This window comes from Marmota marmota, unplaced genomic scaffold (assembly GCF_001458135.2).
Source record: "Marmota marmota marmota unplaced genomic scaffold, marMar, whole genome shotgun sequence".
In the NCBI taxonomy this organism is placed as follows: Eukaryota; Metazoa; Chordata; class Mammalia; order Rodentia; family Sciuridae; genus Marmota; species Marmota marmota.
Genome location: NW_026000102.1, coordinates 29640 through 100963, shown reverse-complemented (window position 1 = coordinate 100963; position 71324 = coordinate 29640). Strand labels below are relative to the sequence as shown.

Here is a 71324-nt window from a genome sequence, read left to right as displayed (position 1 = left end):
GTTCCTGCCTGCAGTTACAGCAGATTTGGAAAGAACAGTCTATCCTCCTGTAGGAGGCAAGTGACTTGAGTTAATCCCAATGTCCCAACTCTGTTAGTTCATAGTGACTGCCTCTGAGGTCAACTGTGAAGAAGGAGGTGAGGAGATAAGCTTAACTGGGACCATTTGGGTGTGCATTCATATTCTGCCTCTCTAGCTGTGTGATCACGGATGATCTGCTTAACCTCTCTGTGTCTGAATTTCCTTATCTGTGAAATGGGGACAAGAGTATCTGTCTCATCATGTTGGTAAAAAAGCATTAGCTGACATGTGGTAAGGGTTAACAGGTGTAGAGATGTTTGGTAAAAAATATGTTCCTGTGTTGTTGGCTTTTTTTACCATGGTCCTGTTCCAGAGAGATGGACAAGTCTGATTTCTAATTTCATACATGCTACATGCCAAGGAGACAGGCTGAGGATGTAGCAGATGTCTCTTGTGCACCCTGAGTATGTGCTTCTCTGAAGGTGGAGCTGTCTCAGGCCTGTGGCTACCATCATTTGGAGTTACAGGCTAGTTTGGGGCCCCAGAACTAAACACACGGGCCTTGGATTTGCAAGTGGCCCACAGAAACTGGGATCTTTCCCCCCCTTTAGTGTTTCTCTTCAAGATAGTCCAGTGGCTTAGGCGGCTGAGGCAGGAGGATCGAGAGTTCAAAGCCAGCCTCAGCAAATTAGCGAGGCCCTAAGCAACTTAGCAAGACCCCTGACTCAAAATAAAAAAATAAAAGGGGCTGGGGACATGGCTCGTGGCGAAGTGCTCCTGGGTTCAATCCCTGGTACCAGAACCAAGACACAACAAAAAGCGTAGTCCACAAGCCAAGAACTCCCGAGGAAGCTGCTGCAGGCTGCTCACCGGAGACTCAGAGGTGGGCTAGGGCTGGCTCTGCAGGGCGAATCCCACCCTCCCAGTGCCCCCATCCCTGGGCCCCTCGGGGCTGGATGCCCACGATGATGTAACGGCTTCTGAGGTACCAGGGTTCCAGGAGACGGGCGGACAGGGAGGGGCAAGCAGTGAGGGACGACAAGGAAAAACCTAGAAAGATTCTGTGGCTGGGAACCCAAAGCCTCCTTTGGCCCCAGAGCCCCGGGGGGAGCTCGGAGGCTCTTCTCTCCTGCAAAGCGAGGACAGCCAAGGAGGTTTTCCCAAGAGTGACGTGGGGTTGAGTAAGAAGAGCCATGAAAACGTACAGCCCAGCCAGGGCTCCGTCCAGCAGCCCTTTAGGTGTGTTAGAGGTGTGTTAGCAGGGCCCTGCCGGAGGCCCAGCTTTTCCTGAAGTTGTTACAAAGGTTGCCATGGTGACTTCAGCCCCACTGAAAGCCATCAAGAGCTGGGGCTGCAGCTCAGTGGTAGGGGGCTTCCCCAGTATGCAGGAAGCCCTGGGTTCGACCCCCAGCACTGCAAAAACAAACAAAAGATATCAACTATAGTGTAACAAACCCTTCTGGTTTTATCTTAAAGGGAAAAAAGATACTACAATTAAAAAACATTTTTTTTTTTTTTGGTACTGGGGATTGAACTCAGGGACACTCAACCATTGGGCCCACCTCCCCAGCCCTCTTTTGTATTTTAAAACATTTTAAAAGCTATTTATGTTAAACCCCAGGCCAACATCATTCTAAATCGTGAAAAACTGGAAGCATTCCCTCTAAAACTGGGACAGGACAGGAATGCCCTCTTTCACCACTTCTATTCAACATAATCCTTGAAACTCTAGCCAGAGCAAATAGATAGATGAAAGAAATTAAAGGGATACAGATAGGAAAAGAAGAACTCAAACTATCATTATTTGCTGACGACATGATTCTATACTGAGAGGATTCAAAAAAACTCCACCAGAAAACTTCTAGAATTAATTATTGAGGGGCTGGGGATGTGGCTCAAGCAGTATTGTGCTCGCCTGGCATGCGTGCGGCCCGGGTTCGATCCTCAGCACCACATACAAACAAAGATGTTGTGTCCGCCGAAAACTGAAAAATAAATATTGAAATTCTCTTTCTCTCTCTAAAAAAAAAAAAAAAAGAATTAATCATTGAATTCAGCAAAGATCCAGGATATATAATCAATACCCATAAATCAAATGCATTTCTATACATCAGTGATGAATCCTCTGAAAGAGAAATTAGGAAAACTACCTCATTCACAATAGCCTCAAAAAAAAAAATAACTTGAGAATCAACTTAACAAAAGAGGTGAAAGACCTCTACAATGAAAACTATAGAACACTAAAGAAAGAAATTGAAGAAGACCTTAGAAAATGGAAAGATCTCCCAAACAAAAACAAATGTGACTTCATGGCCCACCTGGTGACCCTTCAGAATGTGAGACTCAGAGCCATTTAACATCTCGTGATATTGTTCAAAACTCCCTGAACAGGCATTTACTATTCTAGATGCTGGAGATCAAGGAAAGAATGAGATGTGTCCTTTGCTCAGCGTGGTGGTGGGAAGACACGTGGGTGATGGTGTCCCTGCAATAAAGCTTTAGAGGATTTCTAAAGAAATCTGGGAGAGTGGTGAGAGTCTCCAAGAGGAAGCAGACCTTAGAAGATGGAAAGATCTTCACCACAAGGGGAAGGAGGATGGCTTCCACAAGAACATGACCCTGAACTTGGATATGAAAGTCAGTGTGGCACTGGGTGTCATGGTGCACATCTATAATCTCAATGACTTGGGAGGCTGAAGCAGGAGGATGACAAGTCAAGGTCAGCCTGGGTAACTTAGACCCTATCTCAAAAAAAATCATATATGTATATAGGTTTGGGGATGCAGCTCAGTGGTAGAGCACCCCTGGGTTCAATCCCCAGCATTGAAAGAAAAAAAAAAAGTCAGAGAGGTGTCTATTCACCTGAAGGACAGGTAAGAAAGTCTCCCGGGGAACAGAGGGAACAACTTCTTCTGGTGGGTGGAACCTTGACATTCAGCTGCTCAGAGCTGGCTGTGGAGGTCCAAGCTGCCTCCGCATGGAGGCCTGGGGTTATGAGATGAGTCGGGGGGAGGGAAAGACAGGTCGCCTGCACCCGGCTGGTCAGTTCACTCTCTCCCAGTTCAAGCAGGGAAATAATTGCTTGGAGTTCCCTTGGAGGAGTCCCTCCATGGAGAAGGAAAGACACTGGGGCACCCTTTCAGGACCGGGGACAAGACCAAGTGCATGGGAACAGGAGACAGGGTCTGTGCTTGCAGGATCACTCCGTGAGGCATTCCACGTGGGCGATGGCATCTGATCCTCCCACTTTATCCGGGGACCTCGTCTATGGACACCATTTTTCTCACTGTTAAAAGAGGGAACTGGAAGCTCAGAGATGGTCATACCCAGGGTTTTCCAGTGAGTTGGTGATGGGGCTCAAACTTGAACTCAGGTCGGTTTAACTCCCAAGCCCAAGCTCTTTCTCATTAATTGGTTGAGAACATAAGTCCTGCACCTAACTCCATGAACAACTCTTAGCAAGCCACTTGGGTCCAGGTGTGCCTCAGTTTCCCCATCTGTAAAACGAAGGTGATAATTGGCTTAGAAAGGTTTGAGAAATGGAGCCAGTTAATAATCCAAAGCACCTGGACAAGTGCTGACATGTTGTAGGTGTCTACAAAGCATCACTTGTTATTATTTTTATGATCGTCACCCCCAGGCCATTTTCTTTATGATAAGAGACATGCCCCAAATGTGAGATCCACAGAGGAGATGAGCCACAGTGACAGCAATGCTCTTAGGATTTAAAATATACCTTGTAACTATAGCTCGTGAAACATTCAGATGTTGACTTGCTTATCATCAGAGTGGAACATAGTAGTTCAGAAGCACGTTTGGCTCATCTGCAGCCCTTGTGCCATTAGTGATCCAGGGACTCACAGCCAGGAGTTGGTCTTGAGGCTCAGAGGAGACTTCAGACTTGGGCTCTTGAGCCATGCTGGAACTGCCGTGGCGTTATGGACTCCTGAGATGGACCTAAGGCACTTGGCATTATGAAATGGACATCAGACTTTGCGGGCAGGGGCAGAATGTTTTGGTTTGGATCTGAATGTACATCCACACATATATCCTTAATTGATCCCATTATATTTTTTTCTATTGAATACAAGCTCAATTTAAGAGTCCCTCATAACCCGGAACTCTGGTTGCCCAGTGATGGGCATTAACCCAGGGCACCCATGCACCTTTGCCATCTCAGGCTGGGGAGAGTCCAGAACCCAGCCAAAGAGAGCCAGGGTGTTGGTCACTTGCCTTGGACCATTGGCTTTATTTAATTAAGTGACTGCTTTCCACTCAGTCCCAAACTGGGCTGCCCCTTTGCAAATTCTCAGCTATCTTAGTATTTTGTCTGTGGCTTGAACAATACTGGACTGGGTTTGTCAGTGAGCTGTCTGTCGTTGTGACAAGATACCTGAAGAAGACGAAATTAAAGGAGGCACACCTATTGTGGCTCACTGTTCTAGAGGTTTCAGTTTGTAGTCACTGGGCTTCATTGTTTCTGGGTCCCCGGTGACAAAGCAGCTGGCCTCATGCTAGACAAAGGGCAGAGAGAGAGAGGAAGGGGCTGAGGACAAGGTACACCCACTAAAGACAAGCCCCAGGGAATTATCTCCTCCAATAAGCCTCAGATCCTAAAGTTTCTACTTCCTTCCTTAGCTCCAGAGGTTGGTGACAGGTCTTTGGCACACGGTATTTAGGGGACACTTTAGATCCAAACCAAAACATTCTGTTCCTACCCCTAAAGCCTCATGTCCATTTCAGAATGCAAAGTGCCTTTAGTCCATCTCAAGAGTCCATAACGTCTCGACAGTTGGAGATTGCTCAAAACCCAAGTCTGAAGTCTCCTCTGAGACTCAAGGCCAACTCCTAGCTGTGAGTCCCTGGATCACTAAAAAGAAAGTTAGGTACTTCCATCATACATCCGTAAAGCAGGGTATTCAGCAACATGCCAAAAGGGGGAGATAGGAAAAGAGCAAGAAGGAATTGGATCAAGGCAAGATCAAAGCTCAGCAAGCAAACATTACATCATATAGCTCCATGTCCAGCATGCAGGTCACGTGGTGGTGGGATGTCAGCTCCAAAGGGCTGGGGAAGCCCCAACACCGTGTCTTGCTGGCTGCAGCCTGCAGACCATGCTCCCAGGCTGGCTCTGCTCACTGCCTGCAGCTTTCCTCAGCACAGGTTCCACATTCCTGGCATTTCTAACTTCTTGGGGTCTCCACTGCAGCCTCAGCTCCACTCCCACAGCGTCTGCAGAGACTCTGACTGCTACACAATGCCTGGCCTCCTGGCCTTACTTTGAAATCTCGGTGGGGGCCTCCACATTTCTTACATTCTGCGTGCCTGCAAAACTAGCAACATGTGGACAACACCCAGGTCTGCTGCCAGTCTGAGCAGCAGGACCCACTTAGACTGCAGTTGTAGGGTCCTTGAGGGGATAATTTCACGGGGACATGAATCCCAGGGAATCAGCTCTCTAGGAGACCCTGTGTGAGCAAGAAGCCCCCCCATGCACTCTTCTCGAAGCAAATTCTTTCAAACAACTTCACAATTTTGTCCTCTGGAGCCTGTGATGGGGTTAGGGGGGAATCTGGTCAATTCCCAAGATACCCTCAAGGCATCTTTCCCCAATGTCATGGTGCAAAGTAGTTGACCTCTTTTTAATGGTGCCGATCTCTTTAGCAACCACACATTCTTTTGCCCCAATTTAAAATATGCTCCTTTTCTGGTCAAACTGAAAGTTTTAAAAATATTTCTGGCTACTTTTTTTTTGTGTGTGTGATTCACACTTAAATTTGGTTAAGATCAGCCAGCAATACCCATACCACAACTTGAGTCCTGCACTTCTTTGAAATTTCCTTTGCCATATTAATTAGTTCAATACCTTAAAACTCAGCCTCATACAAATTCTCAGGGAAAGGACAAAATGGAGGCAAATTCTTTGCCAGAATGCAAAACAATGTCTTCTAGTCCATGTTCAATAGAGTCCTTATTTCTCTCTGAAACCTCACGAGCACAATCTTTGCACATTCTTATCAACATTCTGGTCTCTGAGCTCCCACCAGAATGGTCATTCTGCTCTGCTTGCAGTGTTCTAAGTTTTCTCTAGCCTGTTACTCCAAGAACTTCAAACTCCTCTTGCAAACCAATTCCAAATGCTTCTGAACCACATCATCACGTAGAGTCACAATCCCAGCCCCACCCCCAGTATACCAATTTTCTGGTAGTCACCTTTCCGTCTGTTACAAAATACCTGAGAAAAATCAACTTAAAGGAGGAAATGTTTATTTTGTCCCACTGTTTCCGAGGTTTCACTCCACAGTCACCTGGCTTTGTGGGTCTTGGGCCCATGATGAGGTAGAACCTCAGGGCGGGGAGCATGTGGCTCACCTCATGGAGAACAGGAGGCAGAGACAAAGAAGGGTCTAGGGATGAGTCAAACCCTTCAAGGCCTGTCTCCTTTGACCTACTTCCTCAACTAGCCCCACCTCCTAATTCCCCACCGCTTCCCGGTAGCCCCACACGTCGGTAACCAAATCTTCACCACATGGCCTTTCTGGAGCATTTTAGATCCAAACCCAAAACACTGGGTAATTTATGAACAAGAGAGGGTGATTGAGCTCCCAGTTCTGGAGGTTGGGAAGGCCCAAGAGTGTGACAGCGGCAGTGGACCTTTCTGTCACGTCATCCCTTGGTGGAAAGGCCAGTGTGCACACATTTGCAAGATGGCGGAAAGTTGGGGGGACCCGTCCTTTTATCAAAGTCCACTCCTACTTCCTACTTCCTCCATAACAGACTTTGTCCATTCAGGAGGGCACTGACTAAATCACCTCCTAGAGGCACCGCCTCTTAATGCTGACTACAATGTCACTGTAATTTGGAGGGGGATAAATATTCAAATCACAGCGCCATCCTTATTCAATAAAGACCTTGTGGGAGGAAAAGTCTGAAAATCCAACCCCAGTCCAGGACACCCAGAGCCCATTGCACCCTGATGAACCTACTGTCCATGCAGAAGGCGGGTGAGGAGGGATAAGACCCCTTAGCAGTGGTGGGTGGTGGGTGCACCTGCCAAACCGAGCTGAACCTCCATCCACCTGATTTCCCTCTCTTACATCTGACAGGGGAACATACTCGAGAAGCTGAGGATTTGCTCCATGCCCAGGTTTGTCCACTTCCTGCATGACAGATTGTCCATAAAGAACAACCGTGAAGTGGTGGTGACAGACCTGCGTTTTGGGACAATCCCCGTGAGGCTGTTCCGGCCCAAGGCTGCGTCCTCCAGCCCCCGGCGCGGCATCCTCTTCTACCACGGAGGGGCCTCCATATTCGGCAGCCTGGGTAAGCCGCTTCCCAGGGGAGGGAGGCGAGGGGGGTCTGGCTGCTCGCAAAGGGGCTTCTGGGAGAGCCTCCAGGGAGTGAGTCTACCGAGTCAGAGGCTGGAGATGGAGGGCCTGGGGCTCAGCTCAGTGGATGGGGACTCTGCCTCCATGGCCGATGTGTCTATGATGCAATAGTCCCGGGACAGGTGGGGGCAGTGACGTCCCAGTGGGGAGGTCAGGACCCTGGAGGTGCATCCTGCCTTCCTTCCCATTCAGAGTTGCCTGCCCCTGCTGTCCGTCTCATGATGGCCCCAACCCATGCATTGGCTCACTCTGCAGGACACTGTGGTCCAAACCCAGCTTCACTTACTCCTTTTCTGGTAACTGGTTTCCCTGCTCCACTTCTCACCCTAGTCCAGTCCTCTCCCCACACCACAGGGACATTAAAAATAGAAGTCAGGGCTCTTTGATGTTGGCTTCAACCATTTCTGGGCCTTGATGAGACCCAAACTCCTTTCCCAGTCTGCAAGGCCCTGATGTGGCTGGGCCTGTGACCTCCCCATCTGTCACCTGCCTCCCTCTGTACTCTCCGTGCCGCAGCCCCCTGTACAACCCTGACTGCGGACATCCCGGCTCCTTCTGCCTGTCTGCTGCACTTGCCGCCTCCGCCTCCGTGGAGGCTCCTACAGCTGGGTGAGAACTGGGCCAGGGCAGGAGGCCCTCCCAGCAGCTCCAAATACAAGGTTCCCCAAGCTCTGGCTTCCTGGCATGTCAATGCAGGAGCTTGAAAGACAATATTAGTGCAGAAATCTACATGTCTTTCTTTGCATGGCTGGCTTCCCACTGTTCCCCCAGTCTTCTCTCAAGTGGCCCTCCCCAGATGGCCTCCCCAAATCTGACCTAAAGACTCCTACCTGCCCATTCTGTGGTCCTGCCCTGGACCCTTTCTTCATCCTTGACATTGCCTGGTTAAGTGTCTTTGTGGCATTTGTCGCAATCTGAGCTTATTTGGGTCTTCCACGTTTTTCCTTGTGTCTATCCCCAATGTGAACGAGGACTCTTAGAATGCAGGGAAGACCTCTGTTGTCTTGGTTGCAGGATCCCCAGTGCCTGGCCTATTGTCTTTCTTTTTGAAAGAATAAATGGATGAATGAGTGCTGCGTGGGCAGATACACGCATGGACGGCTGAATAACTGTGGAAGGACGGGTTTACAAATGGACAAATGGTGTGTGGGAGGATGGATGGAGGGATGGCTGGCTGGGTGGATGGATGGATGGCATGGAGCGTGATGCATTGAGTTCAGTCCTTCCCAAGAGTCAAGGTCTGTCCAGGAAGGGAGCATTAGAACCCAAGGGATGGGCAGGAGCCAGTCCTCCAGAGCCAGGCAGAGCCTTGGAGCTGGGTGAGAACTGGGCCAGGGCAGGAGGCCCTCCCAGCAGCTCCAAAATACAAGGTTCCCCAAGCTCTGGCTTCCTGGCATGTCAATGCAGGAGCTTGAAAGACAATATTAGTGCAGAAATCTACAAAGGCAAAGCGTCAAGGCCACACAGAAGCAGAAGTCTCCCAGCTGAAGCCTGTGCAAGTGAGCCTTTAAAACACTGTGACGGGTGTGTCCTGGCGTGTTGGGGCTTTCGATTTGATTTTTAAACTAGAACATGACAACACCATTTATCTGAAGGCGGAGTGTCTGGGTGCCCCTGGACTTGAGGGCCAGGAGAGATGGCTGCTTGCCTCAGCCTGGTCCCGGTCCCATGAAGGCCGAGCAGCAGTGGGAGGTGAAAGGTCTGAAACAGGAGCCCCTTGAGGTCTGCGGGGAGGAGGAAAGTGAGGCGAGCAGAGCAGGAGGGAGGCTGGCCGGGTGGGCCCCGCCTTGGCTGGGAGCTGCCAGGTCCCTGTGGCCCAAGGTTCTCCCCAAGGCCAAGCAGGTCTCTTGTACTCAGTACTTTCCAAAGCCCCCAGGACACTGCTGAGGTGCAGTGTGGCTGAGACCCACAGCTAGGTGCCTCCGGCTTAGGGGCTGACCCCCTGGACACCGCTGAGCCCTGCAGGGCGGATGCTCTGTTTCTGCCCCCTCCTCACCTCTCCCCACAGCACTGATGGCGCATGCTCCTCCTTCGCAGGCTCCCCAAACCCGGGAATTGCCAGATGTGGTTTAGAAAATCCTGATGCCTAAGACCCCACCCAGAGATCCTGATGGAAAGGGCGGGTGACTGCCTGGGCGCAGGACATGGGTACCTCCCCAGGGCCTGTGTGTGGGCAGCTGCAGGAGAAGGGTGCAGTCAGGGGTGTACTTGGCAGATTCTGCGCCTGACACTGGGCCTCGATCCCCACGCACTCATGTTCACGGTCCTGTGTCTAGAAATGCAGGTACCGGCCTCCAGGGGGCAGTGTTACAGGAGGTGGGGAGTTGCCCTTGGGCGTCATTGTCTAAGGTGAGGCAATTACCCTGTGGTGGGCACAGAAGTAGACTGCGAAGCAGAGGCACAGTGTTGAGTGCAGGGTCATCATACAGCGAGGAAAGGCCAGAGGAGGTGACATGCAGCCCGAGAGGGGAGCAGGCACAGAGGCTGGGGCAGAATCACTGCCACATATTGGGCTCCCTGTTAGGATGGGGTGGGGCTGGCAGTGGTGTGAAATCTTACAGTCGTCCCCTGTGCTTTGTTTGGCTGTTCCCTGTTTGGTGCCAGCCATGTCCCTGTGCTGTGTGACAATGCATGGTGTGCACTTGTGTACCCAGGTCACGTGGCCCTTTCTGGGGTGGTGACCCTGGCAGGTCATACAATAGTCAGCTGATCTCTGGAGCAGCTTGTGGGCACATGCCTGACCTTGGGAACGTGATGTGTACCTGTGTCTATGGGAGACGGTGCTGAGTCTCTTGGTGGAATGTGGAGGCAGAGGTCACCTCCAGGTCAACTCCTGTGTGGGGGGGTCCTGCTACGTTTACCCCCCATTCCCGGAGTCTTCCTCTGTCCCTGCTGCACTGATGCTAAATGAGTGACAATGTCTGGAAAAACGACCCATCCCGCCATCACTTATTCCCTGCTCAACATAGATAATGGAATCCTTCTTCCCTGGGCGGCTCACCTGACCCCTTCCCTAGTCCTGGCTTCTGCCACTCCAGGTCCCCAAGCCTTCCTGGCCTCAGTTTCCCCCACTGTAAAGTTAACGTTGCACAAAGTGAGCCCAAGGTCCGCGAGCCCTGGCGTTCTGGAGAGTGGGGCAGGCGTCTGGCTTTGCCCAGACGGCGCAGCCCAGGCCTCGGAGGAGGCCAGCCTCGGAACAGAGAGCTGGTCTGCCCACTGCCCGGCCTGGGTGGCGGTGGCCGTCCCTCATGAGCGGCGCCGGGCCTGTCTTCCTGCAGACAGTTACCACAACGTGTGCAGTTTCCTGGCCCGGGAGACGGACTCCGTGCTGCTGTCTGTCGGGTGAGTGTCGCGAGACAGCGGGGGCTTCTCCGAGGCTGGGAAGGTGGGGGCAGCTGGACGAGTGCAGCCCAGAGCGACGCCCCGACTCCAGGGGTCGGGCGCAGGCACAGCACCGCTTGGAGCAGAAGCCTGGGAAGACGCCCACCTCTGGGCAGCGCAGGGACAAGCTGTGGGCAGGAGAGCCGGGTCACTAGGAGGCCACAGCACGAGCCAGGGGCCTGGAGGTCACAGCGTGAGGAGGCATCCTAGTGGGAGCCAGGGAGCCAGGGGAGGGTCAGTGTCCAGGGGGCAGGGCCGGGGCTGGTGGCGGCGGCGGGGGCCCAGATCTTGCCATAAGGGCCGCTGTTTGCACCCCACCCTCTTCTCTATCACGGGACAACTTCAGGTTGACTGACTTTCACCATCTTTATTTTGGGGTCACCCTGAGGATAATAGCTACAGTGGGACAGGCGGTGGGGTCCCTGTTTGAGCAGCCTCCAGTGACACCGCGCACACCTGCGTGTTCTGGTCCCTCTCTTCCTTAGGTACCGCAAGGCCCCGGAGCACCATTACCCTGTGGCCATCACAGACTGCCTCAACGCCTCCATCTACTTCCTGAAGACCCTGGAAGCCTACGGGGTGGACCCCTCCAGGGTGGTGGCCTGTGGAGACAGCATTGGAGGAATGATTGTGGCCATAATCACCCAGACCTTGGTGGGCAGAACAGATCTTCCCCAGATCCGGGCTCAGGTCCTGGTTTATCCCGTTATACAGGCCATCAATTTACAGTTACCCTCCTTTCAGCAGAACCAAAATGTCCCATTCCTTTCTCTACAACTCATGATGACATGTGTGTGTTCATACCTGGCCATTGACCTCTCCTGGAAAGACGCCATTTTGAAAGGGGCATGTATACCCCGTGATTTCTGGAACAAGTACAGGAAGTGGCTCAGCTCTGACAACCTCCCCAAGAGGTTCAGGACCAAAGGCCAGCAACCTGAGACCCTTGCACCTTTTAATGAGGCTGCCTATCTGGAAACCAAACACATTTTGGATGTAGAAAATGCACCCCTCATGGCAGAAGATAAGATCATCGCTCAGCTTCCTGAGGCCTTCCTGGTGAGCTGTGAGCTGGACATGCTCCGGGATGACTCCCTGCTATATAAGAAGCGCTTGGAAGACCAGGGTGTCCATGTGACCTGGTACCACGTGGAGGATGGCTTTCATGGATGCTTAGTTTTATTTGATAAGATGTTTTTCTCTTTCCCATGCTCCCTGAATATTATGAATGCTGTAGTCAATTATATAAAGGGCCTATGAAGGCCTGGGGATGGAGCTCAGTGCTAGAGCATTTGCCTAGCATATACAAGGTCCTGGGTTTGAGCACCAGCACCGTAAACAAATAAGTGAATAAATGAATAAATAAATAAATAAATAAAAGGGAGAGATAAGTGAAAAGAGAAAAGCCTATGGTGGTAATCCTTTTGCCCTGAGTAGGCCAAAGCATGGATGGTGTCTGTCTAAAACTGGGGTCTTTGGTAAGTTCTGTTTTATTGAGGAGGAATCAGTGAATCAATGCACAGCCCAAGGTGAGTCCAGGAGACAGCCGCTAACCAATGTCTGGCTTCATATTTGAGAAAATGTAAACTGTTTTTAGTACCAATAAGATCCAATGTTGCATCTCGCATCAATTTCTAACATTTTTATTCAGGTGAAGTAACTATCCACAAGAGAATTTAATGCCTTCAATAATTTCTTAAGGTAATAACCTGTCAGGTCCTTGCAGGAAAACATTCCCACATCTGGTCACAGTGTCAATGCTGAGTCCACACCCATGGTGACAAAGCTGGGGCCATGGCCTTGCTAGAATATCCCCCATAACCTCATTATTCTTGGGGTCAAGGTCTCTTGTCAAATGTCAACTTGGACTGTCTGCAGTTGGCTGGAGAAATGCTATTGCAAGAAAACTCTCCCTGGATTGGGTGGGCTAGAACCCAGGAAGATGTCAGAGGAGTCTACCAGAAAGAGAAGGAGAAAGAGAGAGGAACAAGCAAGATGGGAGGAATGGCAGGAAAGGGGGAGCTTTGTCTGGCTTCAGGTTTTTAACTGGACTTCCTACAGCAGATCCCTGACTCCCAAGACAGAAGTCTCAGAGCCAAGGCTGTCTTGGGAAGCTCCAGATGCCAACTGGGATTTGGAAAGTCATTCCCTGAGGGAGCAAGGTATTGTTGGCCTCCTTTTTCTAGGAGTTTAGATATCACTCCATCTATGGTAAAGTACAAAGCACCTTGCCTGTGTTTAGCCAATGCTAGGATTTGCTCACAGAGAAAGGGCAGGGAACCCTGCCCATTCATGCATGGGGTGGCCCATGGTAGTTTGTGCATAGGTCCATGTTAGCTAGATGGTCCTGTGAGAGCCTCAAACCCTACTGCTCTCCAGTCCCACGTGGGTGATGAAGCTGGAGGCTCTCCCTGCTAGGCAACTGTAGCCTCTGTGGTCCCAATGACCTCACCTGTGACTGCTGGTGGAGGGGGCCTCACAGATGTCCTGGTCCTTGCATTGAGGACAATCCACACAGGAAATTTGGATTGGGCTCCTGGGATCTTGAGTGGACATGGTGACTCAGGGATTGTATGTGAGCAGCTTTGAGGAAGGCTTGTGGCTGTTCTGTGTCCATGTCACAACACCACCACAAATATGGCCGCTTACCACAGGACACAGTCCCCATCTCACGTTTCTGTGGCCAGGGGTCTGGACACGACTCAGCTGGGTTCTGGGTAGAGTCCCGCAGGCCGTCATGACAGTGTTGGGCTGTGTCTCATGTGAGGCTCACGTGGGAAGCGCCTACATCAAGCTCAGCCAGGTTGTTAGGCACAATCCAGTCCCTCAGGTTATAGGCTGAGGACATCTGTGTCCTGTTAGTTGTCTGCCAGGGGCCACCACCCTCAATATCTAGAGGCCACTCACTATCTTGCCATATGCTCTTCACCAAATAGCTTCCTTAAAGCCAGTGGCAGAGAGGCATCCTGGAGTAGAGGCCACTAGAATCTACTGGAGTGTCATCATGAACAGGTAACCACATCCATGCCATCTCAGAAGCCAGTCAGAGATCTTGATCACACAAAGTGCCAACAGCAGGGGTGGGCATCAGGGGCTACCTCTGATCTGTTCTATATGAAAGGCTCCCCCAGCAGATGAAGGAATGGGAGGAACAGTCATTTGTGAGCTTTTCCTTTTGAGTGTAGTATTTCCTGAAGTAATTTCTGTAGTGCCAGCTTAGTAGTTTCTGCTTATCCTGGAAGATTGTAATCTTTTCTTTGATTCTGAAGGATAGCTTTGCTGGATATAGTGTTCTTGGTTGACAGTTGTTTTCTTTCAGGACTTGGAACACATCATTCCAAGTCCTACTGGGCTTTCGTGATTATGCTGAGAAATTGGAAGTAATTCTGATGGGTTTTTCTCTAAATGAGACCTGACTTTTTTTTTTTGTCTTGAGGCTTTTATAATTCTATCCTTGTTCTGTATGTTAGGCATTTCAGTTATAATGTGTTGAGAGTATTTAATTTTTTTTTGTACTATGTATTGAACGTAAGGACGCTTAACCACAGCATCACACCCCATAGCTATTTTAAAAACTTTTATTTAGAGACAGACTCTCACTAAGTTGCTCAGGGCATTGCTAAGCTGCTGAGGCTTGCTTTGAACTTGAAATCCTCCTGCCTCAGCCTCCCCAACTTCTGGGATTATAGGTGTGCAACACCATGACTGGCAAGAGGTTCTTTTTTGATCTTGTCTATTTGACATTCTGAATACATCCTGCATCTGATTTTCCATTTCATTCTCGAGGTTTGGGAATTTTTCTGTTATTATTTCCCTGAAGAGGTTGTGCATGCCATAAGTCTGCATCTCCTAACACTCTTCAATTGCGATGATTTTTGATTTGATCTTTTAATGTTGACCTAGAGTTCTTAATTATTCTGATCATGGTTACTTATTTTCTCTTCTTAATACTGTCTGAGTGTTCAAGGCCTTGTCTTCCAGCTCTAAGATTTGTCTTCAGCATGGTCTACTCTAATACAGAAACACTTAAATGAACACATTATTTGATTTTTTGTGTGTGTGTGTCTTTCATTTCCAAGATTGCTGTTTGGTTCTTTTTCAATATCTCTATCTTCTTATTGAATTCCTCATTCATATCCTGTACTAACTTCCTAAATTCATTCAGTTGTTTTTTTGTGTTCTCTTGGAATTCATTGATAATTTTTATAATCATCCTTTTTTGTTCTTTATCTGGTATTTTATCCACTTCATTATCTTCAGAATCAGTTGTTGGTGAATAATGAACTTTAGGAGGTGTCATGATACCTTGTCTTTTCACATTTCTTATATTCCTGTGTTGGATTTTATGCAACTATTGGGATAGATTTTTCTTCCATCTTCCACCCTTATATGTGGAACAATTTAGGGCACAACTTTCTCTTGGCAAAGTGTTCTTTCTAGGATATCAGGTTGTTATGAATTTTTTCAATATATTTCCATATGGGTTTTGCCTTATAGTTTCCCTGCTAGTTCTCTGATGATTCTTAATGTGTTTTGATTCAATGTACATTTTTTCAGAACTTGAGGATTCCATTTTCTTGTAAATCTCAAGAGTTCGTTCCTCCTTGCAGAACTGGCAATTGTGTTACATACCGCTGGGTATGTGGGGTACAACTTCTGTGATTGCTCTTCTTCACTTAATAATCAGTATATTACAAGGGGATATGGGACTGATCTAGGTTGAGACCTCTCAGAGGTGTGGTGTCCACAGCCTTTGTGTTAATTCTCTCTCTCTCTCTCTCTCTCTCTCTCTCTCTCTGTGTTTCTGTAGGAGTGAATTTCCTGATGGCTTCTCCTAGCTATTCCTACTCTGGGCGTGGTCACTTGTTTGAGGTTTTTTCCCCTTATATTCTTTGCATTAAAGTATCACTAAAGCTTGAGCATTGTTGATTTTTTAAACACACACACACACACACATACACACATATTGTTGTAGTTGTGGATGGACACAATATCTATTAGAATATGGCATATTCTAATTCCCTACAACAGCTTTTGAACATTTTATCGAATTTAGTTTTTGGAGTCTGGTGCAATATTATTATCCATTATTGGAAGATTAAGAAATTTGCCCAAAGTCATGAGCCAGTGAGTTTACATACAGGATTGAACCCAGGCGGTCTGGGTGTGCGTGTCCCAAAGGGTGCTGTGGAACAAGGAGACTTACTTCTTCCCCTATTTGTACCTTCAATTATCCCATGTATTTATCCCCTAGTTTATTCTTGTTTTGTGAATATTAGTAGGTTTGTTGCAGAATGGTAAAATGTTTGTAAGAATAGAGTGATTTCCTGTTTCATGCTTTGCTGATGTGTACTATGTAGTTTATTCACCGTGTCATCTTTTCATAGCTACAAAATGATGACAAACACATAGCAAATCACAACTAAGAATCATAGTACTCCCTGGATCACTGAGATAAATATAGTGATGGTGTCAAATACGGACCAGGATACAGGAAACTATAACTCATGCCTCCCTTATGGGAATTTCAATTAGCATAGCCACTCTGGGAAAGAGTAAGGCACTTTCTTGCGAAATGATTATGTCCTTACCATATGGCCCATTGATTTAACCCTTGGGCATTTAACTGAGGGAAATTAAAGTCTTGTGTTCACATAAACAAACTTGAAGTTTTATGTTCATTTATATTCATTTCTGCATATGATGTCTATATAAGTCTTATTTAAAATAGCCTCAAATTGGAAGCAAACCACCTGTTCCTTAAAGGGTAGTTGGTTAAACAAACTGTGGATCCTTCGCACAGATGGACTCTACTCAGCAAAGAGATGGAATAAACTACTGATGTGTATTTAATAATTTGGATAAATCTCCAAGGAATTATGCTGAGTAAAAAGAGCCCAAATCAAAAGGTTACATGCCATGTGATCCCTTTTATTTAAAACTCTTGAAACTACAAGTTGTAAAGATAGAGGACATATTAGCAGTTGCCAAGAGAGGGAGAAGAGAAGAGGACAATGTGACAGAATCCTTCTGTAACTGCACATGTAATAGCATTGCACACACACACACACACACACACACCAGTAAAATCTCAATAAGCCCCATGAAAAATTGTACCAATGTCAATTTCTCAGTTGTGCTATTGTACTATAATTATGCAAGACGTTACCATTGGGCAGGGCGTGGTGGCACATACATGTAATCCCAGCAGCTCAGGAGGCTGAGGCAGGAGGACTGCAAGTTCAAGGCCTCACTGAGCAACTTAGTGAGGCCCTCAGCAAATTAGGAAGATCTTGTCTCAAAATATAAAAAAAAAGAAAAGAAGAAAAGAAAAAAAAAATAGAAAGGGGCTGGAAAGGTGGTTGAGTTAGTTAAGCATCCCTGGTACCAAAAAAAAAAAAAAAAAAGGAAAAGTAAAAAAAATACTATAATTGAGAGATACTAAGCAAAGAGTTTTGGGGGTCTCTCTATATTATTTCTTAAAACTATAAGTGCATCTCCCATTATAAAATAAAAAGTAAACACAAAAAAAGGCAACACAAAGAGGCACTAAAGACCACAATTCTGCTGACGGGAGGTGAACCATGCATTGGCACAGGAAAGAGCTCAGCTTTCCCAGAGGCAGATGTTTATGAACCCTCGTATGGCCTTTGCTGTGGCTATTCCACTCAAGGGACTTCATCCTAGGGAACACTCTAAAAGAAGGCATGTCAGAAAGGTATGTTGTTTGCCTAGAAAGAAGTTTATATTTCAAAGCAGATGGTTCTTGCAAAGCAAGATACATATATATGTATGTATGTATATATATATATACACATATATATATTATATTGTTTATTTAACTGTAATATAATGATATCATTAAAAGAATCTATTCAAAGATTAAATGAAAAGTCGTATATGATATAACATCAAATGAAAAAAGAAAGAGACCACTCACCTCCAACTTAACAAGGCTATAATAAGCACTTGTTGAATGAATGAATGGTGAGAACCGTGAATTCTGCAAAGTCCTGCACGTAAGCCCAAAATGCAGCACAAAATGCGGGAGAGGCCAAGGCAAATGCAACGGTAGCATTTAAGTCAAAAGTTATGTTGGGTGAATTTTTCTTGCAAAAGTATCCAGGATTTTTCATAGAGGAGTGTATCATCCTTGAAGAAAAGGAAGACCGTGGAACACCAGCTCCTTGCAGGGATCCACTCTGTTCCTGAGGATGTAGCAGACTTAAGGGAACAGTGAAAGCCAGTCCAGCTTGGAATTTCCAGGTAAATATTATCTCACAGGACACTGGTTTTTGCTAATGTACACTGGGAATTAGGGGCAATTTAGCATTATCTGTAGAAAGCTGCTTTCTTACAGGCACGCCAATTTCCTTGGGTCATACACTGGGACAAAGCAACCTATGTGGATGTGGCTTCTGTAAACTAACCTCTAAGACCCCTCCCAGAGCAACTGGTGCAGATCAGAGCACCGTGGAGAGGGAAGTGCTTGGGCAGAGGGCCACCACGGCACAAAGCACAGGAGAGAAGGGAGGAAGGCCTGAGGGCAGCGGACGTGTGGCCACTGGGCTTTCTGACAAGCGCCTGTTGGCTCCTAACCCCTGGATCTTCCTTGTGAGCCTTTCTCAGTAAACCTAATGTTTTATGTCCCATGTCTGGGTGCGTTCTTTGGTGTCTCAGCAACCTATCCCTCTGCCCTAGAACTGAGGAAATAAACCAATATGGTAGGGATTGTTCTGATAAAATGAGCATTATGTTAAGAGAAAACCACCAACACCTTGTTACGATGTGATCATTACATTCCTAAGCAACCTCTTGCTATTAAGAACATATAGCAATCTGTGTGAGCTCCCAACCCTCCTTGGGCAGGGTCCTTATCTGTCTTGGCCTCTGTTGTATCTCCAGCACCTAGAAAAGTGCCTGGCATGCAGTAGATACTTTAAAAAATTTAATGAACAAATAATTTTATGAAAGCAATTCTTTTAATAGAGGAAAAGTAGAAGATGCCTTAGAAGATGTCAGTTTTGCAAGTTTCTTCTAGGAAACTAAACCATAAAGTCACAGTCATGTGGCCTTAACAAAAGAAATACTTTCTTGGAGATATGTCATTAGGAGACTGATTAGTTGTGCGAACCTCAGAGAATACACTTACACAAACCTAGAGGGCATAGGTCAATCATTGGATCTGGCTTCTTGTGCAATCAAGATACTTGGTAAACATGAGATGTATGAGCTTCTGCTTCTGGTGTAGCATAGCACAGTTTTATAGCAAACTTTAAAACAAGGAGTTTATTCTAAGAAATGATCAACAAAGTGTAAATACACAAACCAGTAACTAATCATTCAGCATCATGATCCGGTATTACGGTACGGAACGTACTGTGCATAATTGTGTGTGTTACACTTTCAGAGAACTTTCTGCAAAACAGGTTTATTTGCACCAGGACTGAAAACACATGAATAATACATTGTGCTATTACAATGTTACAATGGCTGGTAGGAATTTTTTAGTTCCATTATAATCTCATGGGACCACTACCATATATGGCCTGTCCTTGATCAGAACAATGTTAGGTGATGCATGATTGATTATATTTAGAACTAAAGTTTGAACATATGTAGCCTCAAACTTAGAGTTACAGTTCCTGACCTTACTGTAAAGTCAAGCATTGGATGATCTTGACTCTTGAGGTTTGGACCTTACACAGATTAGCTAATTTCCTTTACTTAATAACCATGCCAGCTTTTTATAGCTGTGACAAATACCTGGGAAAAACAACTTAGAGGACGAAAGATTTATCTTGGCTCACGGTTTCAGAGGTTTCCATTCCTGGTTGGCTGGCTCCACTGTTTGGGCCTGAGGTGAAGTAGAACATCATGGTGGAAGGGTGTGGTGGAGGAAAGCTGCTAGTTCATGGCAGCTGGGAAGCAGAGGGAAGTCAGGGACATGATAAACCCTTCCAGGGCGCACCCTCAGTGACCCACTTCCTCCAGTTGGGTTCCACCTCCTTCAGTGTCCTCCATCTTCCCATAGTCCGTTCTGCCATGATGGATTAATCTTTTGATGAGGTTAGTGCCCTCATGATTCAATAATTTCCTAAAAGCCCACCTCTCTTCATTGGTGCCTTGTTGACCAAGATTTCAAATACGTGAGTCTGTGGGGGACATTCCAGACCCAAACCAGGACAATAATCAAACCCCAGGCCACTCCCACAAAGGGCTGGGGCGCACCTTTTCCCTTGATTAGGTGCAGGTTCCCCATCATCCCTACTGGAACCACAGAGGTCTGACTTACATTCTATTTCCTCATTGCTGATGGCAGTACAGTCCACTTGAGCTGTGAAATGTCCCCTGTAAGAGGAAGCCTAGACAAGGGGCTGTTCAGAAGTTTATGTGAGATGCTCACAGGTGGAAAAGAGATACAAGTTTGGTATGAGGCTAAAATCATTTATTTTTGCCCCCGTTTCAACCATGAGACAAATATTTATAGAATGAAGCTTGCCAGGCATTGTTCTAGCTCTGGGATATAGTGTTGAGACCAGGCTGTGTCTGTTGATTATCTTTTGTTTTCTTTTACCCTGATCTGGGCATCTACTTCCTCAAGGAGCAGGATTCCATCCTTCCTTTGATGGGGTTGTGTGTGTGGGGGTGGGGGGACAGAGCCAGTGTATGCATTCAGTGGGATGCCGAGCAGCCAGGATTGCTTAGGAAAGAGTGGGGGGCTCTTTTTATTTGAGTCCTGCACTGAGATGAACTGATGCATAGCCTGGAGTCAACATTGGCAGGCCAAATCATAGAGAAAAAGAGGAAATTAGGGAAAAATGGCCAAGTCAATTTAGAAAAAGGAGAGTAAAGAGAATGATTTTCTACAAGATATCAAGAGCATAGTATAATACAAAATCACAGTAATGAAAGCATCATGCTACCCATATAAGCACTAACAAATACACACATGGGAAAGAACAGAAGACTTAGTAGACTTAAGAAGCAGGCTTATTAGATAGTAGGTGATAACACAAGCCAATAAGGAAAAGATGGGTTGGTTAGGAGACGGTGATGTGAAGTCTCATTCAAGATAAGGAGAGAAATAGAGGTCGACCTTGCATCTTGTCTTACACTCTATACACTTCTCTTCAAAATCAGCTTCACCAGAAAAGTTACTAGGAAGACGACCGTCAGAGAAGAAATGTGCAATATCTGAAAGCAACAAGGGAAGTCTAGAAAACACAAGAAACTCCCGAAAATCCTCAGAAAATCAAAGAGCAGGCTAAGGATGTCAACAGGCAGTTCGTAGAATGAGAAACGTACACAACAAGGTGCCTTTACAATATGTGAATTTGGCAAAAATCAGCAAAAGGGGCAGTGTCTATGGTGGAGGGAAGGGATTGCTCATGTGGGTATCTGAAAGATGCTGGCAACATTCATTCAATTAGACACACGTTTACCCTATATCCCAAGCACCCCAGGTGAATTTCACCCAGAAACATGACAGCACATTTCCAAAGATACATATAAGGACATTCTTCAGAGAATTTATGATGCACCTGTTTTCATTGCAGGAAGGCGGATGAGCTAAATATCTTGCATTGATAGTTTGGAGTACTATCCAATAACTTTATATAGAATGCATCATGTACACAGTTAGCAACATTGTGTCATCCTTGGAGAAAAGGAGGGCAGGAAGTGCCCCTCTCCATTTCCCACCCAAGTTAAGGGGAAGGTGAGGGTGAGCCTGAGCTGAAGCGTCCAGATATACTTGATCTCAAAGGACACTGGCTTTGTCTTATGTATGCTAGGAATCAGCACGAGTTGGCATTACCTGTAGAGAGCTGCTTTCATGCATGAACGTGCGTGTAGAGTACCGGGGAGAGTTCGGAAATGAAAAGTTGCTGTTTGAATCTACAAGGCTTTGTGGTAGCTCGGTTATTTTGTGCCTAGCCAGACTGCGGCATTTGGTGAGCCAGCCAGAAGGACAAGGACAGTCCTGTGAGCACCGAGGTGATGAAGGTTACAGCAATTGAAAAGGGGAAATCCACCATCTGGATTCAGCGGTGGGGGACCCCCAGGATGTCCCTTCACCTCAGTGTCTGTGTGTGGGACTGGCAGCTATTATGGATGTTTGTGGGCCACTGTGTGAGGGCATGGATTCCCTGCCCCATGGATTGGGGAAATGTTATTTATAGGTGAGCAGTAGGGTCTAAAATAAAGGAAAGATCTGTGTAAGATTGTAGGAGCTGGGGGCGGCCCCTCCTCTGGCAGTGTGGGCGGCAACATAGGCGGAGCTTCCCTGGGGCTGAGTACTTGGATGTACTTCCCCCACTGGCGTCAGGGGCAGCTGAGTGGGGAGAAGCAGGGAGGTCTCCTGAGCCTCTCCCTGGATGGGGCAGAAGGCCCTGTGTGTCCTCCTTCCTTCAGGAAGCTGGCAGCCGTGGTTGAGGAGACCAGGGCTGGGCGTGGGCCCAGTGCATCTGTTCACACCTTGTGGGTACAAATTGTCCATGGCCCAGGCAATGGCAGCTTGGCAGAGGAATGGACGAGCCACTGCTGGGATGCGGGGGGTGTGAAAGAGGAGGCCAGGTGCTCCCGGCATGGGGGTGCTGCAGTGTTCTCTACTGCTGCCTCAGGCACAGGCAGACACGCACAAACACACTCATCAGGGTACAGAGAAAGTCGTCTTGGGGTGTACCTGTTGATCCCTGACACAGCTGCCACAAGCGTGTAAGGACCCTTCGTGTCCATCCTGGGCACGTTGGGACAAGGTAATTCCTACCGTGCAACTCTGGGAAAGACATTCAAGGAGCTAAATTGAAATTTAGTGGCCCGGATTTTAAGTTTAAAGATAATATAATGTCAATCTCCAAGTCCTTTCTCCATTTAGAGAAAGCAGCTCAGTGGTGACACATCTCCAAAAGAGAAGATGGGACATCAACACCTTCAAATTGCAAAGACCTGGGCTCAAGAGGTTGTTGGGTTGGCTAAAGTGACGTCATCTGCTATTATAGATAAAGTCCAAGCTTTCTCTACCCTAACTATTCCTAAACAGTTGCAGACCTTTTGGGGATGATTATGGTACTGGTGCCCCTTCATTCCACATTAACCCAGATATTAAGACCATTGTGCCATTTAGTAAAAACAGGAGGCCCACTGGGACTGGGAATCTAAATGTCTCAAGGCCCTTTTCCAAACAAAACCAATTATCAAGCAATTACAAGCCTAGGACCTATTAATCCAAGAACAACCCCAAGAATCGAATGTCTCTAGCTATCCTGATGAATTTAGGTGGAGCCTAGAGCAATGGCAAGGCAACAGATGAGCTCCCTTAGGACTCTGGTCTCAGCTATGGTAGGGAGCAAGGATGTGGAAAGACTTTTGGGAGTCAAATGATTGTGTCAGGTAGTGGCACAAGGCTATGCTTTTCCACCAGGCAATCAAGAAGTGGATAAACTAGTTGAGTTAGGTGGTTGGACAACATGCCAGTTGAATACACATTGGCCTGGCTATATAGACCATGGGTCATAGGGAAAGAGAAACCCTCTGACCCATAGCAAAGTAGGAGCTCTCAAAAAGATACTCGGATATTGTGCACATGTGACTCTTTCCTTGTCTGTTCTATAAAGCAGTCCGGGATAATGTGACATGGGATGGAGCCTGGTAGTCACTTGCACAATGATGGCAGGTTGACTTCTTTGGGCCCTTGCCGCTATCAGAGGGCGGCAGGCTTGCCTTCCGTGTGCAGACACACCTACTGGACTACGCCAGGCATATGCTTACAAAAGGAGGCAGCCATCATGATCTTGAAATACTTTGCACCATGCATGGCACCGCTACAGACATAAACAGTGACAAAAGAACATATCTACTGGCCCCAGGATGCAAGGATGGGCCAGGAATTGGGACATACGTTGGCGTTTCCTCCTACCTTAAAATCCAACCATAGCAGGACTAATCAAATAAATGAATGGCTTGCTAAAACAACCAAAGGGAGAAGACAGACCCCTGGTCATGTGGACAAAGTGGCTATGGACAGCCATCAAAGCCCTCAGTGAACACTATGTTGGTGCACAACCCATTGCTACCAGATCTTGGTGTAAGGACCTGATAACACTCCTGGATTCAAGCGACAGTACTTAGAGAAGACGCTTGCATTTCACACATGGGAGCACAGAATAATTTACTGTGGAGAGCAGTGACTGGAGCCATGGTTTCATGGCTGCGTTTGCCTGGGAACTGCCTGTGTGTAGGTGCAGGTCAAGATGGCCCAGTTGCTATGGTGATGCCTGGCCAGAGGAGACTGTGTGCGAAGGTGCACAGCTGTATCAGTCAGAATCTTGAGCTTGGGCACCAACTCCCAGGAACAGAGAATTCTGGGCGTGATAGGATGACCTCATGTCTTGCAAGTTTCACTGTGACCTTCAGATTGCTTGCTTTTCTGAAATTTTTCCACAAATAATATTTTGATGAAACCTGTGTAATAAACATGCTGAGCTAGCTCTGGTGTCAGTCGATCCCCATTAGCGCTTGTCTGCCCACCGGGTCCCAGCTTTTCCTCTCTATCTGTGTCTGTTTGTCTTTTCTTCCTTTCTCATCACCCCTCACCAGTTTCTGAATTAACAGTCATGTTGGTTGCAGCAGTTTACTATTGCTGCTGATGCAGGACCTGCCACAAGGGACCCATATGGTCATCTGGCCATGGGATGGCAAGTAGGGTCTTGATGATGTGGGTTACTAGGTCCATGGGGGAAATGACAGAAAAGCCTCCTGCAATTATGCAAGCACCTTCTTCTAATAATATTACTAACCCAGGGACTTTAATCTCTAAAGGAAGATATGTCATCTCATTGTGGTCTCTAACCACCTGACCGCTGTCACACTCTTCTTTGCCGAAACCACAGGGACCAACAGGGCACAGAATGTGGTACTGTAAACCTATTCTCACCCAAAATGATCCAGTTGCTTGTGTAGCATTTGCCTTTGTTAACACCTTCTAAAAATATTTTACATGTTGCCCTTGGAGCAAATCTGTTTGCAGGATAGGTGGAGTCTGTTGTGGAAATACAGAATGAAACAGATTGCTGGGTGTGAAGTCAGCTGCCTTGCTGTCCTCTACCAGTTTCCTGTGGCACCTACACCTGGCCACCTTGGTGCACTGGATGGAAGTGAATGCTAAGTTAGAGTAACACCTGCTGCTCATGAACCTGGCTGAACAAAGGCCCTGTGGAATTCCACTGAAATTTACCTTCTTCTAAGGTCACCAAATATCCTGTCTTTTGCTTGGTACAGAAACAAACATGACCAAGCTCTTTGGGGTGTGCTATGCATTACACCTTGAGGTGGTTAGAGCAACACAGCGGGGAGAGAGAGGGAATGTTCCTCTTTGTAAGGAAAAGAACAACGGCAGCAACACCTCTCTACCCTTTGTTAATATGGGATGGACAATCGATGTCCATCCATTCTTGGCAAAGGTAGGACTCAAAATCTTACTATCTGATTCCCATGGAAGGATTTTCCCTCTGCACTTCATGCTTTGGCCACCTGGAGGCACTTTCACTAGAACAAACCAGCAGGGCATCTAGAGATTTTTTTGGCATCCATTATTATTATTTTTTTTTAAAGAAAAAAAAATTTATGTATTTATTTTTGTAGTTATAGATGGACAGCATGACTTTATTTTATTTTTATGTGGTGCCAAGGACTGATCTCAGTGCCTCACACTTGCAAGGCAAACACTCTGCCCCGGAGCTACAGCCCCAGCCCAACATCCATAGATTTAAGGATGGTGGACAGATTAATCATCCATGTGGATAACCCCTTGTCTGCTTGAAAGCAAAGCTATCAATGGTGAGGTGGGCTAATTATCTTAGGACATGAGCAAAGAAATCAACAGCGCCTGTTGAAATAGTATGCATACAGAGGAAGAGCATCTTTCTATACTAGTGCTTAATGACACACAGTCAGTGGCAAGAGCCCCAGACCTATTATTCATGTGGACAAAGTTCAAATCTTGGTCCTGATATTCATCACTGGAGACCCTGGGCAATACTGGCCTTACTCTAACAAATACCTATTGAAGGCTTATCATGTGCCGTGTATTATCCCATCACATTGGCTACATCTTGAAAAATACAGAGTAAATCCCTGGTCTGGGGGGGCTCCCATCCCAGCAGGTTCCTGGGCAGTTGGAGCTATCTCAACTTGGAGATGATGGCCGACGCTGGAGGTGTTACTTTAACTAAATATTTTGCACCATGGGATCCATAGCAATGGTTTCTACTTGCAGCCAGTGGCCACATTGGACCCTGCAAATGCTTTATAAATTTGTTCCCAGGAATTTTCTTTCACAACACCTAATTTCCCACAGGCAGGTGCTTCCTCAAACCTACTGCTTCATCAGCTCGATCTGGCCTTTCCCGCCTCAGGCTCGGCTGGCTTGTCCGCGGCTCACCCAGACTTTTTGGGTGCACATTGCAGCTGGCCCCAGCCCTCGGAGCTAGTGGCAGTCAGTTCTTTTCCTTTTGCTCAGGTAGGGCAGGGGAGTATTTTCTTCTGACATTTTTCTTTGCGTGCACATTTTGAAGAACGGCACCTTTGTGGAAGTCATTATCGGAGGCAGAAGTGTGCAATCTGTGGGCTGTGGTCACCAGGCCTCCCTCATGGGAGCAGATTGGTTCTGGGAGCCTACTTTCAGAGGAGAAGGGCCACAAAGGAGCAGTTATGTGATCTTGGCCAAAGTGCTTATCTTGCCCGTGTCACTTTCTCTTTTTGTTGATGGGAAAAATTCTCCCTTCTTTTATTGGAAGTCTCTTCAAGGGGAAAACCAAACACCAAAGGATTTGTCTCCCTTCCTCTGCTGTTGTTATGGTGTGACTCCACGGATTTCACAGGAGGAGTTGGCCAGCACAGGCCCAGATTAAGAGAAGAGGGGCTGGGACTCAGAGTCCAGACAGGAAAGAGCAGACTTACAGCGGTTAATTGTACAGAAGGTATCAAAGAGAAGGTGAGACCAAATAAAGAAGAGATGATCAGACACACACAATCGTGTTCTAGATCACCTAGGTCAGGGAAGAGTAAGAGATGGTCAAGTTCAGAAAGTCCAGCCGAGGCAGGGATCAGAAACCTAGCTGGACCACGGCTGGGGAGGAAGATGGTGGTCACTAAGGACAAGTCTAGGTGGTATGCAATGTGTTAAGAGAGAAACTGGAGGCTAAGCCAAGGTATGGCTCAAGGCTGTGTCAAGGCACGAGACTTCTGTAGCCTGGTGGGAGCCAGGACAGGTCTCAGAGCTGTCTGGTGCCCTGAGAAGTGGAGACAGGTAAGTTCATGAATCTAGATGAGGAGCTGGTTCCTGACACATTCATGTGGACATCTGGTTCCACCTGCAGGCCAGCTTGGTGCCCACACCCTATCTTCTATTTCTGGCACCTGTGGGACATCAACTTCCTATTGCTTGTCTTCCCAGAGTCAAGGAACCAGGCAAGAACAAAGGATAGAGAGTTAGTGGGTCAGAAGCTAGGGCTGCCAGAAGAAATCATAAGGAGCCAGTTCTTGGAAAGCAGAGCAGAGTTTCAGGGGCCAGACAAGCCTCAAATATGAAAGATTCTTAGGACTGTAAAGTGTGCATTGGGTGAGGTGGATAATGGCAAATGGGAAAAAACCTAGATCCAATGCTGGCCTTTATCAGTGACCATTATTCCCTCCTGACCCTGGTCAAAGGATATTCCACATGGGCAGGCCCCAGGCTGCTGCCCCCTACCTGCGCAGGCAGCTGAACTTGAGGTCGCTTGTGTGAATTTCCAGGGACACCAAATAAAACACAGACACACACTTTACCTTTAAACAGGCTTCAGGACGGCTTCTCCACTCTCGGCCTCAGGCTTCCCAAATGGGAGAGCAAGAGAAATTCACGAGAGGCTGGGCTTTTATTGGGCGGACCCTTGTTCTTAGAAAGTTCTATCCAAAAAAGGCCAGAAGGGGCAGGGTTATAAGGGACAGGTGAGTGTAATTCAACTCCAGGGGTCACACCTACATCTGAAGACATACCTTTGACTTCCTGAGCTGGGACAATGCCCAAGTCACCACAAAATGTAGTGATCCGTCAGAGCCTCTTGCTTCAGAGCTGGAAGGCGTCATTCAGAGCGGCTCCCCACACCAGGCCAATGACTGGGGAACAGGAACTCTGATTTGCTGGTAATGAGGATGCCGAGGGCAAGGTTTTGGGGTAGTTTATTCAAACACAGTGCTCTTGGCTATGCCCCTGTTGGTTCAGGAGGTTGCCTAGAACTTTGGAGACAGACTTGCTTGGTTTGCAATCTTGACCTCATCACTACTCTCTCTGGAACCTTGAGCAAGTCACTTAATCTTTTGAGGATCAATGTTATCATCTTCAAAATTTAGGAAGTAATAGTGTCCACCACACTGGATGGTTGTAGAATTAATGAGCTTGTGTACACAAGAACTGGGGGCAATGCCCTGTGCATTGTAGGTTCTCAATAAATGTCAGAGTCACAAACAATACAATTGACGTCAGCACATCACCATTGCACGTGGATCTGCCTGTGAATTTACTAGGATATTTATTTATTGGGACCTTCCTCCTCATAGTCCTGGAAACTGACTCTTAGCTACTCCTTCAAATACTTTCCTGTTGCAGGTGATGAGGCTCTTTAATCTCCGATTCCTTCACTGAGGAAGCTCGTTCATCTTCAGACTCTTGTCTTCCCCTGCACCATCCCAGCAGACCCTCCCTTTAACAATCCAGTTGTGTCAGTAGGAACAAGCTGGCCTTTATAATTTTAATAATTTAATAATTATAATAAGAAGTCATGTATGAAGCAGCAACTTCTGAGATGAATTTGAAGCACCTGAACCGGCTCCCCTTAAAAGATAGAAACTTTTTGTAAAACGGAAATGTATCTGGCACCCTGATATAGGGAAGGGAGAAAAGCAAAGCTTTCTTGTTGAAGCATGATTGGAGCTCTACCCCTGACCAGCCCCAGCGCTCCCCTGAAACATAGTCCCAAACCACCAAAATACCCATATCTGGGACAAGACAAAGCTACTGGCCACTCATCTCCACTTCTGCATATGGAAGATCAAGTTTTTTTCTGTTTAAGTCTGAGGTCTTGGCTGTTGGCTTTTCAATGTACCTGTTTCTCCACAACCATCTTAATCACCAGTTGGCCTAGGGTCCCTGTGCTCTACCCTCAAGAACCCTCACGGCAGTCCTGCCTGAGGTACCACCACCACTAGGTGGCAGTGTACCCCAAACTACCCGCTTCAATTTCTAAGGAGCAGTGTTTTAAAGGGTTGACCTCACAATCTCAAGTTAGAGGTAGTAGCAGCAAGTTGGAAGATGGAATGAGACACAAGAAAGACGCAATTTGCAAGTAAGTCAGTGTATAGGAAAGGGGAATTTTCCTCACTCAAGGAAGGATGACTCCGATGGAAAGGGTCCAGTCCCCCGTGGGATGGCATACAAGCATAACAAGGAAGGCAGAAGGTCATAGGCAAGTTTATAATTCACCCTTTTGTTTAAAATCAGCCATGTGGTGCTGTGGAAAATTACCCTGATGCAATAGTAGCCCAAATACTATCTCACAAGAAACTCCAGAGGTTACTGAACAGCAGAGACTTCAGGTCAGATTCAAATGGTCTAGTCACAAGGTTTAAGTCCATTTAAAACATAACAATAAGCAAGGAGAAGGAGATGAGGAAGTTAACCCAGGGAGGATAAGGTGCCAGGAAGCGGAAAGTTCACACCTGCCCTGGTCTGTGTTATGCAATGTTCACATGCCCTCTACCCCTGCTGCGTCTCCTTGCCTGCTGTCCGACAGGTAGAGTCCCTGGGCCCACATCCAGCCTGGATCTCCCAGGGAGGTGCAGGGGCAGGAGTACCTGCTGGTGCAGTAGGTCGCTCACTAACCTGCTGAATTGCTATGAATTTTATCTGGAGAGCAGATATGTAGGTCCAGAATGGGGCCATATTGGGTCTTACCAATGGGTGACCAATTTAGGATGACTTAGCTGTCAATCCAGTGTGTCATGCTTATGACTAAGGACGTCATTTTCTGTTCCTTTCTTTCTGTAAATGTTACTCTTGTTGGATTCTATCAGATATTAATGCATTCTATCATTAATCTCTTTAAGCAGTAAGTGGGGGCTGTCTCACTCACTGTCTATATTGAACATGGCACATGCTTTCTTCCTGGTTTCTGGGGTCCTTGTTAACTGGCTGCCCATACCCAACACTCCCTAGACATTTTGTTCATATGTCAAGGCCCTGATTGTTTTCCCTTTATATTTGACACTTTTTATGCTCTGTCCATCCTTTTATTTTAAGGGGCAGAATAGAATATTCTTAAATAATAAAGCAAACCCCCTGATACAGGCCTCTGTTTTCCACCCTTATAATGGGTAAGAATTTTGCACCACCGGTCTCACAGGAAGGAGCCTTCATTTCTTTCCAAGAGTTGGGTGATAGAAAACCATTAAAAGGAGAGTGAGTGGAGAGATGTGAAAGGAGGGGTGTCCTATGGTTGCTGGAAGCTCTCTGATTTGTGGGCTGTGATGGTTTGTAAGCAGGGGATGGAACTTGCCTTTGGAGTAAGATTTGAATGGAATCAGATTAAAACCAAATTGGATTGGAGTGGATTTGAATCCCAGCTCCATCCACCTCTTGACAACACAGTGTGGACAAATTGCTTCAGTAGTCAGCTTCCCTGTCCATAAAAATGGCCCCCATAATGGTCTCAGAACTCCCCTTCTCCACCAGTCCTGGGGTCTCTGTGTCCTGGGGTAACATGAAGGGTATGGAGGCTGCAAAATTCAAGGAGATCTGAGTCCAAGATAGTTTCAAAGAAATGAACTTCATGCAGATATATATCAAGTGTGTTTTCTCCACACTTTTAGAAATTCTACCCCCTCTCATTAATACCTCCATCTGTATCTTCAATAAGCATAATTAAAGGAGCAAGAGATGAGTTCTCATGTCACTCTCATTCCAGGTCATGTGCCATCATTATTCATCCATTTGATGAGCATTTTAAAAGTGCCTACAATGTGTGACATTGGGGACACCACAGTGAATGAAATAAGCAATCCTTCCCTTTCTGGAATTGTAATTTCATTGGGGAGTCAGAAAATAAAAGACACCCAAAGAAATATAATTCTTAATTCTAAGGTGATTGAAAGGTGAAGAAAAATGTTGCAGCTTAATCAAGCCTTGATTAAGCTGCAACATTCTGTGAAGTCATAATTAAAAGGCACTGGGGCAGTTAAAAGAATCTTTCTATTAAATCCAATTGTGCAATCTAATTATCACTCCTTAACTCATCTATTTTATGACTTCCACTTTTTTAAAGGTTTTTAAAAATACATAAAACTGAATATCTAAAATAGGAAATGAAGTCACAAAACATAAATTTGAATAAGTTGTCAAATACCTCAAATATCCCCCAAATCCAGAAAGATGGCATCTATACTATTTCTACTAAATAACTGCCTAACAGGTCTCTATAAAGATTTTCATTTTCCTAGAATTTTCTTTTTGGCTTCATATGTTCTGATCATCTCTCTAGATAACGACCATTTTATTTTTTCCTACAAAGAATTAAAAAGATAAGCTAGATTTTCCTCTAACAGAGTTGATAAAAATGTATGTTTTATTATTCTGAGTTGGAGTGTCTAAATCACACACCTTCAGACACAGATGTACTCATTTTTTTTGCAGTATTAGTACAAGATTGTATTTTTCAAACACAAAATCTGAAAAATCATATTTCACTTAATTCCCATCAATAAAACTATGGTGCATTTATAACTTTAAAAAGTGCCGCAGTCTGGCTGGGCACAAAATCACGAGCCACCACACAGCTTGTAGATTCAAACAGCAACTCTTTATTCCCGAACTCACACCAGCCGTCTACAATCACGTTCTGGGGAAATCCATGTTTTCTGCCCTAATCCACCCCCACTGGGCTTCTGTCTCCCAAAAAATACTGTCTGAATCCCGTGAGAACTCAAGGGGAACTCAGGCAGCAGGATACGCCCTATTCCCAGCAGGAATAATCTTAAACCTTAAACCTGGAACCTAAACCGGGAACGCCCTAAACCCGATTATCCTAAACCGGGAACACCCTAAACCCGGATCTGCCCTGGTCCTTGAGCAAGGTCACCTACATGCAATGTCACTGCAAAATGTCCTATTTTCACGAGTCCTTCCACTAAGCAACATGGGGTACGCTGGCAAGGAAATTGTCATACCTACTTGGCTAATGGCTCCCAGCAAAAAAGAGAGACACAAAAGAATAAACAGAGATCAATAGAGATGTGTTTGGGATATGGACTCTCATTAGATCATTAGATCTATTAGGTAATTGGAACATTACCCTGCTGATGTGATGGCCATGCCTGTAATTCCAGCAACTTGGGAGGCTGAGGTAGGAGGATTGCAAGTTCAAAGCCCACCTGGTCAACTTAGTGAGGCCCTATTTCAAAATAAAGAACAGAAAAGGCTGGATGAAGCTCAGTGGTAGAGCACGCCTGTGTTCAATCCTCAGCACCACAAAAAGAAAAAGGAAAACAAAACCTAAAGGCCTTGCTATGGCTTGGGTGCAAGGTTGCAGGAACAGGAAGAGTGACGGGTAATTCCAGGTATTCTCACAGAAGGGATGATGGTGCAATTCATGGAGGTGAGGAGGTGTGGGGGAGAAATGGGCAGAAAAGGCATGTTGAGAGGGTTGTTGGAGAGAAAGAGAATGACTCTCAGGGCTTCCCACACTTGCTGTGGCTGACTCAGTCATCACTAATCTCAACAAAATGAAACTTCTGCAGTCAAGCCCTAGGAAATCTTTAACTGCTTGAACCCATGATTATGACATGTACCATTTCCTTTTTCCCTTTTCAAAATATTTGCAGTATAGTCTGTTCATTGGCCAGTCTCCAAAATGGCACCAGCATCATCGCTAGGTCAGAGGTCAGGGATTCCGCTGGCCACATTCCATGCTCCCAGGAGGAGGCAGCCATGGGAAGTGTTCCTCTACCACTGAAGATGGTGACCCCTTTGAAGTGCACTTGGAGAGCAAGGGGACAGGGCAGGTGGACACCTGACCAACCAGCGATCCTAGACGTGGACCGTGGAGTAGAAGTGGAAATCTATACAGAGACTGCAAAAGTTGAGCTCAAACCATTGGAGATGGAACTGCGATACCCACCAGACCTTTCAGAATCTATCCTTAACCATTTTACCCACATGAAGAGAGAGGAGATGTGCGACACCAACGAGAATCGATGCTCGGGTCTTGTCTGCCCCGTGCGATTCACCACTTGGAAGGTCTTCCAGCTGTGTGGCTTCTTCAAGGCCAAGGAGTTGATCAAGCAATGCAGCTCCATCTCTCCCCACTCATACCTCAGCCAGTCCTTGGCTGGGATGTGCCTGGCCCAAGGCGTCCTACCATCAGCCCCATCAAAGGCACATTGGAGCTTTTCTTCCAGAACTGATCTCATTTGGTGTGGGATGACACCCAACAAGTCAACGAGAGATTCCTCTTTAGCTTGGTAGCATCTGGACTGGTTTTACAATAGACTATTACTAGAGTCACCTAAGACAAAAAATGGCAGTTACCTAGATGAAGCCAAAGCCAGCCCTGGGCTTCCTCCTGGGACCTATTTGAACCACGTTTACTTTCCTTCTTCCACTTGCTCTGGAGCTTGGGTTTTTACTCTAGTTCTTTTATCAAGATTTGTATGGTGATGCTGAAATCGTTTCATACTGATGATTCTTTTGGGGTTTCCCTAAACTTTCTCTGGGACCTTAGCTGAAATGTTTACATAGAGTCTGGTGACATCCTCTTGTAAATTTATGTCTCTTAAAAGGCTCATGGATGTGACTTCTTATAAAAGTAAGCTTGGAACTGTAGACTTCTTAAAGAAAATCTGGGCAGTCAGATTCCTGAGTCTAACACTGTGATGAGAGATCAGATCTGAAGATCTAATGACCATGAGTGGTACTGGCAGCTATGGGAGAGGAAAAGAAGAGAATGGGCTTCTAAGGCCGATCCCAAAGCCCAACATTTGGAAGGGCATAGGGGAGGAAGAAGAGGTGGAGGAGGGGGAAGAGAAGAAAAAGGAAGAGAAGGAAAAGTAGGAAGAGGAGGAGGTGCAGGAAGAAAAGCAGGAGGAAGAAATCTTATCCTTTGATAGTCCTTGGTTTCCAAGGCCAACAAATCCATCTTGGCTAGAATTCTTTGGCCCAAGACCATGTGCACATCTAGAGTAGATTTTACGTATATGGAAACCAAATATGAAAACACCGTGAGTTTTTCTCAAGAAAGCCATAAAAGCAAAATGTGCACAAGTGTGCAAAATTACAAACAAATGGTTGAGGACAAGGTGAAAACTCCAACTCTTTTAATTCTAACAGAAAAAAGGCAGCCCCTAGTTTGATTTTTACTTTGTTTTTGTGGTGCTGGAGAAGAGAATCCAGGGCCTTGACCATGCTAAGCACATACTCTACCACTGAGCTACACCCTCAGCCCCAAGTACTTGCTAAGAACTCCTCAGCCTCTTTTCTTTCCTCCTGTTTTTTTTTTTTTTTTTTTTGAGACAGGTCTCACTACATTGCCCAGGCTGGTCTCCAACTTCAAGACTCAACTGATCCTCCTGCTTTAGCCTCCCCAGTAGCTGGGACTTCAGGAGAGCACTGTGGTGACTAGATTGGTAGCCCTTAGTCTAAGGACTGGTGAAGAAGGAAATGGATTCAGAATCTTCCCCCACCACTCCATCTGTACGCTGGCTGCCCAGCCAGGCATTCCCATTCTAGATGACTGATGATTCCCACATTTCTCAACAAGTAACACCTGCTATGGATGATGCTTGGAGGATGGACACATCATCAAATGCCTGGTACAGTGCCTGGCAGGTAGATGGAGGTCAACAGGTGTGTGAGCTTCCTCTCTCCCAGTGCAAGATAAACACGGTTCTGGAGGGTTGAGAGTATTAGTGAGAAGAGAAGATTATGTTTATTATCGGTCTTTGATTCTTCTCCTGATACGCCCAAATCCCTGACATGGCTAATGATTATCTGAATAGTTCCATCATCTTCCTGAAGATTATCTTCCCAAGATCTAAGCCCAGGTCCTCATCTCTTCTGATGTCTCCAGTGAATTATCTTCCAGCTGCCTTACGACCAGCAGAACCCCTATCTACCATTCCTCACCCCCAGTGCTTTGTTATTAATGGTTTCTGTTTCCCACCTCATTATTTTCCTTTTTTGGAGAGACAATATTTCAAATGACACCCATTTATCTCTGGACATAAGGGCAAAATTAAGGAAGTGGCCGAGCCCCAAATACATACCTGAGAGCTTCAAGAAAAGAAGTTGTGTCTTTGAGGAGGCTCCCTTTTAGGAAGGCAGCATATTTAATGTTGTATTAGTTAGCTTTCTGTTGCTATCAAAAATACCTGAGATAATCAACTTGTAAAGGAAAAGGTTTGTTTTGGCTCACAGTTTTGGAGGTTCCAGGAATATGAGACAGGGCCATAACTTATGTTAAAACCTTTGATCCATTGACCCCATTGCTTTGGGGCTAATGGCAAGGCAATGCATCGTGAGGGAGGGAGTGGTGGAACAAAACTCTTCACCTTATTGACAGCAAGCAAGAGAGGAGTGGCCTGGGGTCCACACTCCCCTTCCAGGGCACACCCCCAATGACCTAAAGACCTCCCACTAGGCCTCAACTCTTGAAGACTCCACCACTTCCCAATAGGATATCCTGGAGGTCAAACCTTTAACACATAGGATTTAGGTGGACAGTCAAGATCCAGATGAAAGCAAGGAATCAGAGGAATACTTTAAGTTAAAAACCTGGCCTCTTGTGGTTGATAAAGACGTGGTCCTCCAGTTCCCTGAGCCCTTGTCTTTTGAGCGATGAGCATGTTGTGCTTTGAGATGAGACCAACCACTTAAATAGATGCTGGCGGACTACGGAGGGCCGGCACCTGGCACCACATTGAAGAGGCTTTCATGGCACCAGCAACACTTTTGTTCTTTAGTAGGTTTCCTTCTCTCGTGCCAAGATTATGAACATTGCTACCAGTTTCATAAAGAATCAAGGAGTTTCTCCAAAACCGAAGAACAGCGACTCTCCCTCCAGGATGGCAGGCACTTCTCTCACACTCTAAGTGAAAGGTGTACAGACACATCCTGGAGATGAAAGAGGAAGCCAATTAGTCCCCACCTCCTCCAAGTCTCTGGTTGATAAAAATCCTGAAGGCAGAAGCAGGATTGTCACAGCAGTTCAAGCTTCTCCAAGTGTGTCCTGGGCCAGCAGCATCAACATTGCCTGGGAGCTTGTTAGCAATGGAGATTCATGGATGTGGACTCACTGTGGCAGTTGTGGCAGCCTGGGATGGGTAGAGTGGCGGTTGCCTGGGGGGTGTGGGAAGAGCTGTCTGGAGCCCAGGTGTTGCTGTCCAGCGCTGGAGTCCCAGTGAGTACCAGAGGACTTGACACATTCCTAGTTAAATTATACATTCTGTGCAGAAGGAGGTCAGAGCTTTCTTGAATGTAAAGGAGTTAGGTGGCAGTTAATGTTACAGACACCAAAGTAGTCTCCAGAGATTTATTTTTATACATCAATTATACAGACATTAGTGCAACTCCTAGCTCCCCCCTCCATCTACAGGGGCTGAAAAATGATTAGGGTTCTTCAAGAATACACAGCAAAGAGCCTGCTGCTGAAAAATTCTCACAACCTGCCCAAATAACAGCGAATTCCCTCCAACACAAGATCTAATCTCACCTGAGCCTAACAGACCTTCAATTCATAGAAGTGGAGAGAGGAAATCCCCATAACAAAAACCAGGCTCCAAGCATGAGTAATCATAGGGGAACCTTGGGTCCCCCCCTTTGATATCTACATATATATCAGAAAGAGAGAAAATTTCTAGAATAAAAAAATCTATAAAATAAGGACACGTTTATAAAAGAGGAAGGGGACTCCACCTCAATTGATGCACAAGTTCAAGACCTCTGAAAACATGAGAAAACAGGCAAACAGGCCTCCTCCCCCCCCAAAAACCTCAGAGCCCTCCAAAAAAGGATCTCACAGATACAGAAGTGAATCAAATTCCAGAGAAGGATCATAAAAAACTGATTATTAAAATGTTCATTGAACTTAAAGAAGCTCTAAGGAATGAATTAAGAGAACAAATGCAGGAGATAAAATACCATTTCAATAAAGAAATAGCAATATTGAAAAGAAACCAATCAGAACTCCTGGAAAAGAAAGATACAAGGAATAAAATTAAAAATTCACTTGAAAGCATCACCAACATTTTAGATTGTGTAGAAAATAGAACTTTAGCCCTTGAAGACAGAACTTCAGGCCTTGAAGACAGGCTACATGAATTTGAATATACAGAATAAAATAAAGGGAAAATAATAGAACATAGCCAGAATATACAGGAACTCTAGGACATCAAGAAACCAAACGTAAGATGCAATGGAATAGAAAGAACATGGAGATACAAGTTAAAGGCTTTAAGAACATTTTCAAGGGGCTGGGGCTATGGCTCAGCGGCACTGGGTTTGATTCTCAGCACCACATATAAGTAAGATAAAGGTCTATCAACAACTAAAAAAGTTTAAAAAAATCTTAAAAAAGAGAACATTTTCAATGAGATAGATAGAAATGAAAAATTTCCCCATGTTAGAAATGAGATGGACATCCACATACAGGAGGTATATACAGGATCCCAAACAGACCCATCAAATCAAATGAGAAATTCTCCAAGATACATCATAATCAAAGTGCTTAACAGAAAATAAGGAAAGAATATTAAAAGTTGCAAGAGAATAACAACAGGTCACATTTAGAGGCAAACCAAAAAAGGCTCATTTCTTTTTTTTTCTTTAAGCTTTTTTTCTTCTTTTTTTAAAATTGATTTTTTAAAAAAATAAATGACAGGGGAATGCATTACAATTCTCATTACACATATACAGCACAATGTTTCATATCTCTGATTGTATATAAAGTATGTTGACACCAATTTGTGTCTTCATACATGTACTTTGCATGATGATGTCTATCACATTCCACCATCCTTGCTAATCCCCTGCCCCCTCCCTTTCCCTCCCACCCCTCTGCCCTATCTAGAGTTCGTCTATTCTCCCATGCGCCCCTTCCCTACCCCACTATGAATCAGCCTCCTTATACCAGAGAAAACATTTGGCATTTGTTTTTTTTAGGATTGGCTGACTTCACATAGCATTATCTTCTCCAACTGTATCCATTTACCTGCAAATGCCATGATTTTATTCTCTTTTATTGCTGAGTAAAATTCCATTGTGTATATATGCCATAAGTTGGTAGAGTGCTTGCCTTGCATGCACAAGGCCCTGAGTTCAATCCCCAGCACCACCACCACACACACACAAAAAGGCTCATTTCTGATTTCTTAATTCTGACCCTAAATCAAAAAGGACCTGGAATTAGATATTCTAAGCTCTAAAAGAAAACAACTGCCAGCCAAGTTTACTATACCCACCAAAACTCAGTTTGAGATTCTTGTAGAAAACAAAAAAAAATTTCATGAAAAAAATAGACTACAAGAATGCATGACCACCAAGCCAGTACTACAGAGAATACTCAAAGATAACCAGCCCACAAAGGAAATAAAAGACAAATTCTAAAGTTCCTAAAGCTCCTAAATAGAGGAAGATAAGTAGAAGAGTAATCTACTAATTGAGATTCAAGATAGTAAATATATATAAAAAAAGGCAGGAAACCACAAACACACATACATACTAACACTGAATGTTAATAGTCTCAACTGCCCAATCAAACAATGTAAGTTAGCAGAATGGGTCAAAAAACAAGGTCCAAACTATATGCTACTTATAAGAAACTCAACTTATAGGCAAAGACACACAGGCTGAAAAGGATGGAGAAAAATATTCCACATAAATAAACTCTGAAAAGAAGCAGGAGTTAGCTTTTCTCATATCTGACAAGGCAGATTTCAAGCAAAAACTAATCAAAAGAGGCAAAGAAGTCTATTACATCCTGATAAAGGGAACACCTCCCCGCCAAAAGATATAATGATAGTATACATTTATGCCCCAAATGTCAGTGCAATCAATTACATAAAAATGCCCCATGACATTGAATCTCAGGTTGCAACACAATATTGTGTGATTTCAACACTCTCTTGTCACCAATGGACAGTTAATCAAAACAAAATCAATAAAGATATTTCCAACCAAAGTAACACTATAAATCAAATGAACCTAATAGGCAACTACAGAATATTTCACCCTCAGACAGCTGAATTTACCTTGTTCTCAGCAGCTCATGGAACTTTTCCAAAATAGATCATATTCTAGGCTACAAAGCAAATCTTAGCAAATACCAAAATCTGCCTCCTGTCAGATCATAATGAAATGAAACCAGAAGTTAACAGCAAGAGGAATAATATAAAATACATAAACACATGGAGATTGAACCATACTTACTTAAATGGAAAATGGTTCAAAGAAGAAATGAGGGTAGAAATCAAGAAATTCTTAGAAACAAATGATAATAGAGACATAACATCAAAATCTCTGGGGCAGTATGAAAATGGTTCTAAGAGGAAAATTTATAGCACTGAGAGCCTACATTTTAAAAAGTAGAGAGATAAATAAGCTTATGGTCTACTCCAAGAGCTTAGAAAAAGAACAAACTAACTCTAAAATCAGTAGAAGAAAAGAAATAATTAAGATCAGAGCAAAGATTGGGGAAATTGAGAATGAAAAAAAAAATCACACAGGATGAATGCAACTAAAAGTTGATTCTTCAAAAAAGATAAATAAGATCAATAAACCCTTAGCCAAACTAACCAAAAGAAGGAGATAGAAGACCCAAATCAATGACATTACAGGTGAAAAATGAGACATTGCCACAGACCCTTCTGAAATCCAAAGGGTCATCAGAACCCATTTCAAAAATTCATATTCCAGGGCTGAGGTTGTGGCTCAGAGGTAGTGTGCTTGCCTAGCATGTGTGAGGCACTGGGTTTGATTCTCAGCACCACATATAAATAAATGAATAAAATAAAGGTCCATCAATAATTAAAAAATATTTTTTAAAAATTTATATTCCAATAAACTGGAAAATCTAGGAATCATTGACAAATTTCTAGACACATATGACTGTTTAAATTGAACTAGAAAGACATAGAAAACCTAAGTAGACCAATATCATGTAATGAAACAGCAATTAAAAGCCTTCCAAAAAAGAAAAGCCCAGGAAAAGATGCATTCTACCCAACCTTTATAGAGTAACTAAAAATGGTCTTTCTCAAATTACTTTATGAAATTGAAAGAGAAGGAACACTCCCAAATACTTTTTATGAATCTAGTATAACCCTGATGCCAAAACTAGACAAAGATGTGTCAAGGAAAGAAAACCACAGACCAACATCCTGAATTAATACAAATGCAAAAATCCTTAATAAAATATCAGCAAACTGCATTCTAAAACACAAGAAGAAGATAACACATAAAGATCAAGGGGTTTCATTCCAGATATGATTGGTTGGTTCTACATTCACAAATCAATAAATGTAACTCACCACTTAAGTAGAATTAAGAATAAGAATTTTATAATCATATCAATAGATGCAGAAAAGGCCTTTGATGAAATCCATCACCCATTTATGTTAAAAACACTGGAGAAGACAGGGATCTAAGGAAATTAGTTCAACATTGTAAAAGCTATTTATGACAAGCCCAAAGCCAACATCATACCAAATGTAGAAAAACTAAAAGCATCTCTTCTAAAATCCTGAACAAGAAAAGGATGTATACTCTCACCAATTTTATTCAGTGTAGTCCTTGAAATATTAGCCAGAGTGACAAGGCAAGGAAAGGAAATCAAATGGATACAAATTAGAAAAGAAGAAGTCAATCTATCTCTGCCTGACATGATCCTATATCTAGAAGACCCCCCCACCCCCACCCCCCAAAAANAGGATGTATACTCTCACCAATTTTATTCAGTGTAGTCCTTGAAATATTAGCCAGAGTGACAAGGCAAGGAAAAGGAAATCAAAATGGATAACCAAATTAGGAAAAGAAGAAGTCAATCTATCTCTGCCTGACATGATCCCTCATAATCTAGAAGACCCCCCACCCCACCCCCCAAAAAAAAACGCTACCAGAAGATTCAATGCAATCCCCATCAAAGTACCAATGAAATTCCTCACAGAATTAGAAAAAAAAATTTTAAATTCATTTGGAAGATTGAAAGACCCAGAATAGCCAAAGCAACACTAAGAAAGAAAAGTGAAGCAGGAGACACCACGATATCTGATCTGAAATTATACCACAGTGTTGTAGTAACAAAAACAGCATAGTATTGGCATCAAAACAGACAGAAAGACCAGTGGAATAGAATAGAAGACCCAGAGACAAACTCACATGCTTACAGCCATCTGATACCTGACAAAGACTCCAAAAATATATTTTGGAGAAAAGACAGCCTTTTTAACTTGTGCTGGGAAAACTGGATAGCTATATGTAGAAAAATGAAACTAGATACCTATCTCTCATCCTGCCTAAAACAAAAATCAAAATAAATCAAGGACTTAGGAGTTAGACCAGAAACCTTACAAGTGCAAGAATAAAACATAGAATAAACACTCCATTATGTAGGTTCAGGCACCTTCTTTCTCAACAAGACCCCTAAAGCTCAAGAAACAACATCAAGAATCAACAAATGGGGTGCTATCAAATTGAAAATCTTCTGCATAGCAAAGGAAACAAGTAAGAGCATGAAGAGAGAGCCTACAGAATGGGAGGAAAATCTTTGCCAGCTACACCTCCAATATGGGATTAATATCCAGAATGTTTAATGAACTTAAAAAACTGAACACTGAAAAAACAAATAACCCAATAAATAAATAGAAAAAAATGCCAAACAGAAATTTCTCCAAAGTGGAAACACAATTGGCCAACAAATATATGAAAAAAATGTTCAAAAGCTCTAGCAATCAGAGAAATGCAAATCAAAACTACACTGAGATTTCATCTTGCTCCAGTCAGAATGGCAATGATCAAGAATATAACAATAACAAATGCTGGTGAGGATGTGGGGGCAGATGTACACTTGTACATTGTTGGTGGGACTGGTGGCTAGTACAATCACTCCGGAAAGCACTATGGAGGGAGATTCCTCAAAAAACTGAGGAGAGAACCACCATATGACCCAGCTATCCCACTCCTGGGTGTTTTCCCTAAAGATCTAAATTTGACATACTACAGTGGTACCACCAACTCAATGTTTATAGCAGCACAATTCATAATACTTAAGTTATGGAATCAACCTAGATGCCCCTCAATAGATGAATGGATTAAGAAATTGTTGTATACGTACTCAGTGGAGTTCTACTCATTTTTCATAAGAAAAATGAGATTATGACCTTTGCTGGTAAGTGAATGGAACAGGAGAACACTATGCTAAGTGAAATAAGTCGCACTCAGAAACTCAAAGGTCAAATGTCTTCTCTCCTATGTGGAAGCAAGAGTAAAATAAAGGAAACAGGGAGGGAAAGAGGGAATATAAGATCTGTAGGGTAGAAGGAGATCAAGAGGCAATGGGAAAGGGGAGGCAATGCAGAAAGAAGTCTTTTTTGTTGTTGTTGTTTTTTGGTAGTGGCACTGGGGGTTGAACCTGGGGCCTTGGTGTCACGTTGTGCTTTAGCATGCTTTCTCATGATGCTTAATAACACCGAGTACCCTGCCATGTGGGTACTGGCCATGGACGTTCATCCCCTTCTCGTGAAGGCGCTCCTTAAGTCTTTGCTCATTTTTTTCTATTCCGTTTTATAGCCTTCTTGCCACGTAGAAGCTCTTCGTATGTTCTGAATATGATCCAGTGGTTGGAAATACGTATTGCAACTCTCTTCTTTCTGTGGGAGGACTTTTTTCTAAACAGTCCTTTGATGAGCCAAGGTCTTCGATCTTCCTCTGGTTCAGTTCATTGTTTCTCCAAGTCCAGGCTTAGTGCTGTGAATGTCCTCTAAGAAATCTTTGCCTACTTCAAGGTGGCCAACGTGCTGTCTGTGTTTTCCTCATCTGTCACATTTTGATCCACACTCCATCTGAAATCCATTTTTGTGTTTATTGTAGTGTTGAAAAGTCCATGCTTCTGCACAGCCCTGCAGACCCATTTTGTCAAATATCATGTATGTGTGGGTTAGTTGTGGGTCAGTTTCTGGACTCTATATTTTGGTACTTTGGTCCTTTGGTCTATCCTTGCACCGATATCACATTTTTAATAACAGTTGCTATCTAATAATTTTAATATCTGATAGTATGAGCCTTCTTGGTTCTTTCTTAGTCTTCCCCTGTAAATTCTTTTTTTTTTTCTGTCTACAAAAGGGATTGAACTCAGGAGCACGGAATCACTGAGCCACATTCAAGCCTTATTTTGTATTTTATTTAGAGACAGGGTCTCACTGAGTTGCTTAGTGCCTCGTTTTTTGCTGAGGTTGGCTTTGAACTTGTGATCCTCCTGCCTCAGCTTTCCAAGCCACTGGAATAACAGGTGTGTGCCACCGCACCTGGTTTTCCCTGTAAATGTTTAAAAGTCAGCTTGTCAATTTCTGTTAAAAAAAGAAAAGATAAGTTTTGATTGGAAATTAATAAAATCAAAACATCAGCTTAGGGAGAATTATTATTTTTCACCATTGAGTTTTCCTACTCACAAAAATGTTATTCTTCCATATATCTGATGGTTCTGAAAGTTCTCTCAATAGTGTTTTACAGTTGTCAGTATAGAGATCTCATGTAATTTTCAAGATTTATTCCTAGGTATTTGAGTTTTCTACATGTGCTGTGATTTGGTTAAGTGTCCTCCTAAGGACCATGTGTTAAAAGTCTTAGTCACCAGTCTGTGGCACTGTTGGGAGCTGGTAGAATCCTTGAGATGGCACCTAGTGGGAGGAAATGAGGTCATTGGTGGTGTGTCCTTGAATTGGATATTGGCACTCCAGGCCTTTCCTGACTCTTTCACTTCCTGTCCACCATGAGGTGAGCAGCTTTGTCCCCCCACATACTCCCCACCATGATCTACTGTCCTGTCGTAGGTCCAAAGGGAAGGGGACCAACTGACCATGGACTAAAACCTCTGAAACTATGAGACAAAAGAAACTTTTCCTACTTTTAAGTTAATGATCTCAGATATTTTGTCACAGTTACGGAGAGCTGGGGATTGAAGGTTTTGCATATGTTAAGCACGTGCTCTACCAATGAACTACACCTGCCCCCCCAGCCCTTGTTATGCTTATTTCTTGAAGTACTAAAAATTATTCTGAGGTCTGCAAACAATAATGAAGAATCCTTGATCTATCTATCTATCTGTCTACTATCTATCTATCTATCTATCTATCTATCTATCTATCTATCTATCTATCTATCACCTATCTATCTATCTATTTATTTATTTTTAAGGCAAAGGTCTCATTAAGTTGCCTAGGCTGGCTTCCTACTTGTGATCCTCCTGCCTCAGCCTCCCAAGTTGCTGGCTTTCAGGTGTGTGCTACCATGCCTGGCCAGAATCCATGCTTAAAATGAGCTACCAGTCCCTGGCTTTGAGTGTTTGGGAAGGATGGAAGGTTTTAAAGTATTCCTGTTTACCTGAAGGGTTGTTCCAGGTTCTCTAACATGAAACCATTGGAACATTAGCAAGGATCAATAAAACTATTCTGAGGATTTAGCCAGGATGACTCCAGATTCCCAGAAGCCTCCTTGGCTGTTACCTTCTCAGCTTATCTGCCCGTCCTTGAAGCAGGTGGGGCTTTGAGAGGATGCTCAGTTCCCCTTTTCCCAGGTGCCTCGTCAGGAAGGGTCTAGCAACTCTACCAGAGAGACCCTTCCCAGAAAGTTGCTGGGGAGTTAGCATCCTAAATGCTTGTGGGTGAATGGATGCTGGCTAGTTTTGATGCTGCAAACAGAGACACATTTCCCCAAATCCTGCTCCATATTGGGGTTGTGTAGAAGAGGCACCAATGTGTGAATCAGTGGGCCCTCTGTATCCCGGGGTGAGAGTCCTTCCACATGGCCCCCTGCACGGCCGTGCCTGGGAGAGCTCCTCAGGTTTTCCTGTTGGAGAAAGAGACGCCCAAACTGCTGGTCCCCTGACAGCTCCCATAGGCTCCCTCTGAGGCCCAGCTCTGTTGCCCATGCAGACCCCAAAGCAGGCCAGCCTGCAACTCCGTCCTTCAGAGCCCTTTGTCTGGGACTCAGTTCTCTGCCTGTGACTTTCATCTGGGTGTTTTCTGCCTCCATTAAAAAAAAAAATTTTTTTTTCAGGAAAGTGCTTGCAGGAAATGAACTTTTAGCTCATTTTCTTTAACATGCGCACCCAACCCTCCTCATCCCCTGCACCCCACTCTGCAGCTCATTGGAATTTTCCTAAAGACTTAAGAGCCCTTCCAGAGGTAGAAAGGGGAAGGGACAATGACCCTTGGTGTCCATTTATGCCACCACCTTTGAAGGCAGAGACAAGACAGAGGAAGGTTACCTGATAGTTTTATGCTCTCCACCTTTTGTAACTTAGAAGGTGCGGAAAGTTAGATTCCCCAGGGTTCTTCCTGCAGAGGATTTTCAATCACTGTCTGCAAAGTATGAGATAAAAATGAAGTAAGGACGCATGTGACCAGAACCTGGAAAACAGGTGGGAGAGAAGAGAGCAGGCGCCTCAGACGCCAGCAGGGGGCGCCTGAAACGTGAATTCTTCCCGGGAGAGGAGAAAACCCTACTGAGTCTTCAGAAGGTGACTGAAAACTCAAGAATTTTAGAACTGATGTCGTTGAGCGTTCTTACAGACTTTTAAATTTTGCAATAGGAAAGGCAAATTTCCCGTGCCTGTTTCTCGAAGCCAAAGTGGTTTGAAAGGGCGGGCCACCACTGCCCCAGACAGATGGGCAGAATAACACTCTGACCCCAGGATGGTCACGTCCTAATCCCACAGAACTCGTGAAGGCTACCTCATGTGTCAAAGGCACTTCGCAAAAATGGTTAAATTAAGGATTTGGGGGTAAGATTATTTTGGATTCTTCGGGTGGGACTGATGTCATCATGAAGGTCCTTATAAAGGGGGAGAAACGATGACAGAAGCAGGATGGGGGTGGGGGTAGGGCCAGAGTGCTTTGGAGAAGGGATCATGGTCCAAGAAATTGGCCTCTAGGAGCTGGAAAAAGGGAGGGACACAGACATGAGCATCCAGAGGAACCAACTCTGTCCACACACCGCGGTTGTATACTTAACTTCTAGAATAGGAAGAGAATAAATTTGTGTCACACCAAAGCACTGAATTTGTGGTAACTTTGTTACAGTAGCATCAGGAAACTAATAGGCCTTACCCCTTCTCCCATGTGAACTTATTGAGAAACAATGTAGGACATGAGGATCTGGAGATCAAACTATCCCAGTGCTGGACCTTGCCCAAGTGCACTCTCTGCCTGCTCTGTGCCCTGGGAAGCTGACGTCAGGGACCCATCCACAGATGCCTTTGACTTTTGCCTTTCCAAAGAGTTTTGGCAGCGGGGAGCAGCAGTGGGGGAGGTTAGGGAGGGAGAAGAGGGGTGGTGGGGTGTTGGTATTAAGCTCTATGGCCCTGGGCATGCAGCATGCCTGAGCAGAAAGAGAGAGAAGTCCTCTCTGCCCAGCACCAGAGGGCAGTGACCCCTCCCTCCTCTCCTCAGGAGTGGGGTGGAGCCCTGCTGTGCTACCTGTGGTGTCTCTTTGCCACTTTTTATTACGCCTCACCCCAAATCATCCAACAGACGAGTGTCCCTCTGTTTCCTGCTGAAGCTGTGATTGCTAAATCACTTTTGATTCTGGTAAAACTGATTGTCAGAGCATGTGGCTCAGGTGTGTGGTTAGCTGATGTTAGGAGCAGGTCCCAGGTAGCTTTGCACACTCACACACCTCTTTCTGTGGCCACAGAGAGCCGGACAGCCCTTCTCTGCTGGCAGACACTTCCCACAGACATCAGGACATGCTCAACTCCTCTCAGGGTCGCGCTGGGGTGAGTCACTTCTCCTCCCCTGTAGAGCAGGGAGGGTGGATGGGGAGGGAGTGAGTCTGGAGCTCTCTTCTTCTAGATGTCCCCTCACCCAAGGGAAAGCGCACGTCAGCTGCTTCCTCACTCTTGCTCAAGCAGCAGGAATCCAGGCAGGAAATATGGCATCACAAACAAACACCATTTGGTATGGATAAGGGTGGTGGTGTGGGTTGAATTGTTTTCCCCAAAAACTCATAGGTGGTGGTGACTGTAGGCAGGTGGGCCGTGGCTAGCGGAGGTGGGTCAATGGGGACAGGCCTGGAAGGGCGCATCTTCCCTGTGGCCACTTCCCCTTTCTCTCTCTGCTTCCTGGCCACCACAAGTAGAGCCACTTCCTTCTGCCATGCCCTTCCGCCAGGCTGTCTGCCTCACCTTGGGCCCAGAGCAACAGAGTTGGCTCATGGAGACTGAACCTCCAAAACTGTGAGCCAAAGTAAAGTTTCCCTCCTCTATTTGTTCTTGTCTGATATTTTGGTCACGACAATGAAAAGCTGAGTAAAAGAGAGCCCTGGCAAAAATGACTACAGACAGCTTTCCTAATGACTTTATGACTGTGATAAATAACATGGCAAACAGAACCCACGAAAGAGAAAAACTGCTAGGAAATCAAGGAGACCTATTGAAAACCGAGGCATCCCGAGTACCACTGCAAGGATCTATAGATACCGGGAATACTTGACCTCAGGGCACAGACTCCTAGACAGTCCATGGCCAGGCTTACCGGGCTCAGAATGTCACAGTCAAACTGGTGACTATTCCACGTGCCGATGGCTGGTGCTCAGCGTCCTGCCTCCCTCCTAGCTTCCTTCCTGTGTGCAGGGACACAAGAATGGCATGTCCCAGACTCTCTCGTCAGTGTCAAAACACAAACAATAACAGAGATTCTGCGAAGAATAGTGGTATTTATTTAGGAAAAACATTGCAATAGGAATATGCGCGCCATAGTAAGCTATTTGAAGAAGTTGAAGCAGGGAGTTGTTTTAAAAGGAAGAGGATTATGTAAGACACTCTTTGAATCACCTTGATCACAATGATTAGTGTCAAAGGTGATGCGGGTCTGAGGCTAAGTTGCTGGGCAGATGTCTTTGCAGAAGCATTTTTTTTTTTTAAATGCAAGTTTGCGGTGGCCTTTGCGCAATGGTGTGGTTTTGGCAGAGTCTTTCGCGATAGTTATTGTTAGGCAATCGTGCCTGAGAACCCTTCCTTCATCATCTCTGGGCTTTATTTATTTATTTGGTGAGTGTTGACACAGTGACTCCATTTTGATTCTGGGAACTGTAAGACCAGCCACGTGCCAGGTTCGATTTTGCCTTGGACGAGACTTTCTGCAGGATTTGGAAAGCAGGCTAGAAGCAGAAGTCATCCCTCACCAGTGGCGGCTGAGGACAGGCACATGAGTCCCCGCAGACACAAGGTGTGTCGTTGTGCCTGCAGCTTCCAGGGGTCTGGAGAAGCACCTGCTAGGACAGCTCAACAGCAGCCGTTGTTGTCGTCATTTAGTGACACCTGCAGTTCCTGACTGATGGAAAGCCTGTCACTTCTCTGGTCTTCTCTCCCTAAATCCTATCATCCGGGTTGCAAGTTTCCAGTTCCCTATACCAAATCTCCCTGTGTTTGGGAGAAGGAAGGCGGTGTGACAGGAAAGTACTTGGCATTCACCAAACTCCATTTCTTTTCCCTCCTGGGCACATAGAAGCTTGCATTTCCCACACTCCCTTGCATTTTGGTGAAACTCTCATCAGAGCTTCGTGTGGCCCATGGGATGTGTATCTAGGCTGGCAGGGAGACCCCTTTCTACACCCTGGTGTGTCATCTCAGTCTTCCTCAGTTTCCAGCCGAGGGACAGAGCATGCAGTGAAGGTGGAGACCCCCGAGGTCCCGGGAGTGGCGAAGCACTAGATAGAAGAAACACGCATCCCAGAATCACCACGTGGGTTGGACACTCACCAAACTCCCAACGGCCTCTGTGTAAACCTGACACGAAAGTAAACACCATGAGAGAAGAGACGTGGGATTTCATTCCATGAAAATTATAAAGACCAGTGCAGAAAACCACATTAACAAAGCCAAACACCGACAGCCCACCGCGTCATGGTGGTGATTCGTAAAGGTAAGCACGAATTTCCTGGATAATTTAAAAAAGAATGTTTTCACAATCAACATGTCGGAATAGCTGATCGATTATTCTTTTCTGTCATTTCAAAACACTTCTCAGGCCCCACACAGACCTGTGACCCAGATGCCTGTTGCGCCAGGAGTGAGTTCCGGCTTAGATTGGCTCCTGCCCGGTCCAGCTTCCCGTTGGGGCTGGATGGTGGACGTGAGCAGGGCACGTTTCCAGAGTTTTCTTTGTTAACTGGAATTTTGAAATTGCATAAAATAAGGGACCTGTGGAGAGCCATCCCCGGACAGGAGGTTCCCCCCTAATCTCCACTTAGGAGTTCTCTAATGTTAGGAAAGCTGTTCAACCTCACTGAGGCTCAGATTCCTGAGCCATTAAATTACCCTAAGAATAGGAGCTTCCTAATGGGTTGATGAGGGGGAGGTACTGAACAAGCGTTGTGGCTCTTCCTGTTACCTGGCCTGAGGTCTTTCTCAGGAGTGTGACAATAGACTCTAGCCCTTCCCTGATGGGTGTGGACATACAGCATCCTTTCATGACCTTGGTGCACAGCCTAATGGCTGTCTCACCTGTGGCCAGGTACGTCTTGTAGGAAGCTTGTTGATACTGGCAGATGCCCCTGTGGTCCTTTTCTGGCCTCCGTCCAGGCTATTCTTACCCTGATGGCCACTTTCGAGGAGAGCCCGGATCAGGGGGGAGAGCTCGGCTCCGGTGTGTCAGCCAGGTGAGACATAAAGGAGGTGACTCAACAAAACACGAAGCAATAGAAGTGGAGTATTACCGGTCCCAGGGAACAGAGAGCAGCATGCCTGGCAGGGCCAATAGGAAGAGGGAGCCACCAGCCAGCTGGTGGGACTGCGGGGGGTACCTGGGTCCTGGAGCCCAGGGTGTTACTCATGCACTTTCTATGGAGAGTTCTGATTGGTGGGTTCACAGTGAGCAGGCTGAATTCTGTGGCATCACCCTGTGACCGAGAGGAGGCTGTCACAACATATCCACAAAGGCCATGGGCCGTGGAGGTTGGAAGAGCGAGGTTGTCCCCAGCTGTCCCCCAGGGAGGTGAACCTCAGGAGGGAGTTTGTATAAGGCAGGTGTAGGGACAGACCACAGTGAGGAGCTGGAAGGAGGCAGAGAACTGGAAACTGTGTCCAGAGTGACTAAGCCCTGTTTTTGGCATCAGCAAATTAACCCTTTATTCCAAACGGAGGTCGAGGCGACTCCAGAGCTACAGAATGCACTGTCACACCTGCATATGTTCAAGGGACTCAGCACAGCCTGGGCAGAGAGCAGGGGCCTTTGCTTCATCTTGGAGATGAGAAAGAGGGCGAGGACATCGCCATCAGCACCGTCTAGTTGGTGGGCAGAGGCTGCCAAGGCTCCAGGTGCCTGACTTCTGGTCCGGGTTCTTTGTGGGTCCTTGTTCCTCCTCTCAGACAGTGGTCAGGAGGGACAGCCCAAGCGTCTGAATCAGCAGCTTTCCTGGGAGAAAATCCTGTGCTGGGTGCTCAGAGGAGAAAAGCAAAAAAGACAAAGGAAGAGCAAGGCCGAGTTAGACTAAAGTTAGACTTTGGGTGGCAGAAGACCTTGGGCAGGGTCACTTGGGCAGTAATACCCCCTGAGGCTGGCTGCTGTGACCAGCAGCCACATCTCTGTAGCTTAATACACCACGTTGGCAGGGTCTCCCCTGGAGGCTCCTGGAGGCTCCTCTTGAAGTATGACAGAAGAGGCTGGACTCCTGAGGAATTTTCAGGAAGCAGGTCTATTGGCTGCAGCAGGCAGATCCAGAGTGTGGCTTGTGCCTGAAAGGTTCTCTGGACAGAGATTTGGGGAAATTTTTGAACTTCATACCCAGTGGGGTGGGGGCTGGGAAGTTCACATGACAAGGGCTTTTTGTTCCATCCTGTAGACCAGACACAGGTCTCACAAGTTTTTACCAAGAAAACAGAGGTAATATCTTGTTGCACAAGCAGCTTGCAGACTCTAATTTTATCACGTTTTTGTGCAAACCTGGCATTTAGAAGAGAGAGAACGCTTCACACCACAGCGCCTCCTGCAGACAACCTGCGGATCTGCCAAGAGGAGAAGCTTAATTATGGCAAGGGTCTTTGGGGTGAGGGTGCCAAGTCGGCTTCATTCTCCCTGACAGCCCCCTCCAAACACATTAGGGGGATGTGCCGTCATGAGGCTCAGTCCTCGGAAGCTCTTCCCTCCCAGAGATAGAGGCAGTGAGGACTGCCTGGGCCACTGCAGTTTTCCACACACCTCACTGGCCAGAACGCACCCGGTAATCCCACCCGGATGCAGCCAGGGCCAGCCCCTGGCCTTCCTGTGTGCCCACAGGGGAACAGGGCATTGGGAACATGCAGAGAGGTCTCGGTGGTGCCTGTTGCCACCTGTAGAGACACACTCGTGTCTTTGGTGCACCCACCAACCCCTGGGGAGGGACTGCTCCTATCCATTCTATGGATTTGGAAACAGGCTTAGAGTGTCCGTAACTTGCTCACAATCAGATGGCCAGCATTTGGCAGAGTCAGGGTTTGAACCCGAGTGTTCCTGGCTGAGGGTTTCTTAGCCTTGGCTGCCTGACATGTTGGACCAGACGCCTCTTGGTTGTGGGGCTGTCCTGTGCCCTATAGGCTGTTTGGCAACGTCCCCAGTGTCTCTCCACCAGATGCCAGCACCACTAGCCACCTCTCACCCAAATGCTTTCAGACCGTGCCAAGTTACTCCTGGGAGGGAAAGTGTCCCCTTGGGGAGCCGCGGCTCTACCACCATGGGGTGGGGGCATGGTAGATGCCATGGTGGCTAAGGCTGACAAAGTACCTGGCTAGAGAAGACCATGAGTGGTGACATTTACCACTGACCTGGCCTGGAGAATCAGGCAAGCTCATCTTTTTCCTGTTTTACGATGAAGGGGACAAAGCCTGTCTACTCCTCCCTTCATTCAACAGCACCGGCTCAGCTTCTGTGAGGAACCAAACCCAGATCCAGCCTCTTGGCAAAAAAAAAAAAAAAAAAAAAAAAAATCAGTTCAAAAAACTCAAAATCCAGTCTTCTCAGAGGTTACATTTTAGAGACATTAACAGACACATGAAGCATGGGGTATCTCAGATCATAACAAATGCCCATAAAGAAGAAAGAAGTGGGGGTGGGGATGGCGATGCCTCACTGAGAAGGTGACATTTGAGCAGCAACCTGGAGGGTGGGAGGCATGGAGCCTGGCTGGTATCTGGGGGAAATGTTTCCTTAGCACAGCAAGTGCAAATGCCCGGAGGAGGCCTCTTTAGCAGGCAAGGGAAAGCATGTGTGGCCAGAGTGGAAAGGGGGATGTGGGAGATGAAGTCTGGAGAAGATGTCCATGTGACTTGGAGGCATATTCAAGCCACTTGTACTAGCAGTGCCAAGACATAAGCTGGAACTTATGTCTTGGCATAAGATCTGGCAATCTTTCCCAGCCAGATCAGGTGGTGCGAGCCACTTTCTCCTCTGTGTGGGCCCTGACCTAGGACCACATCCTCACCTGAGTCTGTGACTCACCTGGGCTGTGCCAATGTTTGCAGGAGACAGGGAGGCGGGGAGAGAAGCCGGTGGTGTATAAGAGAGGAGGTCTCCCAGCCCCAAACCATGTCCTAATGGTCTAAGCTGAGCAAGGTTTCTGTGTGGCCTTCTCCACGGTGGACACAACATGGTCTTCCTGGCATTGACCCTCCTTGCAGCTGCCTGCGTGTTCTCGCTGGGGGTTGTGCTGTGGGCAGTCTGCAGCCATTTTTACACTGCAGACATCCCTGCAGGTACTGGCCACCCTGTGAAACTGAGGCTCCTTGGTTGTCTTTTCCAGCTGTTGGTGACATGGGTGAGTCTTGCTCTTTATTTGTTCCCTTTTCTAAGGGTCGAGGGAGTTGGGGAAAATCACATATCAGAAGCTTCAAAGTGAATTAACACTGGCATCGTGTGGCCTGCCGTTGAAGCTGATGGCTCATTCTCAAACCTGAATTATTCCTGTTCGCTGGTTCTCAGCCTGGGAAGCTGAGTCGGACTGGGCTAAGAGCCACACAATTCAAACAATGAGTTGCTTTCTCAGGGTGTGAGTCTGTTCTTCATTACTCTAATGAAATAACTGAGATAATCAAACTATATTAAAAAAAAGTTTATTTGGTCTCACAGTTTTGGGAATTCAGGTCATGGTTGGTTGGCCTCACTGCCTTGGGCCTGTGACCGGGCAGCACATCCTGGCAGGGGGCACATGGAACAAAGCAACTGCTCACCTCATGGCCAAGAAGCCAGAGGGAAGAGGACGGGGCTGGGGTCTCACCATCCCCTTCGGAGGCTCACCCCACTGGCCCATAGACCTCTCCCAGGCCCCAGCCCCAAGGGTCCCACCACCTCCCAACAATGCACACAGGGGCTCCTCATCTCAGTATAAGTGATTTATTTAGACACATTCAAATAGGCCCCGGTGAGAATCATGCAGAAGTTGCTGGTGGGGATTTGCAGTTCTTTGCCAGAGAGTTGACAGAATTGAATATAGAAATCTGTTGTTCAATTTCTTACATGATAAGAAGTGACTGTGCATGGCTCTTCTCATAAGAAACCCAGGATAGAGTCTTCTTACCTCCTGGGCCTGCTTTTTTGAGATGCCACACCTGGGTGCCATGGTGTCCCCAGCCTGGACTCTCAGTCTGTCATCCAGCTTCCCAATTACGCTGACTGAATTTCCTCATCTTCAAAACGGGGTGAAATAGCAGCCCCACCCCATGGCATGGGTCCCATGAGGCGAGCCATCTGCAGGCTTATTGCAACACCAGGCATAGAGCGAGCCCTCCATAAATGTGAGCCATTGTCACTATTTATTGTACAAAGACGTGCTGTACAACCGTTGTGTGTCTTGGCTTCAGACTTGGGTTCAATGATGGATGAAAGATGGATTCCTAGGCAGGGTCTCTGTGAACCCAGGGAACTTGGAGTCTCACAGTAGCTGGGGCAACCAAACAAGGAGACACAGCACAATAAAACAGCATCCCCAGAACCCTGTGCTAGGAGGAAAGCACACAGGGACTTGCCCACTGGGGCTCCCTGAGCCCCCAGGGGGACAGAATGCAAAGGGATAGGGTCCAAATCACCGGGTGATCACTCCTAATCTTGAATTGAAGTGTAGCCTCCCATTAAGAAAGAAGGCAACAAACCCCAGCTGGTGAGCAGGGCTGGAACTTTGTCATCCAAAGGAGTTTGTCCTGCAGTCTCTGCATTCCTTGACACCAGGGCAGTATCTGACAGCTTGCTGGCCTTGCTACTCAGTGTGCCTGTAAGGAAACACATATTAGTGACCTGCCGGCCTCGATAATTCCATGTATTTTATATATTCAAACATGGTCCACAGGCCTCACCAAGGACCACAATGGTTGTGGCACTGAATAGGGCTAGGGGCTATGGGGAAGGAGTCCCCAGGGAGAGCCGGTTTATGTGTTCATGCTTTATTTTGTGCATTTCTAGACACATCCCAAAGGAGGCGGGATAGTATAAAGACGCCCCGTGGATCCGTCCCAGCATTGACATCCTTGTCAATCTCATTTCATCTTTTCACGTTTCTCCCTTCATTCCTGGTTTCTTAAGAAAATCTAGGACATCATATTAATTTATTCAAAAATATCCCAGTAGATGTGATCAAAAGATAAGAATTCCTTCTTCCCCCTTTTAACTGAACATCATCACAATAGTTAGAAATGGCTGCATGGGAGGCCTGGGAAGTTCTTCCTGAAGGAGAAGGCATGTCCAGCTGAGGCAGAGCAGGAGTGTTGAGGGAAGGCGGTGTTCCAGGCAGAGAATAGTGAGGGGGTCCAGAAGCATTTTCTGTTGGGAGATAGGTGGAGGGATGGGGCCTGGAGGAGTGATCTGGGCAGGAAGAGCCTGGGGTGGTTTGATCAGCGCCTCCCTGTTTGCTGGAACTGCTTCATTAACAGTTCTTTAGGATGGGATCCGGGCCTTGGGGACATTAACATTTCCCCAGGTGTTGTTCTGGTTTCCTGGACTCCATTCTCCACAATGGCCTCCATTATCTTCCTTGATATTAGACCCGATTTACCTAACTACATGAACTACCTATCTTTAAATCTGGCTTCATTCCCCCCTCTTATTTTAGGAACTCCTTACTGCTGTAAGGAAAGGGGACGGACGGTCGACCCGTTCTGACTTCTTCATTCTGGCTTCTTTGAGCTGGAAGGGGACGGTGTGGAGCACACAGTTTTGGAGTTCTCGTTTTAGAAATCAGGTCTATGGAGTGGTCCATGGTAGAAGTCCAATTGAGAAGTAACAGGCTGGAGGGCCTTTTGAGTGATGGTGGTCTGTAAGAGAAGCAAGAAGTTGTTAGTACTGGAACTAGATTAATGCCACAATAAACGCCACAGCCTAGGAATATGCCAAAGAGTATGATGACAATGCCAGAGACTAACAATGTTTTCCACCAGGAGATACCGGAGAACCAGGAGCTTGTTGGCAGTCATGTTCAGGATTTCCTTCTAATTTTTCTGGGAGGAAGGTGGCTGGGTTTAAATTAGAGCAAGCCTTTATTTGAGTTACAGCTTCATCTAAAAGTAAGGTCTGATATTTTAGAAGGCGATTGTCTGAGAGCCGTAGTTCTCCTTTTGTATTTAAAATCCCTGAGCAATCATGGGAGGTATAGACAATAAGGTCCCTTCCCAGGGGGATTTTAATTGCCTCAGGGAATAGTAAGGCTGCTGCTGCTACTACTCTCCAACAGTGAGGCCATCCTGGAGACACTAGATCAAGCTCCTTGCTGAGATAAGCTACTGGCTGTTGAGCAGGTCCCTTTTGTGTGACCACTCCCAGGGCTATTCCTCTTCTCTCGGTGGCAAGTAGGTTGAATTTTTGTTCAGTGGGTAAGCTGAGGGCAGGGGCTTGGAGTAGGGCTTTTAATGCCTTAAAGGCATTAATCTGTTCTGGTTCCCATATGAGGGAAGTTGTTCCTTGGCGTAGTGTCTCTCTGAGGAGGCTGTAAAAGAGGCTTATCCCCCATATCCAGGGATCCAAGGCCTACAGTGTACAGTTATCCCTAGGAAGCCTCTAAGTTGCCTTATAGTTTGAAGTAGATGATATTGTCCTATAGGGGTTATTCTTTCTGGTTCTAGTTTGCAGGGTCCTCGAGACAGCCGTAATCCTAAATATTGAACTTGTTTTTGGCACAATTGCACATTTTTCTTTGAGACTTTATAACCCTTATTTATAACCCTACGAAGGTTAAAAGTCCTTTAGTGGCTTCCTGACATTTCTTTTGAGTGGAGGCACACAAAAGTGTGTCGTCTACATATCGCAGGACAGTCAGAGATGTTTTATCTCTGAATTCTGTCAAGTCCTTAGCTAGGGCTTGGCCAAACAGATGAGGGCTATCTCTGAATCCTTGGGGCAATACTGTCCTGGTTAATTGAGATCCAATATCTGGTTCCTCAAAGACAAACAGATATTGTGACTGGGAGTCTAAGGGTATATCAGAAAAAGGCATCCTTTAAATCTAACACAGTAAACCAAGCAGCAGCTACTGGAATATCAGATAACAGAGTATATGGGTTAGGAACCATAGGGTGGAGAGGAACAACTGCTCCATTAATTATTCTCAGGTCCTGAACTAGTCGCCATTCCCCATTGGGTTTTTGTATTCCTAAAATGGGTGTGTTACATGTGTTGCAGGGCACTAAAAGTTTCTGTCTTTTGAGGTTCTGAATGATCTTCAATAAGCCCCTTTTGGCCTCTGGGCATAGGGGATATTGTCTCTGAGGTGGAAAGACAGAAGGATCTTTTAAGACTATTTTGATTGGAACTGCACTTTTTGCCCGTCCAATTTTGCCTTCAGTAGCCCACACTTCAGGGTTTATTACATTCTAATAAAGGCAAACATAATGGTCCTCAGGACCCCAAATTCATTGCAATGGACATCTGAAGTTTTGAAAGTAAGTCTCTTCCCAATAAAGGGGTAGGACATTATGGGACAATCAGAAATGCATGAGAAAACATCATCCCGTCCCACTCACAACTCAGCGGGGTAGTAAACTTTCTGGTGATCGGCCATCCAGCGCTCCTTGTACTGTTGTAGTATTAGAGGAAAGAGGTCCGGGGTAAGAGGTGAGCACAGAATAACCGGCACCAGTGTCTAAGAGGAAGTTGACCTCTCGGCTCCCTAGGGAGAAGCGTACCCCGGGCTCATGTGCGGGAGCCAGGGTTGAGCCCGGGCCCCTCAGGCCTGTGTGGAGGAGTCTGGCTTCAAGGACCCATGCCCCTGAGGACAGTCACTCTTCCAGTGATTGCCTCGACATTTAGGGCAGGGCTTTTGGGGTGGTCTCTTGGCTATTGGGCAATCCCGTTTGAAATGTCCTTCCTTTTCCCAATGGAAACAAGTCCCTTTTGTGGATTGAGGAGCACTTCGTCTTCCTCCTTTTTCACCCTGGGAGCTTACTCCTCTGCGAGCCAATACCAGCGCTTCAGTCCTTTTTCTGTCTCTGAGCTCCTTTTCCTTCTTTTCCTCTCGATCTCTATTATAAAAAACGGAAGTAGCAAGTCACAGGGTGTTATCTAAAGATTGATCAGGGCCATATGCCAATTTTTGTAACTTCCTCTGAATGTCTGGGGCTGACTGAGTAATACATTTGTCCTTTAAAAGTAGGTGGCCCTCTGTGGATTCAGGATCCATGGTGGTGTGTTTTCTCATTGCCTCCCTGACTTTCTCTATGAAAATAGCAGGGCTTTCCTGGGGGCCCTGAATAATTTCTGAAACCTTAGAATAGTTAATGGGCTTTTTCTTGATTCTCCTGATGGCCTCAAGGACCAACACTTGTAAATGACTAATTTTCCAAGCATCCTGTTCATCATTTGGGTCCCAGTCAGGATCGTTTCTGGGAACTGCTGGTGCTCCAGGTGGATAATTGGGTTTGCTCCCAGTCTGTGCTGTTGGGGCCTGAGCAAGGTGTAGGTCATCCCCAAACTGTTCAGCGCTCTTAGGGCTGCTTCCTCCTCATTGGAGAAGTCTGGTTGAGTAACAGCACAATATCTTTCCAGGTGAGGTTAAATACCTGGCCTAAGTTTTGAAATTCCTTAATATATTTATCTGAATCTTCTGAAAATTTCCCTCAGTCTGTTTATATCTGTCTTAGGTCTTGAAGGGAGAAGGGGTTATGTACTTTGATTGGTCCAAATTCTCCTCCTGGCATCTCCTGGAGGGGTAATATATTTGATCTGTCTATTGGGGCAGATGCAGAGAGGCCAGGACATGGGGGACAGGAGGACCGCTGCTGCCCATCAACAGGGGATGGAGACTTTGTGCGTCCTCCTGATTCTTTCTCCGCAGTAGGTGATCCCTTAAGATTTTCTCTCTTCATGGCAGATATCATAGCTAAGTCTACTTTACATTGTTGGGATAATTTGGGGTTTTCCCTTAGGGCAAAGAAAACCTGGACGTATGGCACCTCACACCATTTCCCTTCCCTTTTGCAAAGTTTATCAAGCTGTAAAGTTGTATTAAAATTGATACTTTCCTCTGGTGGCCAGGATTCTCCATCAGGGAGTTTGTATTGAGGCCAGGCCTGGTGGCAGAAGAAAATGAGGCACTTTTTCTTGAGCGTCTGTGGGTCAAATCCCAATTTTTCAATATGCAGGTTAGTGGTACACCTGGCATATTGGAGAGAGAAGCTCCCATTTGAGTGAGAAGAAAACAGGACTCAGGCGCCTGTGCCGGAGAAAACTGTTCTTATTAGGGACGTCTCCCTAGGCTTGAGCTTCCTTACAGTCCAGAAAACCCATCTCTCACCTTGCTTTGCCAAGGGTGTTTCTGGTCCCCTTTGGCAAAGTGCTAGGGTCCCAGTTTGCCCTGTGCCACAGACCCTGGGAGGATTCAGACTTAAGGGTATTACTGCTTTCCTCCCTGCCACTAAAAACCCACAGCAAAGAGAATCGCCCACTCTTGTTTGCCTTTTTGCCCTGTGGACTAAAGGAATCTCCTGAGGGTGAGGGGTATCTACTGGTTGTAAGGCATAGAGCACTTTCTATCAGAGGGACTCTTGGGAGGGTTGATTTTATTTTTTTTTTATTTTTTATTTTTTTAATTTTTTATTGTGGGTTGTTCAAAACATTACAAATTTCTTGACATATCATATTCCACACTTTGATTCAAGTGGGTTATGAACTCCCACCTTCACCCCATACACAGATTGCAGAATCACATCAGTTACACATCCATTGATTTACAAATTGCCATCCTAGTGTCTGTTGTGCTCCGCTGCCTTTCCCATCCTCCACCCTCCCCCCTCCCCACCTCTCCCCTCCCCTCCCCTCCTCTCTCTCTACCTCCTCCACTGTATAACCCTGAGGGTCTCCTTCCATTACCATGCAATTTCCCTTCTCTCTCCCTTTCCCTCCCACCTCTCATCCCTGTTAAATGTTAATCTTCTTCTCCTGCTCTTCGTCCCTACTCTGTTCTTAGTTACTTCTTTATATCAAAGAAGACATTTGGCATTTGCTTTTTTAGGGATTGGCTAGCTTCACTTAGCATAATCTGCTCTAATGCCATCCATTTCCCTGTAAATTCTATGATTTTGTCATTTTTTAATGCAGAGTAATACTCCATTGTGTATAAATGCCACATTTTTTTTATCCATTCGTCTATTGAAGGGCATCTAGGTTGGTTCCACAGTCTTGCTATTGTGAACTCTGCTGCTATGAACATCGATGTAGCAGTGTCCCTGTAGCATGCTCTTTTTAGGTCTTTAGGGAATAGACCAAGGAGGGGAATGGCTGGGTCAAATGGTGGCTCCATTCCCAGCTTTCCAAGAAATCTCCATACTGCTTTCCAAATTGGCTGCACCAATCTGCAGTCCCACCAGCAATGTACAAGTGTAGGGAGGGTTGATTTTAAAATGCCTCCCTCTGGCAGCTTAAAGAGAACACAGCACATTTTTAAGCATTGAAATGGGAAATTTTAAAACAGCTAGTGAAAGTTACCTATGCGCATGAGGGGAACCTGGGCACCATTTTACTAATTATCCCACATCTTTCTCAGTCCTACAATCTGAATTGCTAGTGCTTCTGACCGGCAAAGTAAGGGGAGCATCCAGGAGGGAATGGATGCAGGGTTGGGAGTGTTGTGTAGCCCACATGGAGGCAAATGTAATTGGGGATTTCCCTCAGTGCCATTCATCTACCGATCACCCTAGATACCCCTTAGGGCTGTCAGGAGGGGGTTCAAGAGAAAGGAACTTTACGGATATGTCTGAGTGTAGCCCAGACAGTAATTCCGCAGTTGTCCCAAACTCCTTCTTCCACCTCCATGCATCTAAGGATTAGGGACACTGTTTACTCACGCCAATTGTTTTCCAGGCCCAGACAGAAAAGTGGGAAGTGGCTTTGGCAGAGCCCAACATGCCTGCTCTGTATTGAACAGGTGATTGAGAGCTGCCTAGGCTGAGAAACCTCTCACCCGAGTCTTGAAGAGTGGCGGCTGCACTAATTGTGCCCACATCATCCTCTAGAAAGAAATACAGAAAAGATGCACCTCAGACAGATGTGGGGTGCATGGAGAGGAGCTTACCTCAGTGTAGATCTCAGTGGGACCTCCAGTCTGTTATCGCTATTTATCAGTGACAGTCCTTGCTTCCCCGAATGCTGAAGTATAACACCAGAGAAGCATGCCGAGGCAAGGGTAGAGTGGAAAGTGGAAGGATTTATTAAAGGACAGCAGAAAAGGCTTCCTCCCAGAGGAAGAAGGGGACCTGAAAGGTAGAATCCGTGGAAGGGGGAGGTCTTCCCTTTTTTCTAGCTAAGGTCTTCTTTTAGTCCTCCCACACTCCTGTCCTTTATTTCCCTCTGTCCTGAAGTGATAGAACGCAGGTGGGAAGGCCAAAAAGGTGGGAGATAGGTGGACTGATGGGCCAGGGAGAAGTGATCTGGGCAGGAAGGGCCTGGGGTGGTTTGATCAGCACCTCCCTGTTTGCTGGGAGCTACTTCATTAACAGTTCTTTAGGATGGGTTCTGGGCCCTTGGGGACATTAACATTTCAATTTCCCCAGGTGCTATTCTGGTTTCCTGAACTCCATTCTTGATAATTGTCTCCATTTTTCTTTATCTTACTCGATTTACCTAACTACACAAACTACCTATCTTTAAATCTGGCTTCCAAGTGCAAGGTGTCTGGGTGCAGTGGGTTGAGAGAGGCTGGCTGGCGCTGGGGCCATAGGGGACTGGGTGGGCGTACATTTTACTCCAGATGTGATGGGGATATTGAAGGGGCCCAGCAGGGCCCAGACTGCTCTTTCCTGAGTCTTTTCTCACCACCTTCAGAGAGCAGGTGTGGCAGCCAGACTGCAGGGGGCATGCGAGATGGCCCATGCAGAGCACCTTTTCTATCCACCTTTTCCTCTTCTCTCTCCAACAGGGTGCAGTTTTTGAGAAATTGAGGATCTGTTCTTTACCCCAATTTGTCAGTTTTGTGCATGATCTGCAGCCACTGAAGAAGGATCCGGAGGTCACGGTCAAAGACCTCCGCTTTGGAACGATCCCTGTGAAACTGTACCAGCCCAAGGCGCCCTCCTGCACCCCAAGGCCTGGTGTTGTCTTCTATCATGGTGGTGGAGTTGTCCTGGGGAGCTTGAGTAAGAGGTCTTCCCCAGAGCTCCCAAAGGATTGGCAACCTGCTAAGGGAGTGCCAAAGAAGGGTCATCTTCTGAGACTACAGTCCACTGTTGTGACCAGGGACACTAGGACAGTTCATGGATCCCAGACCATTTAGGAAGTAAAGGAGTGGAATGCATTGACCTTTTCTGGAAATAAGTGTGCACACATGCACACGCACACACATGCATCCACAGATTTAACCATATGTTGAAAATATTTTAAAAATTGTGTATCTATGTGCGTATGCATATATATATACACATATGTATACACACAGCCAATGTATGTACACACCATCTTCCTTAGGTATCCATGGGGGTTGTCTCTAGGAATCTTCAGTGATCCCAAGATCTACAGATACTCATGAAAACTACTCATATCCTACTTTAAATTATCTCTATGATACTTTTAAAACCTAATACAATGTCAGTGCTAGGTAAATAGATGTCATACTATTATTTAGGAAATAACAACAAGAAAAAGGCTTGTTAATGTTCAGTATGGGTACATTTAAAAAATATAAACGTTTTAAATATATTTATTTATATATATGTATATTTATATTTATATATTGGTCTATCTATAGGTGGTACTAGGCATTGAATCCAGGGATGTTTTATCCCTACCACTGAGTTCCATCTTCAGCCCTTTGTATTTTGTTTTGAGACAGGGTCTAACTAAGTTGCCCCAGGCTGGCCTCAAATTTGTAATCCTCCTGCCTCAGCCTCCTGAGTTGCTGGGATGACAAGTGTGCACTACTGTGCCTGGCTCGGACACATTTTTTTACTAAGTCTTTTCGATCCAGCATTGGTTGGCTCTGTGGAGGCATAACGTCCTATATGTAAGGACCACTGTATATACTTATCAAAGTGAAAGCATTTTTTGAGATGAAATTCATACCACAGAAAATGAACCATTCTGAAGTAGCTGTCTGTGTTGTGTAGCTCGCGCTATGCAACTGCCACCTACATTTAGTTGGAAAGAAGAATATTTTGAATGAAAACAACTAAAACACATCATTTTGTTTCCCATGAGGTATTGCCTGACACAAATTCTGGTGTGGAAACAGGAAGATCAAAGATTTAAGGAAAATTAATAAGAGGAAAAACTCCAAGTGGAGACAGTTTTATTATCTTAATTCCTGCCCATAAACCAGAGAAAGGATGTCTTTATTTGGTTTCAGCTGGGCTTCATAATCTGTGGGATGTTGGACCTCTCATGGTGGCCTTTGAGAATAAGAGGTTTAGTCAGTCAATGGGGGCTTAGGTTTGGTTTGTATTATGAATGATAACAACAGTATTTATTAATAAGAACATTTATGTCATGGGTACTGTGGAAACCCTGCATGTGCAATATCTCACTGAAGTCCTTAGACTTTTTTGGAAGCTAGATAGTATCAATATCCCCATTTTACAGATGGGGAAATCAAGCCTCAGAGAATTCAAGCAACTCTCTGGGTAGTATTTTAGCTCAAGCTAAAAAGGAAAAAGGAGTCCAAATTGGGTTTTGAACTCTGGTTTGGGGGAATCCCTAGATCACACCCTAAACTTCTGTGCCCTATGACCAAAACAGCTTCTCAGACGTTTTTCAGGAATGGTTGGAGGGACCGGGTCTGGCCATTCTGGAGACAGTTGTCCAGAGGAGGAGGAGGAGCAGTGAGGAAGTTGGGAGGAAGGCTACTCAGAACTGGAAGCAAATTTGCAAAACATAGAGCCCACCCCGGTGGTGCTCTGTCAGCAAGCAGCAGACAGCTAGCGAAGCGAAGCGCGTCTTCCTAGTGAATGTGACAAACCTTTTGTCTTCCAGAGACCCACCATCGTGTGTGTTTGCGTTTGTCCAAGGACAGTGGCTCAGTGGTTGTGGCAGTTGGGTGAGTGAAGGGGAGGATGGGGGGTGGTGAGGGCAGCCAGCTGTGATTTGGAGCGATGCGGGGGCAGGTGGAATGGGGGGCAGATGGGAGAGTGGGGAAGTCCAGGGGTGGGGCTGGGGCAGTGAGGAGCCAAGGAGGAAGAGAGGGAAAGAGAGAGTGCCAGACGGAGGGGCAGAGGTCAGGACCGCCTTCCCATGCCTGCAGCCCTCCTCCGAGGTCCAGCTGCAGCCCATCTTCTGGAAGTTGGTGGGAAGTGGCCTTTTCTGTGCAGATCAGGGGTGGGGCTTCCCCAGGGGCACACTTTGGTGGAGGAGCTCTTTTTTGAGAGAAGAACCTGGAACATTACAAACAGGTAAGACCTCCTCTGCTAAACACCAGCAGCAGTGCCCGTGTCGTCTCCCAGACAACCCCAACACTGCCACATCCATTTCCAAGTGCTCCCTGAGAGAGGACCCCCAAGGAAGGGAGAGGAAATTAACAGATAAGCAAACAAACAAAACCCACTGCCTCTCCTAGCTCACACAACCTGGAATCTCTAAGGGGGTAGCAGACACTGGGCAGGGGAGACATAGGCCAGCCCCTCCCTGGGCCTCCCGTCCTGCCGTCCAGTACATCTACCAAGGCTTTTCCTGTGGCTTTCACTTAAATGCACACGTACTTAAGAAATATGACTGCCAAGATGTCTCATGGGACACATGTCCTAGCTCTCTTGTGGCAAAGGTAGTTGAGGAGAATAAAAAATGAGAGACAGGGACAGACAGAGACACCAGGACAAACGCCTCACCCTGTAGCCCTCAGCTCCAAGTGATAGCTCGGCTGTGGGCCCTCTACGCCTTACTGTTCTGGTTGTGCCAAACCAAGACATAATCAGGAGAATATTCCAGCAAATCTCCACCTGAACATTAGGTTCTGTCCCAGCCCCAATTCCAGGCAGCCTGGAATGAGGATATGGGAGTGGAAATGGCTGGCAGAGTGTTTGTTGCTTAAAAAACAATGGTGACCAGCATTTAAAAAATGGTGATATTTCTGATAAGAATCCAGATTTCCAGAATCTCTTGAACAACGGGGAAGTCTAAGAGTGCCAGGTGGATGGCCCTGTGTGACAGCCTCGGTCTAAAGTGGACATAGCGGATTTGAACTCCTCCTGTGATCTGCTGGCCATTGGTGGGATTGAAGTCTACCTGGTCTCCCCACAAAACCTGTGGGAGGGGAAGGAGGAATTACCATGAAAACCCAAGTGAGCCAGGAGATGCCTGAATTATAAGACAGGAGGCAGCGGCAGCTGTGGACCAGGGGAGCAGTACCAGGCAGGAGTGGAAGTATGGGCTAGTGCTGTGCTACCCAGTGGTTGTCCAGTGGGTGGATGGCAGGGCTCCTGTGGAGGCGCTGGTCCCTGAGGGCAGTGAGCCCTTGGGAACGGCAGCTGCTGGCTCCTGAGCTTGTGAGCTTGGTACCAAGTGCTTTCTGTCTACCATATTGTTCAAGCCTCACACTTACCTCCAGCTGCCAAGCTTTCAGAAAGGGACATTAACAGGAGAAATTTGGGCTAAAAGATGCTACAGACACAGCTACTTTGGGCTTTCCTGGGATGATGAGCATAAACTGTGTTCCTTGATTTCTTTTCAGGTACCGCAAGTCACCCAAGTATAAGTTTCCCGTGATGGTCAGAGACTGTATTGTGGCCACCATCCACTTCCTGCAGTCCCTGGATGCCTATGGGGTGGACCCCGCTCGGGTTGTGGTCTGTGGTGACAGTGTGGGAGGGGGCGTGGCCACCATCATTTGTCAAACCTTGGCCAGCAGTCGGGGTCTCCCCCGGATCCGCGCTCAAATTATGATCTACGCGGCTCTCCAAGGCCTGGATTTCCAGTCTCCTTCCTATCAGCAGAACAAGAATGTCCCTCTGCTTACCTGGACATTTGCCTTCTACTGTTTGTGCTGTTACCTGGATATCAACCCTTCCTGGCAAAGCACCATGAAGAAAGGTGCCCATTTGCCTCCAGAAGTCTGGGAGAAGTATAAAAAGTGGTTGGACTCAGAAAACATCCCAGAGAGGTTTAAGAAGAGAGGCTACCACCCCGTGGCCCCTGCGCCCTTGGACGAAGCTGCTTTCTTGGAGACAAACGTCCTTCTGCATCCGGCGTGCTCACCCCTGATTGCAGGAGATGACGTGGTGTCTCAGCTCCCAGAGGCTTGCATCGTGAGCTGCGAGTATGATCTTCTCCGGGACCACTCGCTCCTGTACAAGAAGAGGCTGGAAGACCTGGGGGTGCGGGTGACATGGCACCACATGGAGGATGGTTTTCATGGCGTGCTCAACACCCTTGACCTCGGCTGTTTGCACTTCCCATGCTCTGCAAGAATTCTCAACGTGATCACCCACTTCATCAAGGGACTGTGACCCTGCTTCCTTCCTGCTGGAGTGTCCCCCCACAGGGCTCTCTGTGGCTACCTTAGGTGATATTGGGTAGGGATAAGTGATTGTCTCCTTCCTGCTCTGGATTCTACAATCAAATAGTGCAAAGCAGAGGCAGGTTTGGGGCTTGTGTTCATGTTCACTACTGGGAAAGTTGGAGATGACCATCTTTAGTGGCCATTTGCAAGAGTGAATCTGCAAACCAAGGTTTCTCATGTCCTCCTTGGCTAGAGTTCAGACTGTCTAGGCCAATCTGGACTATGTGACAGTGGGGCCTGGTTGGCCATACCCAGGGAAGGCCCAAGGGCACCATCTGAAGTCTCACTGGGCTTTTCCAGTGGAGCTCTGAGTTCTGGGGGCACAAGGTCCCTTTTCTTGCTGTTGCCCAGATTCCGGGCTCAGAGCAGCCTTTACGTTCTTGACTGCAGCTCTCTCTGTAAGTCTGAGTTGCTTTAGAATCAGTTACTCTAGGTCCCTCTTTGAATGTACCGCTGAGGTACACAGCTGACTCTGCTCAGGGGAGAGGGTACCCACCGACCTTTAAGCCCAGAGTCAAGGATGGAAGACCCCAGGACTTCCCTAGAAAGATCTGCCAGTTAGCTCAGGGCTAGTGCAATATGATAAAGGACAGTGGCTTTGCATCTCAAATTGCTTTCTTGGATCAATAGACAATTGAGGACAATTGTCTAGGTTAAAGTTGAAATATTAGCAAAATCTGTCTAACTATTCTCCGCCCCCGCTTCCTGTCAGTGTCTGCCTCAGAAACACTTCACCCCCATGAAGAACCTCCCTGCCCTTCTAAGCCTAATCCACATTTCCCTACATTTTTTCCCCAGAGGGACCACTTGCTCCCTTGTCTTATCCCTGAGCTAGCACAGGCTAGTAGAGGTCAAGCTGCGCTGCAATGACAAATGGCCCCACCGTCCCAGTGGTGTATGACAGCAAAGGTCTATTTCCTGGGATCAGGCCAATGGAGCAGGCTGTATCTGAACTATCTCCAGGCTTGTGGCAGAGGGAAATATAACATGGCAAACCACACACTGTCTCTCTCAATGTCTCAGAAGAAGCTCGTCACTTCTGTTCACCTTTCATGGCTGGAGAGTTCTGTTTGCCTTTCACTAATTGGAGCAGTCACACTGTTAAGCCTCACATTGATGGGACCGAGAAGCATAGTCTTCTTCTGAGAGGGGCAGTGACTATTTTTGGATAATTTTATAGTTCACTACACTCTCAATCATATTTCCACTTTCATTCTGTCTTTTTAAAAATTAAATTGCATCAATGATACCCAAATAGAAAAACAGAAAACATTAGCAATAAGGCTAAAGTCACTTTGGACTACCCTCCTCTCAAATCCATTGCCTTTTATCAAGATGTATCCACTATTACCTTTTTTTTAGTTTGTTTTTTGAGTGTGATATTCTAATCCTTTCAAGCCTGTTTCTTTGCATTTACATACACAGATATATATCCACAGAAAACACAGAGTATTATTTGGGGGATGACTTTGCCAAATATTGTATTATTCTTCACATGTTTGTGGACAGCAGGCTGTGCCCTGCTCTGAGCTGCTCCATGATGTAGGGGCTTTCAGGCTGTGCCTAAGCAGTAGCCTGCCATGACTTACTCCATTTTGAATTCAGTGCTAAAGTGGAATGACTCTATATCTTATTTACACAAGTAAACAACCACCATCTGCCTAGCCCCGTCGTGAGGCACAAACTGATAAATAAAATTATCATGCTAATAAAAATGACCATCAGGGGACTTACTGAATTGATCAGAAGCACATGGATCCATGGGGGTATTAAACTCATTTTGGGAAACCCAGGCCCATGAGCATACGGAACAGAGCAGACCACCAAATGAAGCAGCCCCTCACCTGAGGCCCACAAAAGCAGAAGCACCCTGAGACTGGATGTGGTGGCACACTGACCCTGTCACCTGGTTACTTGTCATGGGCTTTGCCCAGGAAAATGGGCACAGTGATGAGCCTCTGGTTTCCTATGCCATCAGGCTTCAGCTGAGTGCGGTTTCTCCTGCCTGTGACAACCACACGTGGCCCACTCCAAGCTGACTCTCTGAAATTGCCACCCTTCTGGACCTTGGCCTAGAATAAGTTCCTGCGCTTTGACAGCTCTGCACTCTGAACAAAGTCCTTGGGCTATTTCCTCATCTTCTCTGGCCACCTTCTGTGACTTCTGCCATCACAGCTTCTCCCTGCCTTTGTTCTCAGCTTGGTCCCCTGAGCCCAGTGGCTACCTTAACCCTTAGCCTTTCTGTAACGTGTGTGTGTGTGTGTGTGTGTTTTGTGTGATGTGTGACTTGAGTGCTACCGATATTAGTAATGAAGATTGGAATAAAAGAATCTGGCTTATGACTATCAGGAGACCCACAAGTAATCCATGAACTGCCACCAGTGAAAGTGGTGTAGCCTGTGAATGTGTTGTTATTCAGTAAACTCTGACATGGTGGAAAGAAGCAAATGTGTCACAGTGTGCGCATGACAATGTTGTGCATCTTGAGTTTTTTCACTCAGTAATATACCAGAGGAATCTAGCCTATAAAGTAGGTTTATTTTATTCTTTGTAGCTGCAGCATGGTATTAGAACAGGGATGTAGAGCCTGCTTTTCTCAAAAGCACTGAGTCTTCACTTGGCCTTGCAGGCACCCAGTGGGTAACTAAGAGCGGGAGAAGAGTGTGGCATCTGTGCCTTCGTTTTGTCTCTGTTTCCTTTGTTACCTTAAACTTGGGGCCAAATCGCTGCTCAACTCTGCACATAGACATGTTGATCATTTAAGGAGTATTCATCTAAAGCTCCTAGTCCCCCCCTTCAAGGATGGAAACAGCAAGATAGGAATAACTAAGGTATTTTCAAGATCTTCAGGGACAATGAATTGCTAGATTTTTATAATATCCTGTTTCCAGACCCCTGGAATAGAGCCTAGAAGTCTCCAGTCACTGTCTGACACCTCCCAGGAACAGCAGAGCCTTGCAGGCAGATCACCCCATCACCAGACTGCCCTGCACCCCCAAGCAGATCAGTCAGTGATCTCCCAGGAACCAAATCGCCCCCTCCCAGGATTACGCGGTGGATAGATAAATATCCTGTGAGGCAAATGGAGATTCCCATTCAAGTGATAAGGACTTTTCTGGAACATCCTTGCAGAACCAGAACTGGGATAAAGATCAACCAGGAAGCAGTTTGACTAAAGCTGTTTAATTACGCAAACCCTTCGTTCCCTGCCCCAATTCTTCCTCTGTGTGAAGCTAAGTCTCACGTCAGAAGCCCTAAGACAGGGCTGAGATGCTGAGCTACTTGCTTCCCACGGAGGCCAGGTTGATTCTCGTTCTTTTCCTGCTTTATTTTTTCAAATTTAATATTTTTTTAGTTGTCAATGGATATCTTTATTTTATCTACATGCGGTGCTGAGGATCAAACCCAGTGCCTCACACATGCTAGGCAAACTCTCTACCGCTGAGCCACCACCCTAGCCCCTGTTTTATTTTTTTTACCTTCCACCAATACTTTTTTCATTTGTTTTTTTTTTTGGGGGGCAAGTGGCTCGACCTCATTTATTGGGCACCCCCGGAGTCAGGCTTTGTTGGAGGACTCTGGTAACAGTGTTCCTTGGTGTGGCTACATGACACTTTTCAGCTATTCTCTTTATTGGTGGGCACATTTGGTCTGTTCCCAGGTTTTTACTGTGACAAATTCATAATGGACATTTCTTTACCCTCTTCTCTTCTGCTTCAGGGATAGATTCAAAAAGGAGAGCTGTTGACTGGGCACATTTTATTTCTTAATTAATTCATTTTAAAATTTATTTATTTATCTATCTATCTATCTATTTATTTATTTATTTACCGGGGATTGAATCCAGGACATTTCTACCACTGAGTTCCATCTCCTAGCCCCCCCCCCTTTTTTTTTAAATTTTGAGACAGGGTCTTGCTAAGTTTCTGAGGCCAGCCTTAAAACTTGTGGTTCTCCTGCCTCAGCCTCCCAAGTTGTTGGGATTACAGGCAAGTGCCACCACACCTGGCTGGGCACATTTTAAGTGTTGATGGATACAACCGAAATGCCTACTGTATTCCAGCAGATCTCAATTTGTAGGGAAGAGGACTGTAGCATCCAACCCCCAAATACAAAAAGAAAAATGGTTGTTTTGACAATTGGTAGAGGGGGACAGAGAGGGTATGCCATGTCTGTATTTTAAAAGGAAAGATCCTACCCTCAAAGAAGCCATTATTGGGTTTTTGTCTGATATTTTTGCCTCTGTCTTACAAAGCAAAGGATGCCAGAGTCGGCAAACTGGCTCCCGATTCACAAGCTGTCAGGCTTGCTCTGTCCTCAGGCCAGAACACCAACATCCCAGCTGGCTGGCTTGCCAATGCTGCCCCAGGTTGAATCAGGAAAAGTGGTGCTGGCAGTTTAGTTTCAAAGCATTTCTTTTCATAGAAAAGCCCTTAAGGATCCATTTCCACTAAGATGAAACACCTCTCTGCCTGTGTCATCCCTAAAGGACATAAATTGCAAGTTGAAGAGACGCACTCTGGGCTCCTGCCTCTGTTTTTGCAAAGCCTTTCCTGAGGCAGTGATGAACACACAGTCCAGAGCAAACCAGAGCCCCGGCATTTACTTAACCTCCTAGTCCCTCTGTTGTCTTATCTAGAAGCAAGGCTCATCATGCCTAATGCCTGCAGTTATCCCTGTAAAGAACTCAGAACAGGGGGTGAGTACACGTTTTTCACCATCACAGGGGTGCTGTTTATCAGAGTCACAGCAAACTCCCTGGCGGGATGAGCAAGCTGTTCTCGTATGTAAAAATCCTCTGTTCAAAGAGAATTGAGAATTATTCCTCTTGGGGCTTTTCTGCCCAAATTTCCCAAATATACTCCTCTTAATGTAGGGAAAAGAATACATTTTATTACTAAGATAAACTTGGTTTAGGCACAAAGGGAAGAAAGAACCAAACACCTATTGACCTTCTAGATGTGACCAGCACTTTCCCAGGCACCGCAGAGGTAACAGCTCATGGCGTTCTCACCATCTTATGAAGTACATAGTATTTAGTCCCAATTTACACGTTAAGAAACCAGCATTGCTTTGGCCAGGGAACTTGGTCAAAGTTAAATGGCTAGTAAGTGGTGGAACTGGAATTTCCAGTAGGTCTGTGTTCCAAATGCACCATCCCACAACCACCCGGTTCCCTCTGCACCGGCTCATGCTCATTCATCATTTCCTAAATTGCTGAGTCTGACCTGAAACTTGTGATCCTTGCGCCTCAGCCTCCTGAGTTGCTGGAATCACAGGCGTGTACCACCGTGCAGGCTTGTCAGATGTTTTCT

General features: G+C 46.0%; 2 protein-coding genes across 2 annotated transcripts in view; both read left to right on the top strand.

Annotated features, from left to right (window-relative positions):
- Aadacl4 (arylacetamide deacetylase like 4) overlaps positions 1-12407 on the top strand; it is a 13016-nt gene extending 609 nt beyond the window's left edge. Inside the window, exons 2-4 of the mRNA XM_015501348.2 lie at positions 7128-7344; positions 10688-10751; positions 11276-12407. Coding sequence (XP_015356834.1) covers positions 7128-7344; positions 10688-10751; positions 11276-12050 — 1056 coding nt within the window. The 3' untranslated portion in view covers positions 12051-12407. The remainder of the gene's footprint in view (positions 1-7127; positions 7345-10687; positions 10752-11275) is intronic.
- Positions 12408-52613: 40206 nt separating this feature from the next.
- Aadacl3 (arylacetamide deacetylase like 3) lies at positions 52614-66584 on the top strand. The gene is made up of 4 exons (XM_015501357.2): positions 52614-52872; positions 61447-61663; positions 63492-63555; positions 65182-66584. The coding sequence occupies exons 1-4, from the start codon at positions 52705-52707 to the stop codon at positions 65954-65956; spliced, it is 1224 nt and encodes a 407-aa protein (XP_015356843.2). The 5' UTR covers positions 52614-52704; the 3' UTR covers positions 65957-66584.
- The last annotated feature ends 4740 nt before the right edge of the window (positions 66585-71324 follow it).

What these genes read in the sequence shown, in the direction of transcription:
- Aadacl3 (XM_015501357.2), top strand. Translation starts at nt 52,705, where the DNA reads ATGGTCTTCCTGGCATTGACCCTCCTTGCAGCTGCCTGCGTGTTCTCG. An exon ending in TCCAGCTGTTGGTGACATGG is followed by an intron (nt 52,873 to 61,446) that starts GTGAGTCTTGCT and finishes TCTCTCCAACAG; the next exon opens with GGTGCAGTTTTTGAGAAATT. An exon ending in AGTTGTCCTGGGGAGCTTGA is followed by an intron (nt 61,664 to 63,491) that starts GTAAGAGGTCTT and finishes TTTGTCTTCCAG; the next exon opens with AGACCCACCATCGTGTGTGT.